We start from the raw sequence: 72,089 nt of genomic DNA, 5'->3' as shown, positions 1-72,089 counted from the left end.
ATATATACATATATATAGCTAGAATTCACTGAAAGTCAAGTATTTCCTATATATATATATATATATATATATATATATATATATATATATATATATGAAATACTTGATTTGGTGAATTCTAGCTGTAAATATACTCCTCCCCTCTTAAACACGCCCCCAACCACGCCCCCCCCGACCACGCCCCCTCCCGAAATCGGAGGTCTCAAGGTTGGCAAGTATGGGGAAGGGTCCAAAACGGGAGAAACAAAACAGGCTATCAAAAACAGCACTAACCTGATCTCTAAACTAACAAAAATATCAATAGACTCGAAACGCTCCGGCTGCGGAGGGAAAAATGGTGCTATAAATATGATATGCAAAATACAACAAAAAGCGCTCCAATTGAGGAAATGCTAGGAAGCTTAATCTTACCTGACAAAAAGGTCTACAAAAAAATGATTTCCCGTGGATCAAAATGTACAAAGACGTGGCAATGGCTGTGAAGAGGACTGTGGCAAGGGAAGGCTGGAGGTACGCACAAGACGATACGAAACACACTGGCAGAGGACAAGAGGAGGACGAGACATTTCTACACATGAGGGAGGGTGACACAGGTGGGCACAATCAGGCAATCAGGAGAGACATCAGACCAGTGAAACAGGAGGAAGAGCAAGTGACCTGAAACGAGAGGGAGAGTTAACCTTTCAAAATAAAACAGGAAATGACAAAACAACATGAAACCAGACAAGACTTTACCCAGGTGTGACACCATATACTGCTATTATACTAGATATCGCTACTATCAATATTTTAACGATACGTCCACCCCTATTTATATTTAAGAGCTCTAACTGAGCGGTGAGTATGGCTTCTTGTATCCTCATACGGTGTTTAGTGTAGCTTTTTTACCCATTCATAGTCCTCGAGTGATAATGATACAAACCCTGTTTCCATATGAGTTGGGAAATTGTGTTAGATGTAAATATAAACGGAATACAATGATTTGCAAATCCTTTTCAACCCATATTCAATTGAATGCACTACAAAGACAAGATATTTTGATGTTCAAACTCATAAACTTTATTTTTCTTTTGCAAATAATAGTTAACTTTAAATTTCATGGCTGCAACACGTGCCAAAGTAGTTGGGAAAGGGCATGTTCACCACTGTGTTACATGGCCTTTCCTTTTAACAACACTCAGTAAAGGTTTGGGAACTGAGGAGACACATTTTTTAAGCTTCTCAGGTGGAATTATTTCCCATTCTTGCTTGATGTACAGCTTAAGTTGTTCAACAGTCCGGGGGTCTCCGTTGTGGTATTTTAGGCTTCATAATACGCCACACATTTTCAATGGGGGACAGGTTTGGACTACAGGCAGGCCAGTCTAGTACCCGCACTCTTTTACTATGAAGCCACGTTGATGTAACACGTGGCTTGGCATTGTCTTGCTGAAATAAGCAGGGGCGTCCATGGTAACGTTGCTGGATGGCAACATATGTTGCTCCAAAACCTGTATGTACCTTTCAGCATTAATGGCGCCTTCACAGATGTGTAAGTTACCCATGTCTTGGGCACTAATACACCCCCATACCATCACAGATGCTGGCTTTTCAACTTTGCGCCTATAACAATCCGGATGGTTCTTTTCCTCTTTGGTCCGGAGGACACGACGTCCACAGTTTCCAAAAACAATTTGAAATGTGGACTCGTCAGACCACAGAACACTTTTTCCACTTTGTATCAGTCCATCTTAGATGAGCTCAGGCCCAGCGAAGCCGACGGCGTTTCTGGGTGTTGTTGATAAACGGTTTTCGCCTTGCATAGGAGAGTTTTTTTTTTTTTTTTTTTTTTTTGTGTCCTGTCCAGCTTCTCAGGCAAATCATATAGTTGATGCATAGGAGAGTTTTAGCGTGCACTTACAGATGTAGCAACCAACTGTAGTTACTGACAGTGGGTTTCTAAAGTGTTCCTGAGCCCATGTGGTGATATCCTTTACACACTGATGTCGCTTGTTGATGCAGTACAGCCTGAGGGATCGAAGGTCACGGGCTTAGCTGCTTACGTGCAGTGATTTCTCCAGATTCTCTGAACCCTTTGATGATATTACGGACCGTAGATGGTGAAATCCCTAAATTCCTTACAATAGCTGGTTGAGAAAGGTTTTTCTTAAACTGTTCAACAATTTGCTCATGCATTTGTTGACAAAGTGGTGACCCTCGCCCCATCTTTGTTTGTGAATGACTGAGCATTTCATGGAATCTACTTTTATACCCAATCATGGCACCCACCTGTTCCAAATTTGCCTGTTCACCTGTGGGATGTTCCAAATAAGTGTTTGATGAGCATTCCTCAACTTTATCAGTATTTATTGCCACCTTTCCCAACTTCTTTGTCACGTGTTGCTGGCATCAAATTCTAAAATTAATGATTATTTGCAACAAAACATTTTTTTTATCAGTTTGAACATCAAATATGTTGTCTTTGTAGCATATTCAACTGAATATGGGTTGGAAATTTTTTTGCAAATCATTGTATTCCGTTTATATTTACATCTAACACAATTTCCCAACTCATATGGAAACGGGGTTTGTACATGTAAGAAACGTTTTAAAATAAATAAATAAAAAGAAAAAACAAGAAACAGTTCATTTGTCACCATAGAAGCGGAGATTAGTGATAAAGAGGTGGCTTTGCACTAAGGAGGGGTGTTAGCCATGAGTGAAGAGGCTAGATTACATTGAGGGCGTCTTTGTTTGCTTGTCGCTCTCTAATTTGCTGCACACTGCTAATTTGTGCAATCAACATGCATTATCACGATATGACGAGAGTAATTGAAGCTCTATCATCGACTGAATTCATATCATGTATTGTGTATATCACGCAACTAAACTGCAGTATGTGGAGTATAACATGTACAATAATTATTCCCATTTAGCAAAACTGATTGGTTATCACATGACCAACCTGTGTGTTTTGGGGGTTTTTTTTTGGTAAATAAAAGGCAAAGACTCCCTTCACTTGTCTTTGACTGGCCACCCTGACATATGGGACCACAACAAGGATTTTGGTATCAACCTAATACAAAGTAAATGCAAGTTTTTGTGTTTTTATTTATTTTAAGATAATTACATTATTTTCTGATTCTGTCTTTTAATTTGTTGATCAGGATAAGAATCACAATAAAACATTGCATAAAAATAATTTCAATCAACAAATATATTCGTCAACAATCGAGCACTATAATTGACATCAATATCAGACAATGTAAATATCTATACAAGCATTCACTTTTATTACATACAACTGTTTGGCAAAATAAAATGAATAGTGCAAAATAAATATACAAGCAAAAATTATTATTCACAGTTATTAAAATTATGTGAAAATCATTTGAACGTATTATCTTAGGGCAGGGGTCGGCAACCTTTACCTTTCAAAGAGCCATTTTGACCCGTTTCACAAATGAAAGAAAACAATAGGAGCCACAAAACTCTTTTGACATTTTAAATGAAATAACACTGCATACAAAGCTTTTTTTTTTACTTTGTGCTATGTATAAACCAGGGGTCTCAGACACGCGGCCCACGAGACGTTATCTTGCGGCCCGCACCTTAATATGAAAATGTAATGTTAGTTTTATATGAATGGCGCTTGACAGCGTCATACTTGCCAACCCTCCCGATTTTTCCGGGAGACTCCCGAATTCCAGGGTTACTATTCTCTTGAATGTCTGCTGATTTTCACCCAAACTACAATAGTAAGGGCGTGCCGTGATGGCACTGCTTTTAGAGCCCTCTACAGCCTGTACAAACAGCGTATCAGGCAATTTACAAGTTGTATGAGGCTTCTGCAGACACACATAAGTGACTGCAAGGCATACTTGGTCAACAGTCATACAGGTTACACTGAGGGTGACCGTATAAACAACTTTAACACTATTACTAATATGCGCCACAATGTGAACCCACACCAAACAAGAATGACAAACACATTTCGGTAGAACATCCGCACCGTAACACAACATAAACACAACAGAACAAATTCCCAGAATCCCATGCATCCCTAACTCTTCCGGTCTACAATATACAACCCCGCTACCACTAAATATTGTTGTCGGGGTGAAAATCAGAGAATGGTTGCCCCGGGAGATTTGCGGGAGGGGCACTGAAAGTCGGAAGTCTCCCGGAAAAATCGGGAGGGTTGGTAAGTATGCAGCTGAGCCGCATCAGAGTGATCAAAGAGTCGCATGCGGCTCCGGAGCCACGGGTTGCCGACCCCTGTCTTAGGACATTCAATCGATCCAAACTGGACTGTTTGGTTTGTCTTAGAAGATGTTTCGCCGCTCATCCGAGTAGGCTTCATCAGTTTGTGCTCACAGACATAGGCCCCTTCTACACTAACCTTATCCGTGTCCACACACAACAATGCCACGGTTTAAGACCCCCCTGTCCCCTCCGTCCGCCGGCGCAACGCGACCTAGTACGCATGCGCGAAAAAATGCACGCGTCATAGTCACTTCTGACCTGGAAGTGTATTCTAACCCTATGTTTCAATGTAGACTATTGCCACATTTCTTTTAACAGTAAACCTTGCTTGCCTCACCATCAGCAGCTGTTACCATCATACATAAATCATATCTTTAATGGACGTATGAAAGTAAACAATGCGATAAAGAACATTTTACAACAACAGGACACTGTGCGTGTAGGCTGAAATTGGCGGCCGCAACCACTTCATGGCTTCACAATAGTTATGGAGTACGAAACTAGACGTTGAGTAATCGCTCGACATACATAGCGGACAATGACTGACAGTCTGCTTTGCCAGTCCAAATTCATTGGCTATTTTTCGTAGTCTACCCTTGTCCACGGGAGCCCGCATTGTCGTCTCTCCTTCAAAAAATGGACAAAGTTTTTCACTAAGTAGACTCACAGCTGACCTGGACATTCGAAAGTTCTCTTGCCATTCCTCTGGCACAACACACTCGGTGACAAACATATCCCACCAGGCTGCCGTTCCTCCAGGGCTTATCCAAAACCGTCGCTCAACATTGCTATGTTGCCGTCTGAGATGTGTTGTATCCGAAATAGCTGCAATCGCCCGTTTCCTTCTCCAAAGGTATTGATGTGTGATTTCCAAAAGCGCCTGTACATGTTCAAGAAGGGGAAACACGGGCATGTCTAGATGACTCGCCTCCATCTTTCAAGTGGTTGCCGCCGAGTTATCGAACGGGTTGTTGAAGCTGGCTGTGGCGTGTTCTTTCGGATGTCACTTTCTGTTTGGGGAGCGGTCTTTCTGGCGTCACTTCCTCTCCGAACTCAGTTTGTAAATGATCAATGAGTCCATACAAAGCTAAGTGCCGGAGATTCAAGAAATACCCGTGTAAAATGTTGTCCGAGGAGGGGAATCTTAAACGCTGGTTTAGTGTGGCTGAAACAGGGCTTAGGCTAAATAATTATTCGTTTAAGGGGTTAAACGACTTAGTGTAGACATGGCCTTAGCCATTTTCTCACATTCGGTTGTAATGGACCCGAGTGGTGGAATATTAAAATCTAATAAAAATGTTGCTTAAAACAAATATAAATATTAAGAACCCAATGTAGTGAGAGCAGCTGTCCAAAATAAGGGAAGATGATTATGCTTGTTCGCACTTTATTACAATACACATTAAACCGTCCAGTTGTCAATACTAAAAATACCAATTGGTATCCAATATTATGGTGAGAGTACAACAGCGACAGGCGTAGTGGGTCAGCGTCCTGGCTCCACCCACTTCAACGGCGTCCTCCTGCACACAGAATTAAAACGGAGGCAGGACACGGGGATAAAATCTTCTAAAACTACGGAGACGCTCTCCGGGCTGATGCCACACTTACACGCAGGCCCGGCCCTAACCAATCTGGCGCCCTAGGCAAGATTTTAGGTGCCCCCCCCCCCCCCCCCCCCCCCCCACATCGGCAGTGAAGTGTATATACTCACAAGAACCCAAATAGCTTTGTCTTTGACCTTTTTTTTTACTTACAACTATACCTAATATATAAAGGGGTGGAAAAGTGACTATTACCTGCAGGGCAAACATTAGCTAACCAGAAGGCAATAATGTAAACAAAAAACACCTGCTTAAGAGATCTAATATAAATGTCCCTGAGGAATGTAAGGTGGGAGTACTGTAATTACCTAACGTTACATTATTATTTTCCATAACAATTTAGCCCCCTCCACAATATTAACCCGACGTTAAAACAGAACTAGCTATTTATTGATTAGCAATTGCCGAATCATGTAACATTAGCTTAATGCTAAAAAGCCAGGTTACTATCACATTCTGTAACAGACAAATAATTTTATGTAGGCTAACGTTACCTACCTGCTACCTCTGTCTTTTTCTCGTTTCTCCTCCTCTTCTTTTCTCTTTTTTCTTCCCTGGGCACCTGACAGTTTTGGCCGTTTTGACATCTTGTGTTGATTTTTTGATGTGGTGACGTCCAAAAAGAGTCATGATACGGGAAGGGAGGGGGCGCACCGTGCGGCGGGAGGAGGGGGGGCGTAATGTTGTAACAAATAATATTTCTATTAAATAGGCTTTACTTTGCATTTTAATTAACGTGAGATTATTTTTTGTATTTAGAAATAATAGTAACAACTTTTTTTTTCCTTTTTTTTTTCTCCAACATTTGTGGCACTGGCATGGCGCCCCCTGATGGACGGCGCCCTTAGCATTTGCCTATACGGCCTATGCCACGGGCCGGCCCTGCTTACACGCAAGGCAGGGTTTCCCCTGCCCTTGCTGTAGTTCCGCATCAAAGTATTGGGTACGCCCACTCTCCTCGCCAGTCGCTGGTCACTCGCGGGACCTATGTGGCCGTACCCGTCCCGTCTCGCTCCGCCTCTTGGTCGCTCCCGGGGGTCGCCGCAGGTCTCTGGGTCCCAATCGCCCCCTGTCCACAGAACCACACAGCCAGCGTACAACGCACGAGCCCGCAAGCCCACAGCCCAAGGCAGTTGGTTGCCCCCACAGATCCACAACACACGTCACTTACTTCGGAGGCAGAGTTTCTTCTGCCCCTGCGTGTTGTGGGCTTCTTGGGGTTCGCTCCTTCCCAGCCTGCGTGCGTCCACCCGGTCGCTCTTGGCAAAGCCTGTTGATTCTTCCCCGATCGCTCTCCTGTCGCTTCCCCTTCTCGTCGATCCTGCCTGTTCTCTTTTAAATGGGTGCAGTCCTAATGCTCCACAGGTGGGTCTAACTTCAGGTGTCGTTTGATTGGGCACTTTGGTTGTTAGGGGCAACAAGCTAAAAAGGGGCAACGTCTTAAAATACCAGCAAAGTCCACAAGGCAATTCAAAAGACAATCAAATTCTAAAATGTAAAAACATGCAATTAAAAATACAATCAAATTCTAAAATGTAAAAACATGCAATTAAAATCCACAGCAATAAAACACTATAAGACATGCATGGCAATGAAACAAAAAAAATAAAATCCCCTACTTGTGTCCCATCATACGGTCACTCCAGTTCCTGCTCATTTGTTTTGCAGTGGATTTTCCTGTTTTCAAGAAATATTGCTTTAAATTTTCTGACTTAGCGCTATTATGTTTTCCTTGGTCTACCAGTATGCTTGCCTTTTACAACTTTCCCATGTTGTTTGTACATGGTTCAGATTTTACACACAGCTGACTGGTAACAATCAACATCCTTTGCAACATTGTGTGATGATTTTCTTTCTTGAAGAAATGTGTTTCAATTAACATCTCTTGTGTTGTAAATCAAAATTCATGGGGTTATTCCATTTTTTTTTCCTCAGAATTGAGTCATTACATTATTTTTTCAAACTGTTTGATCAAAATTAAACAATTACTGACTACCACAATTTCTATTTTGTAATTACTTTAGTGTTGCTTAAAGCCAGAAAGTTGCTATTTGCAATGACTATATAGTCTTGTGTCATTTCTTTTTTTTGTTTATTTTTCTACAAATTTAAACAACTGAATGAAGTCTGGTGATTCCATAATTTTTTGGGAGGAGTTGCACTAGTTACTGCGAGCACACGGCTGCTGTTGTGATCCCGTGGGCTTTATACAGTGGATTGCAGCGCTGCTGGATAGAATTGCTGAAGTGGAGCATGGAATGGTCTCCCCAGAAGGCACAAGACATTGATACAACGTTGATTATACATATATGTTTTCTTAAAACTGACTTCTAAACAACGTTGCAAAACAGTTGTAGTTGTAATTTCAGACAACATTGATGTCTAACGTTCGATCCACGTTGTTGGTTGGGAAGTGACCAAATTTCAATGGTCAAATCAACGTCAGAACCCAACATTGATTAAACGTTGTCAAAAAGCATGTTGTTCTGACGTTAGGTTTGAGTTGCTCAAAGTCATGACCTAATTCAACGTTGTTTTAATGTCTTGTGCCTGCTGGGTCTTTATATCATACATTTTTTATGCATGCCAGTATACTCCGATACAGGTTTTTCTATATCGGGCCGATATCCAATAACAAATAACAATGCCAGATCAAGACGCCCCTACTTGCAAGATCTATGGCTTTGTGCCGTGTGATAAAACTGCACATTTTATAGTGAAAATTAAGGCACACCTGTGCAATAATCATGCTGTTTAATCAGCATTTGGCTGAAAATTAAGGCACACCTGTGCAATATTCATGCTGTTTAATCAGCATTTGGCTGTACCACACCTGTGAGATGGATGGGTTCTCTCGGCAAAGAAGAAATGCTCACTGACATACCAGTGGCCAAAGGAGGAGGCTTGGAGACAAATAATAATGAAATGTAATACATTTAGAATGTAAAATAATAAAATATGATATAGTAACACTAAACAATATGGTAATAATATACAATATAATAATTAATTAACCTGCTCAGTGGCCTTGTGGTTATGGTGTCCGCCCTGAGATCGGTAGGTCGTGAGTCATACCAAAGACTATAAAAATGGAACCCATTACCTCACTGCTTGGCACTCAGCATCAAGGGTTTGAATTGGGGGTTAAATCACCAAAATGATTCCCGAGCGCAGCCACCGCTGCTCCTCACTGCTCCCCTCACCTCCCAGGGGGTGGAACAAGGGGATGGGTCAAATGCAGAGGGTAGTGTAGATAAATAAATTAGGGCCGCCAAAGTTAACGCAATAATAATACAGGGATAATTGTTTTAACACGCGGTTAACGAGTATGCGTTCTGACTCATTTTTGACCTTCGGGCCATTCCGTAGCGTGGGGAAATGTAATGGTGTCAGTTGCTGTTGAGCCACAAACTCGAAAATAGCGAGCACAAATTTACAAAGAAAAGGGTGCATCATGGAAATCTCAGCTCCAAAGCCATGGCGAACCGTTCTCCCGACAAGAATATACGATTTTATCTTTGAACGTCGTGAGACGACATCATTGGCACGAATGTCTGCTGACGCGCATTGCCACTTCAGAGAGGAGGAGCGGAAATATTGTGCTAACTTTATTACATCGACATGGCCGAGAGGGGGATCTTGATGACTGGGCAACCCAGGATCTCCATATTTTCTGCCCAGGCATGCGCCACGGAGAGGTCACTCCAGCCTCCCCCCTAAAGGGAGGAAACAACACGGAAGCTGGCAGTCCTAAGCTCCACCCAATTGGCGCCAGCTACGACGGTGGGAGGAAGAACTCCCCCAGGCGCAACCCATCGTCACTACTGACGGACGGATGCCTATGATGATTATAACATGTACTGGTTGATACGCCGTAGTTACAGACTGTTTAACAGGCTCAATATTACAATGTATTAATAAATAGAAAAGGTTAAGAGATGGCAACTTGTCCAGGGTGTACCCCGCCTTCCGCCCGATTGTAGCTGAGATAGGCTCCAGCGCCCCCCGCGACCCCAAAGGGAATAAGCGGTAGGAAATGGATGGATGGATGGGTTAAGAAAATTGACATGCAGCAGTATAAAGACCAATAACTTGTACAACATGTAATAAAGAGAATATCAAAGGCATTTATTTAGGTAGAAATATCAGAGATTACATCACCAAACAATTCTGACAATCAAACCATGATCGTGACGATCCAAATGTTGTGTTATTAACGTTTGAAACTGGTATCTAAACGTGTTGGTGTAGCTTCTCCTCTTAAAGCAAGTGCTTCTACAGCCGGAATACAAAATCTGTATTCCTACAAAATACAAAATATGGCAAGACACCAACGCATTGCAGATATTTTTTTTCTCCTCTTTGAAGCGTGTTTTTGTCATTTTTGTGTTGAGCTGTTTAAAAAAGCATAATGTTTAGAACAGTGGTGTGCCGTCAGGGCCAGCAAGGCCTTCTCTGCTGGCCTAACATAACCAGAAATCATGATCATAATTAAAAGTAAAAGTAATTTTTTATTTACTTTCCCTAAATATCTAAAAGTATTCATATTCTCTTCATGTCATATTATGCTCCTTACAGCGCTGTTGTTTTTAGATTATAGAGTTTTTATCCAATCAGAATTCAAATAGCTTATGTTGCGATTCTGTACCAAATCTGCTCGAAGCCTTTAGAATTAACAATGCTGGCGTCTGTGCGCTGTAAGTGAACGGGGATATACAGGTGATAGACAGTTGCAATAGCCAATCAGATCACGAGTTGTTGTCAGTAAGGCCTTTTAGATGGCCTAAGGCAGATATACAGTGATGTTATGAGCTAGGTAACACCAGAACTACATTACACAGTAGTTCAGGGCATGCAGTTAGCCATGCTGGATGTTTTGATGAGCACCTTGTGGAGTAAACTTTAAGAACTCAGCCAACACGCCTTGTCTGCATCTTTTGTGATTAGACAAGACAACACATATATTTGCAAGGCCATTTTCAAGAAGGATATTTAAAGAGAAACTACATCTTGTGAGACGATGTCAGCCTACCCCGGAAGCTTGAATGGTTTCTACAGGTTGTGACTTCAGATATTTTATTTCTTTATTTTTTCACGTTCAATATCTTTTTTGCAATTTTAATTTTGACGTTACCACATAAGATATGTTTTAATTGCTGATGCGGGTTTATTGATTTTTAAATGCGCCAGAAAATAACCCGTTATGTACACTGTTGGTGGTGATTCAATGCCCAGTAGTGCGTAAATGTGTTTCTGTATAGTATTTCTGCAGCAATGGTCATGTGGTGACATAAATGATGATATTTTTGAGAGGTAATCATTGAAGTTGGACATCACTGAAGGCCTAGGTGGGAAACGCACAGCCGCCACTAGTTTAGAACACATTTCATTAAAGCAAACTAATTGTCCAGTCATGGTGTTAAAAACTTGAAAATTATTTGTCTAGGGTACACTTATTAATGACAAAAAATTATATCTATCTGCGATTATTTGTAATCCATTGTGAGTTAACTATGAACAAAATGTGATTAATCAGTATTAAATATTTTAATTGTTTGGCATCCCTAAAATAAATAAATAATAAATCATTAATTCATAATAAAATCGTAGCCTCTGAATCGTAATCGTAATCAAATTGTGAGGTTCCCAGAGATTCCCACCTCTAGTATTAAGTAAGGATGTCCTAATCAACATTTTTGACCCCAGATCCCGATTAGATTTTTCAACCTCAGATCGGATTTTGAGTCCCGATCCGATACTTTGAAGTTTGACAATAGTTTATGGAAGTGAAAATGTTTTAAAGCAACTAACTAAGGTAAACACAATGACACATTTTTATAAAGTAGAATTTGCTAGTATTGTTGTAAATCATATTTAATATTCAATGTGTAATATTTAATAATACATGTACTTTTTTAACAAAATAAAGTGACTAGTGCAGAAATATTCAACACTAAGTTAAAGTTAAAGTACCAATGATTGTCACACACACACTAGGTGTGGTGAAATGTGTCCTCTGCATTTGACCCATCCCCTTGATCACCCCCTGGGAGGTGAGGAGAGCAGTGAGCAGCAGTGGGCAACAGCGGTGCCGCACCCGGGAATCCTTTTTGGTGATTTAACCCCCAATTCCAACCCTTGATGCTGAGTGCCAAGCAGGGAGGTAACTGGTCCCATTTTTATAGTCTTTGGTATGACTCGGCCGGGGTTTGAACTCACAACCTACCGATCTCAGGGCGGACACTCTAACCACTAGGCCACTGAGTAGGTAAGTAGCAAATATTAGGATTGGCTCACATTAAAATAATTTGAGATTTGCTCTCAAAGCCTTCCTGTTTTTAAGAGTCTTACCCCCTGACTTTGTAAACAATAACAAACACAACCAAAAATATGATTTTGTAATACAAAGAAGAAAAAAGACAGATATCGATCTCACTTTTGTATCGTTTATACACTAATATCATACTAAGTATTGATAGTACGACATCTGGATCGTTCACCCTTACTTTACATTAAAGCTTTATGTGCCGTCCTGCTCAGTGTGTGTGTGTGTGTGTGTATGTGTGTGTGTGTAACCTGCTTTGACATTTATTTCCATCCAGTGATAATGCTACTTGAAACAAACTTAGTTTATTTTGCACCATGGTGGCGAGGGTTAGTGTCTCAGAAGCTGCTCCGAGACAACGCGCTCGTTATACAACTTGCTCTCTACTCAGTGTTCTGGCAAGTCTCACACTCCTACATGTGTGTAACATGGAAATGTAACTCTGTCTCCCTGAGCTTGCATCCGATTTGAAGGAAGATTTCACGTTAGTACAATCGTTCGCCATCGTTCAGACTGCGACACAGCTGTGGTAAAGATCAGCTGGGCTCGGCAGTTCAACGGCCAATCGCTGATTAGTTAGATAAGTCAAATATCGGCCACAAAAACTTTCAAAAAGGACCTAAGGATTCCTCATTTTCATTTTTTTTTATTCAGTACATCTCACTGTGGCTGCCCTTTTAGTTTCCTCCCCAGATGATCTTACTGGGGCTGGTTTGACGGCAGGGCCACAAAAACATTCAGATACATTTGAAAAATGAATAAACTCTTAAATTTTAAGATTGTGTTTGTTTTGGTTCCAGGCATGCTTATTCACCACATCCCTTGTGTGTGTGTTGTGTGCGTGAAGAAGTTTGTAGTTTGGATTCAAGTTCAAAGGAACCTTTCAGAACTTTCCACAATGGCATTAAAGACATTGCTTCAATTACGTTCTAATTACTTCTGAATTTCCCTTGCTAACCACGAACAAACGAAGACTTGGGACTCTCGCACCAGTTTTATAGTACGAGGCTGCGAATTATCACCTTAAAAGTGAGTGAGCACTGCTCTCGTGGACACAGGGAATGAATTAATTAATTGTTTTGCTTTTTTTCAAAAATCCCTCGATAGGAAAAATAAAATACAATTATTTGTTATTGTAAAAGAAATATTCATAAAGAGAAATAACACGTTGGTATTTACTTTTGACACGCTGTAGGCAAATGAATGGATGGATACCTACACTGCCATCTAGCGTTAAATATGTGTCAGCGCTCCGCACGAAACAGCTCGCCTTTGAGAAAATATTGGGTTTAAATTATTTTTTTACATAAAAAAAATATTATATATATATATATATATATATAAGGCAGGGCACTTGGCGGTCCGATCCTCGGCTACAGAAGCTAGCTCTTGGGACGTGGAACGTCACCTCGCTGGGGGGGAAGGAGCCTGAGCTAGTGCGAGAGGTAGAGAAGTTCCGGTTGGATATAATCGGACTCACCTCAACGCACAGCAAGGGCTCCGGAACCAGTTCTCTCGAGAGGGGCTGGACTCTCTTCCACTCTGGCGTTGCCGGCAGTGAGAGGCGACGGGCTGGGGTGGCAATTCTTGTTTTCCCCCCGGCTCAGAGCCTGCACGTTGGAGTTCAACCCGGTGGACGAGAGGGTAGCTTCCTTCCGCCTTCGGGTGGGGGGACGGGTCCTGACTGTTGTTTGCGCTTACGCGCCAAACAGCAGCTCAGAGTACCTACCCTTTTTGGATTCACTCGAAGGAGTACTTGAGGGTGCTCCCCCGAGTGATTCCCTCGTTCTACTGGGGGACTTCAACGCTCATATTGGCAACGACAGTGAAACCTGGAGAGGCGTGATTGGGAAGAATGGCCGCCCGGATCTGAACCCGAGTGGTGTTTTGTTATTGGACTTTTGTGCCCGTCACGGATTGTCCATAACGAACACCATGTTCAAGCATAAGGGTGTCCATATGTGCACTTGGCACCAGGACACCCTAGGCCGCAGTTCTATGATCGACTTTGTAGTTGTGTCATCGGATTTGCGGCCTCATGTTTTGGACACTCGGGTGAAGAGAGGGGCGGAGCTTTCTACCGATCACCACTTGGTGGTGAGTTGGCTGCGATGGTGGGGGAGGATGCCGGACAGACCTGGCAGGCCCAAACGCATTGTGAGGGTTTGCTGGGAACGTCTGGCAGAGTCTCCTGTCAGAGAGAGTTTCAATTCCCACCTCCGGAAGAACTTTGAACATGTCACGAGGGAGGTGCTGGACATTGAGTCCGAGTGGACCATGTTCCGCACCTCTATTGTCGAAGCGGCTGATTGGAGCTGTGGCCGCAAGGTAGTTGGTGCCTGTCGTGGCGGTAATCCTAGAACCCATTGGTGGACACCGGCGGTGAGGGATGCCGTCAAGCTGAAGAAGGAGTCCTATCGGGTTCTTTTGGCTCATGGGACTCCTGAGGCAGCGGACAGGTACCGACAGGCCAAGCGGTGTGCGGCTTCAGCGGTCGCGGAGGCAAAAACTCGGACATGGGAGGAGTTCGGGGAAGCCATGGAAAACGACTTACGGACGGCTTCGAAGCGATTCTGGACCACCATCCGCCGCCTCAGGAAGGGGAAGCAGTGCACTACCAACACCGTGTATGGTGCGGATGGTGTTCTGCTGACCTCGACTGCGGAAGTTGTGGATCGGTGGAGGGAATACTTCGAAGACCTCCTCAATCCCACCAACACGTCTTCCTATGAGGAAGCAGTGCCTGGGGAATCTGTGGTGGGCTCTCCTATTTCTGGGGCTGAGGTTGCTGAGGTAGTTAAAAAGCTCCTCGGTGGCAAAGCCCCGGGGGTGGATGAGATCCGCCCGGAGTTCCTTAAGACTCTGGATGCTGTGGGGCTGTCTTGGTTGACAAGACTCTGCAGCATCGCGTGGACATCGGGGGCAGTACCTTTGGATTGGCAGACCGGGGTGGTGGTTCCTCTCTTTAAAAAGGGGAACCGGAGGGTGTGTTCTAACTATCGTGGGATCACACTCCTCAGCCTTCCCGGTAAGGTCTATTCAGGTGTACTGGAGAGGAGGCTACGCCGGATAGTCGAACCTCGGATTCAGGAGGAACAGTGTGGTTTTCGTCCTGGTCGTGGAACTGTGGACCAGCTCTATACTCTTGGCAGGGTCCTTGAGGGTGCATGGGAGTTTGCCCAACCAGTCTACATGTGCTTTGTGGACTTGGAGAAGGCATTCGACCGTGTCCCTCGGGAAGTCCTGTGGGGAGTGCTCAGAGAATATGGGGTTTCGGACTGTCTGATTGTGGCGGTCCGCTCCCTGTATGATCAGTGTCAGAGCTTGGTTCGCATTGCCGGCAGTAAGTCGGACACGTTTCCGGTGAGGGTTGGACTCCGCCAAGGCTGCCCTTTGTCACCGATTCTGTTCATAACTTTTATGGACAGAATTTCTAGGCGCAGTCAAGGCGTTGAGGGGATTCGGTTTGGTGGCTGCAGGATTAGGTCTCTGCTTTTTGCAGATGATGTGGTCCTGATGGCTTCATCTGGCCAGGAACTTCAGCTCTCACTGGATCGGTTCGCAGCTGAGTGTGAAGCGACTGGGATGAGAATCAGCACCTCCAAGTCCGAGTCCATGGTTCTCGCCCGGAAAAGGGTGGAGTGCCATCTCCGGGTTGGGGAGGAGATCTTGCCCCAAGTGGAGGAGTTCAAGTACCTCGGAGTCTTGTTCACGAGTGAGGGAAGAGTGGATCGACAGGCGGATCGGTGCGGCGTCTTCAGTAATGCGGACGCTGTATCGATCCGTTGTGGTGAAGAAGGAGCTGAGCCGGAAGGCAAAGCTCTCAATTTACCGGTCGATCTACGTTCCCATCCTCACCTATGGTCATGAGCTTTGGGTTATGACCGAAAGGACAAGATCACGGGTACAAGCGGCCGAAATGAGTTTCCTCCGCCGGGTGGCGGGGCTCTACTCGTCACTTCGGCTGGAGAGAGCTTGTCCGAGGTTGTTATAAATATATACAGGCCCGGCCCTAACCAATCTGGCGCCCTAGGCAAGATTTTAGGTGCCCCCCCCCCCCCCTTCTTTTAACAGTAAACCTTGCTTGCCTCACCATCAGCAGCTGTTACCATCATACATAAATCATATCTTTAATGGACGTATGAAAGTAAACAATGCGATAAAGAACATTTTACAACAACAGGACACTGTGCGTGTAGGCTGAAATTGGCGGTCATACTTGACGGCCGCAACCACTTCATGGCTTCACAATAGTTATGGAGTACAAAACTAGACGTTGAGTAATCGCTCGACATACATAGCGGACAATGACTGACAGTCTGCTTTGCCAGTCCAAATTCATTGGCTATTTTTCGTAGTCTACCCTTGTCCACGGGAGCCCGCATTGTCGTCTCTCCTTCAAAAAATGGACAAAGTTTTTCACTAAGTAGACTCACAGCTGACCTGGACATTCGAAAGTTCTCTTGCCATTCCTCTGGCACAACACACTCGGTGACAAACATATCCCACCAGGCTGCCGTTCCTCCAGGGCTTATCCAAAACCGTCGCTCAACATTGCTATGTTGCCGTCTGAGATGTGTTGTATCCGAAATAGCTGCAATCGCCCGTTTCCTTCTCCAAAGGTATTGATGTGTGATTTCCAAAAGCGCCTGTACATGTTCAAGAAGGGGAAACACGGGCATGTCTGGATGACTCGCCTCCATCTTTCAAGTCGTTGCCGCCGAGTTATCGAACGGGTTGTTGAAGCTGGCTGTGGCGTGTTCTTTCGGATGTCACTTTCTGTTTGGGGAGCGGTCTTTCTGGCGTCACTTCCTCTCCGAACTCAGTTTGTAAATGATCAATGAGTCCATACAAAGCTAAGTGCCGGAGATTCAAGAAATACCCGTGTAAAATGTTGTCCGAGGAGGGGAATCTTAAACGCTGGTTTAGTGTGGCTGAAACAGGGCTTAGGCTAAATAATTATTCGTTTAAGGGGTTAAACGACTTAGTGTAGACATGGCCTTAGCCATTTTCTCACATTCGGTTGTAATGGACCCGAGTGGTGGAATATTAAAATCTAATAAAAATGTTGCTTAAAACAAATATAAATATTAAGAACCCAATGTAGTGAGAGCAGCTGTCCAAAATAAGGGAAGATGATTATGCTTGTTCGCACTTTATTACAATACACATTAAATCGTCCAGTTGTCAATACTAAAAATACCAATTGGTATCCAATATTATGGTGAGAGTACAACAGCGACAGGCGTAGTGGGTCAGCGTCCTGGCTCCACCCACTTCAACGGCGTCCTCCTGCACACAGAATTAAAACGGAGGCAGGACACGGGGATAAAATCTTCTAAAACTACGGAGACGCTCTCCGGGCTGATGCCACACTTACACGCAGGCCCGGCCCTAACCAATCTGGCACCCTAGGCAAGATTTTAGGTGCCCCCCCCCCCCCCACATCGGCAGTGAAGTGTATATACTCACAAGAACCCAAATAGCTTTGTCTTTGACCTTTTTTTTTACTTACAACTATACCTAATATATAAAGGGGTGGAAAAGTGACTATTACCTGCAGGGCAAACATTAGCTAACCAGAAGGCAATAATGTAAACAAAAAACACCTGCTTAAGAGATCTAATATAAATGTCCCTGAGGAATGTAAGGTGGGAGTACTGTAATTACCTAACGTTACATTATTATTTTCCATAACAATTTAGCCCCCTCCACAATATTAACCCGACGTTAAAACAGAACTAGCTATTTATTGATTAGCAATTGCCGAATCATGTAACATTAGCTTAATGCTAAAAAGCCAGGTTACTATCACATTCTGTAACAGACAAATAATTTCATGTAGGCTAACGTTACCTACCTGCTACCTCTGTCTTTTTCTCGTTTCTCCTCCTCTTCTTTTCTCTTTTTTCTTCCCTGGGCACCTGACAGTTTTGGCCGTTTTGACATCTTGTGTTGATTTTTTGATGTGGTGACGTCCAAAAAGAGTCATGATACGGGAAGGGAGGGGACGCACCGTGCGGGGGGAGGAGGGGGGGGCGTAATGTTGTAACAAATAATATTTCTATTAAATAGGCTTTACTTTGAAATTTTAATTAACGTGAGATTATTTTTTGTATTTAGAAATAATAGTAACAACTTTTTTTTTCCTTTTTTTTTTCTCCAACATTTGTGGCACTGGCATGGCGCCCCCTGATGGACGGCGCCCTTAGCATTTGCCTATACGGCCTATGCCACGGGCCGGCCCGTGTATATATATATATATATATATATATATATATATATATATATATATATATATATATATATATATATATATATATATATATATGTGTATATATATATATATATATATATATATATATATATATATATATATATATATATATATATATATATATATATATATATATATATATATATCCATCCATCCATTTTCCATTTTTCTACCGCTTATTCCCTTTGGGGTCGCGGGACGCAGTCACGGGGAGAACATGCAAACTCCACACAGAAAGATCCCGAGCCCCTCGGACAAGCTCAACCTCGGACAAGCTCTCTCCAGCCGAAGTGACGAGTGACGTCATTTCCAACAACTCACACCATTGGTTATATGTTGTTTTTTCACATTATGCGAAGTAGCCATTTATTGGCAAAAAGAGACACAAGTCTAATGTAAGAAGACTAAGGTTGGTTTGCAATTGTATATGTTGACAATCATTGTGTGTTATATTGGTCAAGTAATATCCACAGCACTGAGACTTCCGAAGACAACACACATGTTATCGATGAAGGTACGTAAATATAATACATATACAATATTGTATTAAATGTATCACATAAAAGAGTTGCATTGCGTGTAAATCAGACATATATGACTCGGTTTCCTGTTTATCTCGGTAACCGCACAAATTTTGTCCTTGACCGCGTACCTTACATGTTTCTGAGATGGCGGCCGATGTACGCATGCGCAGTATGGGTTCTTGACAGATCGAGGAACTGTCTTAGCTTGGAGAAGAATTGTTATTATTTTAATCAACATCAAATGTCTCGCTTGTCGTTCTGTGTTATCAACTGCAAATATTTACTTCCGAAGAGTCCAGTCTTCGAACCAGCCTTAACAGGTCGGTTGTTTTACTGTTTTAGTTAACAAGATAACCTTACATAATTTGGACGTTTTACTTTAGTCGTACAGACTACACTGTGAAAGTCTGCAATGACGATTGACTGTTGATTGATTGCCTTATTTGGGGTTCTGTTCAGGACGGTTCCGGGCTGGAAGTGGGTTAGCAAAAGACAGAGAGCCCCTAAAGAAAGCTAAAACTCCCCAAGGGCGATTGGATAACAACGAAGAAGAGAAGAACAAGGATGTTCTGGAAAGTAAGAATTGTTTTACTTAGTTGGTGAGAAAAAAAACTCCCATGCATGTTTTGGATCCGTGAATGCATTCCTGACATCGTATTTTGTTTAGTCGTTATATTTGCTGTGCTAAACATTTGATTTTATTCATTATAGTATTGCTTTTAAATTTTTAATAAAATAATATTATTATACGTGCTTTTATGACGCAATTATAACAACATATTATCCAGAAAAAAATATTTAATATATAATAAAAAAATATTTACAGGACTTTGTAATTAGATCTGGGGTCAGAGTGCATTGTCCAGTAATGAGAAAGTTCCCAGTTTTAATCCTATTTCCTTCATCCCAGTCACTCCTGTTGTGTCCTTAGGCAGGGCACTACGCCCACATTGCCCTGTGGGTTGCCCACACAGGGACGCTTGAACGACTGACAAGCTAAACCACGACGAACCAGATTCGGTTCCCGGGTGCTACACATATGGCTGCCACTGATCCTAAAGAGAGGATGGGTTGAATACAGAGACAAAATGTTGCTGTACATACGTTGTACATGTGACAATATAATTGAATTAATATTTATTTATTTATGTCTTGATTGATAAAGTAATTAAACCTTTTCTGCATAGAGTGTAAGATATGTGTATCTTATATGTCCACACTTTGTGGACCCCCATCCATCCATCCATTTCTAGTGCTTGCTTTTTTCGGAGTCGCACCCTGTATTTAACTTCCTTCTTTATTTTTCGTGTTATTTTATCACCTTTTTTTTGTAAGTTTGTAAACTCTGAAAGTAGATACAATTCTGAAGGACAGTCTAATTAGACATCTGTCACCCCCAGGATTCCAAGATGATGTGAACCCTGTGACAAAGGAAAAAGGAGGTCCCCGGGGTCCAGAGCCCACACGTTATGGAGACTGGGAGAGAAAGGGCCGCTGTGTGGACTTCTAGTCGACTGATGCATCTGAAATATATTTAATATACCTGTATAAATATTTAATTATCCCCTGATGTTAAGTTGTGCTTCAGGTGAGTAAGATGGTTGTGCTGACAACTGATCTATGTAAACCTGTCCACATGTTTGAATGTTAAGACAAAGCTATAAAAAAAGATGACATCCTGGCCTGTTTTGAGTTATTATTCCATTGTTTATTCATTAAAATCTGTTTCATAAAATTGATCGATAAAGGTTGCTTGAATATAGTCGAATTATAAGTATTGTTAGAGAAAGTGTGTCTTGATTGAAATAATGATCCCCACTTCTGATTGGCAATGTCAGATATGTTTTTATATGGTCAATTTGGGGGGAACAAAAAATTTTATCATATAAAAAACAAAATGTAAATAAATATAAACACATTTTTTCTTTTTTTAAATTTGTGTTGGAACACATTTGTATTATCTACTTTAAGTGTATTAATCATATTCTTAAATTCATATATGTTTTTATAAATGAAATTAAACTGAGTATATATATTGTGTGTATATTTAATTAAATAAACTGCCTGTAGGTCTGGAATAGTTAACATTATTATTAGTGTCATTAGTTCAACATTTCAACGTGTTATTGTTCATTACGCTTTTTTGATATTTTTTTTACTTTGGACAGCCCTGCACTGTATCTAAACAGTTACATAATTTTTAATAGTATTTGCTAGTAATGGCCTAAGCGGACAGTACATATTTTATAATAGTGCAAATACTTTCGAGACCGTGATTCAAAATTGATTCGTTATTTATGATTTTAAAAAATGTGCACTTGCCAGTCATTAACGCTAGAGCGAAGTAAAGCGCCACTTGTATGCTACGTAAGCTTCAAGTGCCGACAGTAATATTTGTATTTTCAGCATTTGTGACCGGCGAAGTCTACAAACTATATTTGGCCTAAATCCAACGGCTGTAAGCGTCATTTAAGAGGACACCTTGTCTATAAAATGAATGGACGGTTGATGATTTATGTATTTACAGTCGTATTCGATGAATGTCGCTATAGAAAAGAAGAGGTTCGTGTAAATGTAGGACGACACGTAAACGCAGCACGCCCGAAGCAAGGGGGCTGAACAACAATGGCGAGGCCTCGTCGCAAAAAAATTAGGTTTCAAGCCAAAACACATTGACAACTGGCGAAAGGGACTTCCTTCAGCCAAGAGTGCTTTATTCATCGTACTTTTCACTCCTTATCTATTGGACTCAACTTCCGGCGTCGCGACGTACTTCCGTGGACGTATAGAAGAAAAGGTCTGGTGAGTAGTGACGTCAAACTAAACTGCATCGTTTCTGTGGAGAGTATCTTGTATGTTTTATTTCACCACAACGATACAAACTACTTAATGTAAATGATGTATTCATCATTTGTGGAGATTTTTAGACTTGTCGTTGATTTACATGTTGTGGTTATAGTTTTATGTTAGTCTGGTCTGCAATGCCACATCACATGCAATGTCTTCTCATGAATAATGATTGACGTAGAGATACTGCTATGGTTACACTGGTAGCACAAGTTACTGCTTGTTGCCATGGTTACACAGGTAGCACTTGTTACTGCTTGTTGCTATAGTTACACAGCCACCCTTCTTACTAATCGTTGCACAGGTATAGGGATGTTGCTGGATTTTCAATGTAGAGTCCCTGGTAGTTATTTGAGTGGGTCGCTGGGAAAATTCAATGAGTCCCCAATTTTTTATGATGATTTTTATTTAATATTTAGAATACAATAAAAAAAAATCTGTCATCATGTCTTTTATAATGATTGTAATCAATAGGCAAAATTCCAAAAAAGTGCAGTTTCCCTTTAAAAGCAAGAACAGGCAAAGTGCTGATGAAAATAAATTCAAATTCTTTATATAAATAAAGAAGAGTAATAATCGCACCAATAACAACAAAACATAATTACTTTGCAAACCGAGCCAGATATTCATGTTTGGTTTTACTCGCTGTGTTTCTCTTCCTGTTGCTCGGCAGTGGTCGCACAGTCATGTGCCTCTTCGTTCCAGTCCGGAAACACACGAGCCAGGATGTCACCAACTATCATTGGCAAATTAATCTTTCAGCGACACATTTTATTAATGATTTTTGTCAACATCATCAATGAATGTTTGCATGCCTACAACTTTAGTTACTGTGATGTTAAACACAATGTATTGTTTTTGATGGAGAAACTGAGGTGCGTCACTGGGATGCAAGGAGAGTGAGTTGACTGCGTCCTTTCAGATAATTATGCGTCAGGGACACAGGACGCGTACTTAGCAACATCAAACCAGGTACCACTTCTTACACCGAAACTTACATACACCAAAATTAACAGTAGTATCCAGACCAAAAAACAACGAAAGTTTTCTTTGCCTCATTTTGTTGATAAATGAATGCAGACTCAGTAACCTAAAACATGTTGTTTACGGTGATACTGTACATTCTTGCAAGTAATGTAGTGTCCCGACAGAAGCTCTTAGAAACAATCTTTTTTAACTCTATTGTTGACCTCAACGGGCAGCACGGTGGTAGAGGGGTTAGTGCGTCTGCCTCACAATACGAAGGTCCTGTGTTCGATCCTGCGCTCGGGATCTTTTTGTGTGGAGTTTGCATGTCCTCCCCGTGACTGCGTCGGTTCCCTCCGGGTACTCCGGCTTCCTCCCACTTCCAAAGACATGCACCTGAGGATAGGTTGATTGGCAACACTAAATTGACCCTAGTGTGTGAATGTGAGTGTGAATGTTGTCTGTCTATCTGTGTTGGCCCTGCGATGAGGTGGCGACTTGTCCAGGGTGTACCCCGCCTTTTGCCCGATTGTAGCTGAAATAGGCTCCAGAACCCCCGCGACCCCGAAGGGAATAAGCGGTAGAAAATGAATGGATGTTGACCTCAACATGCCAACCGCAGCTTTCATAACATCACTAGAACTGCAATGCTAGGATAGCTAGTAGCCACAACAACAACAACTACAACAACACTACACTTCTTCTTTATGCACCTATGATGGTTACGGCCCGTAAAGTTGCATTCACAAACTCCCGGAATTATGAGCGTCAACATTACAACATTTAAGTAATTTTTTGCATGTTCTCTATGCTATGTATTTCTGCACTAATTATGACAATTTGTTGTAAATTGTATTTTTATTTTGGAATGTATCACTTAGTTATAATGTCATTGCTATATTGTGTATGGAGACACATAATTCGCCGCTAGCCGCTTGTCATCTGAAGGTACAAAAATAAACACAGTTTCAGCCAGAGAGGATCAGCAGTTATGACCAACATTCTTAATTTCCTTTCGGGGATTATTAAAGTATTTCTGATTTTGATTCTGATTCTGATTCTCATTAATCGGCAAAAGTGATCACATACAGTACTTTTTAACCAAAATTGGCCTATACAGGCCTATCGACTGACACATCCATACTTGTCATTGTGAAAAATATAGACATTAGTAAAACAAACATGTTATTATAAATCACTAATGGTAACATAAACTAGCCATTGGTGTTCTTGGTCTATTTTTTTAAAAATTAAAAATGTTACTTTGAGTAAACAGAAAAAAAAAGCTTTGTCCTTTCAGCCCTTTTTTAAAATCATAGCATATATATATTTTTTTGCATTCATGCCATTGCAGGACCTTTCTAGATGCCATTCTGTCCGATAAACACCGATGGATGTAGCCCGGGGAAGATGCATGCTGCAGAAAATAAACCAGGGAAAACCCTGAACCGAAAGACAGAAGCCAATACGAGGGATGAGAAAGCCAAACAATGGGAGAAAGTGCTGACACGTAGAAATGTTACAATGGCACCGACTTCCAGGTGTCTGAATGACAGGTGCTATGTGATCAGAAAGCCTCTGTTCTCCATCGAACAACCATCCATTTTAAAGAAGACCCATCAAAATAAGCACACACAGAAGGCAAGTATTCTGTCTTTGTTGTTTTTAATTTTCTTAATTTCTTATAAATAAAGATCAAACATATTTTCAAAGTAAAAAAATACTATGTCAGTATTCCACTGCACAGTAAATTTGTGCAGGTACTTTCTTTCTTTTTAGGGATCTTAAGAATTACCAATACAACCAATACAAATAGTTTTAATATCCCAAATTAAAAGTATAAGAATAACAAACATGGGCTGCCAAGTCCAGCCTTAACTTGCTTACAGGAAAAATAGATTGATAAAACATGTCTAAAAATGTTATTTTCAAACGGGAATCATTTAAACAAAACCAAATGTTATTTCAGCCAGCCAGGCGACTAAATGCAAAAGCAAATCCTCTCAAAGGACATACTATTAATGAAGCTTGTTATAAAAGTTGTATATTACTACACGGAACTACAAAAGTATATACATACAGACGTTTTCTAATAGAAAGTAGTGTATAGTTCGAACTTAAATCAGTCAGTAGATTCGATATGGAAGCGCTAAAAATTCTATTATGGCTGGTGAGGAGAAGACTCGATAGGGAGAAGACTCAGTTAAAGAGGAGGCACATAAATAGGACAGCCCACAAAACGGCGCATTCTGAAGCGACGGTCAGAAAGTGGCTGAAAGATAGTCTCTAAAACATAATCTATGCAAAATTGTGACCAAAAAAACAACATTACATGTTATGTAGCTCACAAGGAAGTGTTTAAATGTAGAAAAACATATAATATGACCCCAGTGGAGAATGCTTTGCAGTCAGAATTTTTTTTCACTCAAGCAAATAGGAGAGTAGGGTCTTTAGCTCAGTTGGAAATTAAAGTGCAATAGGGAATTGCACGTAGTCACGATAAAGTGCAACAAATGATTACAAATAGCCAATAAACATGGTAAATAACTGTAAAATATTGTAAAGAACTAAGATTGTGTAAAAAAGTATAAACATTTGCAAATTGTTTAGCACATGGCATTTTTAATACAACACACAATTGATTATTACATCATTAATTAAAATAAGTGAAGTAAAGTGCTAAGGTGTCTGATTTTAAATGACCTTTATTGGCTTATATATTTATCGTCTTAAGTTGTATGTTACACTTCGTTGGGATCATGATTGGCCCCTTGATTGGACATTAGCAACTCCTTTAGGTGAAATTTGTATGTAGCAAAACTGTTCAAATCTCTAATAGTGGTTGGCAAAGTATTTCAAAAGTTTCTGCCTCTGTAAGAGAGAGCATTTTGTCCAAAAGTAGTTTTTCTCTCTTGTATGTTGCAGACGCAGTCCACCCTAGATGTGACCCTAGTGGCCCAGGATAGTAAATAACTGTGTACTCATCATTAAACATTAAATTCATTAAAATGTTGTATTGCTGGCTAAGTAGTTTCATGGTTTGTATTTTATACCCTTACTGTACCGGTAATTAACCGTAATGTGACCTTAATACCAAGGTACATGCCAAACCATAAGGATGCTGTACCATTACAGCCCTAGTTTTTTATTTCTAAGCTCACTGCTTGACATTATGTTTGACCGGAAGTTATTAAATTGGGCTTCATACCTGAAATGTGATTTTTTTTCTGTATTCTATTTTGCCCTAGGAGAAATATGCATGTATAGGTGACAAGAAAATGGATGAAGATCAGCATTCCACCAACACGAATTACCAGACTATGTCAGGAGAGGACCCAGTGAGCTACAGCTTCTGTCCCAGCAATACCTCAGATTATTCAACCTTGAAAGCAGCGTGCGGCTCACCGCTGGCTATCTCAGAGCTCAGAGGCTGCACTGAACACGAAGAACCTTACTCTTCTCCACCTATTTTCCCTAGAAGAAGACCAATTAAGTGCAGCTTCTCCAGCTCCTTCCTTGAGTTTCAGAAAATGGAGCGTCCTCTAATGCCGCAAATGGCGTCTACTGGTCACAACCCCACCTACACACCACGCTCTATGTCTTACTCCAACAGAGGCCACACAGAGCTCAAAAGACCTTCTTCAGAAGTGTGGTCAAGTAGACAAGATATGTCCTTATATGAAGCAAACTATTGGGACTGTGCTATCCCTAAGTCTGTTCACCCAATCTCAAATAGGCAGACTGCAGACTGGAATCCAAACAGGGAGTACCAAGCCCTCCTCGACTACACCTACCCTCTCAGGCCTGGACAGGTGGACAGTGAGTGGGATAACTTTGACTGCCACAGAGGTTCTCTCCAACAAACAGACCTGAACTTGCAGGATTCTGGAATTGAACTGGACAACTGTTGTAGCTTTACCAGCCTGTCTGGATTGAACTTAAGCCCAAGCAGCAACATACAAACAAAAATGTTGGAGACGCTGAGTGGTGATCAGAAAATCAGTTCCTCAGATCTGCACTCATTTACGCAATCTGCTGGGGTGTCTTTGGACAGTTTGGACTTTGGTACGAGCAAAGACGTAGTGAATTGTCACCAGGATGGAGGCCAGCTTCAATATTCACAACCCTCATCCACCAGTGCTTTAATCCGTACAAGTGTTCTTCCTCAGTCCAAATGTGTTGGTGGGCACTGTTTGGACTTTGGTACAGGCAAAGACGTAGTGAATTGTCACCAGGATGGAGTCCAGCTTCAATATTCACAACCCTCATCCTCCAGTGCTTTCATCCGTACAACAAGTGTTCTTCCTCAGTCCAAATGTGTTAGTGGGGACTTAGACAATGAGTTCTGGTGTCTGCCAGATCAGCTACAGGAGCCGCAGTTCCTCTCCAGACAGGTCAGTAAAGGCTCAGTTTCACCAAGCACTCCAGTTTGATATGAATTTTCTGTTTCTGTTGTCAGAAGTTTTGAAAGACACCAAACCAGGTGATTTACCTTTTGGAACAATTCTCTCACTTCTTAAGCAGTGTGTGAATTTATTCCAGCGACTTTTACCGGTACTGTGTTTTAAGCAACTACAGTGGAACATGTTTTGGTTGACGTCCCTCGGACAGGTGGACTCCCGTTTACATAAGCAGACTTGATGAGTTGATTGACATAACACGCCAGCAGTACAGAGTAACTCACTAGTCAGTACACTAAGCCTTCTCCCTGTATTTAAATTACTTAAACAGAACAGTGGTAGGTAGGGAAAACCTGCCATAATTTCCGGACTACAAGTCTCCAATGTTTTCCCACACTTTGAACCCTGCAGGTTATACAATTATGCAGCTAATTTATAGATTTTTTTCTGGGTTCACGAGCTGAGATGACTGGTATGCTATATCACATGCCGTGTTACAGGCACTGTCTTTTGTTAAATTTGTGAATAAACACAAGTGCGTGCGTAAATATTTTGTGTTATAGATGTATTCACAGCTTATACAGTATATGTACAAATTTAAATGCACAACAAATTAAGTGGGTGCAGCTTAGATTTAGGTGCGCTCTATAGTTAGTCAATTACGGTATTACTTATTAAACATCTGCAATGGACGTACACTGTCTTTAAGTTGAAGTGGAGTGGTAATTGTTTTGTTTTTTGCTACAATAACCAGTGGTCACAGTAATATAAGTTAAACCTACGACGTAGTAAATTGAATGATGCGGACACGTTTGTTTCTGGATGCTTTCTAATACGCTTCTGACTTGCAGACTTTATTTGTGTAAGCAATATGCAGCTACAGTATAATTATTTGATGCTTGTTTATATTGACAAATGTGCTGTTTAGACTGCAATATTGTTCAATTAAGGACACTTATCACGTAAATGTCTAGTTTGTGTGTTATTGTGTGCTTACTTGTTGTGTAGTGGTTAGCTTCTAGTAGCTTTTAACCTACCATGTATACCTTTTGTAAAGGATTTGACAAGAAAAGACCAACCGTGTGAGTTTATTGGAGGACATTTCGATGTTACCTGGCCGTCCAGCTTTGCACAAATAGACACGCTGCACGACTGCCTGTATCGGAGCTTATATCGGACATTTGCATGCATGCAGATATATTCCGATACTTGTTTTTTGCTGATATTGGTCTGATAGCGGCTCGGGACACCCCTTATTAGTCCTTCAGTAGCCATCGAGCAAATCTTTTCGTTTGTATACTTGGCCTGCTTGAGACCAATTATATAAGAAAGCATTCTCATGCGGTTTTGTGTGACACACTTTGGTTCGCTTTGTTTTTTGTACAAGGTAAAAAGAAACTCAACCAAGCAGCCCAGTAGACATACTGCATTTGGTGGTTTAGTCCTTTAGTGTAAGGAAAACAAAGTACACCTTGTTACACACATCTGACTTCTGCGCCTGCCAACAAGGCTTTCCACATCAAGAACTAGACCACGTTTTGTATTGGGATTAAATACTTATAAACCCCACTCTATATTTATTATTTCCATATTTTCGAATTATTCTTATACTGTAACTGTTGCCTTTTAAAGGTAAAGGACTTGACAGCCAGGCTTGGTGTTCCTGTCACAGCCAGCTGGGGGTCTTTGCAGTCAGACACAGCTTCCATCTTCAACACATTAAAGCTACCTGTGAAGAATTCGGTCAAAGAGGTAGAAGAAAGCAATAAGAATGTGAACGTAGATGAAAGGAGTGTGACTGAATCAGGTACTCACAGAACAATAGTGTTGATTATGCTACCTAGTTTAGCATTACTGCTGTCAGCTAACAACAGTGACTGTATGGCAGTGAGAAGTTCCAGGCCGTGGATAGAGTCTGATGGAGGAGGACTGACCCACGGCAGTATCCAGGATGTGGAAAACTTGGTAGAGCAACTGTGTGGTCTCACTCTGAGTGACACTCAGAGGACCATGCTGGTGGAACAGGACCATAATCCTTCTTTAATACAACAGATATATGTAAGTATAGACATGTTTGGGAGGTTTGGGTCAGGGGACTGTTTGTATCAAGTTGTTGTTTTTCCCCAGCCTTAAAGCCTGTTGAATGCAGGAACAAGATACTTCTAACTAAGTTAAACCAACTAACTAAGTTGCGTAACTGTGCCAGTTTTCACATACTTTCTAGATGTGCTAAAAATAGCGGCCGCAAAACAGTTTTAGTCTTAAAAAATCACAATGTGAGTGCATTGTATATTTGCATCTCTTCCTCCGAGTATTGTGTTCTGATAATCACCATACTGTATATTCTGCATATACATGAAAACAAACGGATAAATGGGTTGCGCTCAATATTTTGCTCATTTCCAGTAAGATACGTAATCCTCTGCAAACAAGCTTAGTAGATCAGCTTTGTATGATTATTGATTGATTTATTTACTTACTGTATTCTGTTGTTTGGGATACAGGTTGAGTACAGGAAGTGAACAAATATGTTAGTGATTTCTGGCAAACAAAAATAATCTTTGCTTCTTCCTACTCCTTTTCAGTGAAATTGTTAATATGTGATGTACCACATTGTATGCATGCTCGAAATAAACGAATACCATAACCATAACTATATCACACACTGGAGAAACTCTATTTTTCCGAGTATATATTTGTAATTTCTCGACAAAATGTCCAAACAAACTTTAAACAAGTCACAATCCCCTGAATAGTATTTTTTGTGAGACATAAGAACTTGTTTTTCGGCAGTAGATTTTCTGAGGAAGAAATACTAACTACTTTTGAGCATCATAAGTTTTGTTATGAGACACAAAATTTCACAAAACGAGTATAACTACTATTGAGTTTTAACTGTTGATTTCAAGATCACTTTCAAGTTTTTAAAGCTTTAAATGTCTTATTTCAAGAAATCCTACCGAGACAATTTTGATTTGTTCCATTGGCAGATTCTTTTGCTCTTTACAAGCAAAATGCCTTGGTTTCTTTTCTCTAACTCTTTTTAAGAGGGGCATTTTTTCCAGTGCACTAGTATCAAGCCAATACTGTCACTACCCTTGGTATCCCTTTGCCTTCTCCGACTATACAGTATCTCACAAAAGTGAGTACAGCCTTCACATTTCATCCACCCTTTTATTACTGTACTGTATATCTTCTGAAGAGGTGAGACTATTTATCACAAATTTTTCCTTGAGAAAATCTGAGGTTTGTCGACATAAACGTATTCTCGCTGTATTGTAAGGTGCCAGCGATGAAACTGTGTGTTTTTTAGATCTTCTCCTCGCTCTTAGAGCAGCATGTCTGCTGGCTCTACATGCTTTCTGACAAGATGGACGTGTTGGCTGCACCCACTGACGACGTGAAGAGGTTACTTGCTGAATACCAGGTACAGTATCATGCTCAATATTATTATAGTTATCATGTCAAATGTCAGTTATCATTTCCAATATCAGTTATCATGTCAAATATCCATCCATCCATTTTCTACCGCTTGTCCCTTTTGGGGTCGCGGGGGGTACTGGAGCCTATCTCAGCTTCATTCGGGCGGAAGGCGGGGTACACCCTGGACAAGTCGCCACCTCATCACAGGGCCAACACAGATAGACAGACAACATTCACACCCACATTCACACACTAGGGCCAATTTAGTGTTGCCAATCAGCCTATCCCCGGGTGCATGTCTTTGGAGGAGGGAAGAAGCCGGAGTACCAGGAGGGAACCCACGCAGTCACGGGGAGAACATGCAAACTCCACACAGAAATATCCCGAGCCCGGGATTGAACTCAGGACTACTCAGGACCTTCGTATTGTGAGGCACATGCACTAACCCCTGTTCCACCGTGCTGCCATGTCAAATATCAGTTATTTCAAATATTAACATAGATGTCATGCCAAACATCAATTATCATGTATAATACTGTATCAGTTATACTTTCTAATATCAGTTATCATGTCCAATATCAGTTATCATCTCAAATATTATTACAGTTGACATGTCATAAATCAGTTATTAGGGCTGTGAATCTCTGGGCACCGCACGATTCGATTCGATTTTGGGGGGTAATGATTCGATTCAAAACGATTCGATTCAAAATCCATACTTTTTAATAACATTGAGTGCCATTTCTATGATAAGCTACATTCCTTCATAAAATAGATAAACAGCTCTGTAAGTGCCGCTGTAACACCACATTCACCGCTAATACTCATACTTGCCAACCCTCCCGAGAGAGTCCCGAATTTCAGTGCCCCTTCCAAAAAATCTCCCGGGGCAACCATTCTCCCGAATTTCTCCCGATTTCCATCCGGACAACATTATTGGGGGCGTGCCTTAAAGGCACTGCCTTTAACGTCCTCTCCAACCTCTACAAAAAGCGTGCCGGCCCAGTCACATAATATATGCGACTTTTACACACACATAAGTGAATGCAAGGCATACTTGGTCAACAGCCATACAGGTCACACTGAGGGTGGCCGTATAAACAACTTTAACACTGTTACAAATATGCGCCACACTGTGAACCCACACCAAACAAGAATGACAAACACATTTCGGGAGAACATCCGCACCGTAACACAACATAAACACAACAGAACAAATACCCAGAACCCCTTGCAGCACTAACTCTTCCGGGACGCTACAATATACACTCCCGCTACTACCAAACCCCGCCCCCGCCCACCAAGTTAATTTTGATAATTACCTCAGAAGGCTGCAAATAGAAAAGAGGCATTACATTTTTTATTTCAATTTTATTTAAAGTACCATTGATGTTTTTTCGTTTGTTTTTTGAAAGAAGATTTTGCACTATTAAGTTATATAAGCGTTGCTTGTTCCATATTCAGTGTTAAAGCAAATCAGTGTAGGAAACTGAGCAATAATTAACGTTTTATTCATGCACTTTCTCTTGCTACTTCAAGGCTTGAATGTTTGATTCATTCATTATTGTTATTTTATTTTCAAATTTATTATTAGCCTGTGGAAAAAGTTAATGTTGATATTTACCTCAGAAGGCTGCAAATAGAAAAGAGGCGTTCAATTTTTATTTAAATTTTATTTGATATGCCATTGATATTTTTTAATTAGTATTATTATTATTATTTGAAACTCGATTTTACATGTCACTATAAAGTTATATAAGCCTTGCTTGTTCAATATTCAATGCAAAACTTGTTTGGGTCCCTATTAAAAGGTTAATTTGTTCAACCTTGGCCCGCGGCTTTGTTCAATGTTAAATTTTGGCCCACTCTGTATTTGAGTTTGACACCCCTGATTTACGTGATCAGCTGTCATATCTAATGTGATGGTTTTGTTATCATTTCAGCAAGAGGTGAGCATTCATCAGCCGCTGATATCTCGTGTTCTGCACACAGGTGAGCAGCTCCTCAGCTCCATGGAGGCCACCTGTCCAGGTAAGCCTCTTCCTCCTGATCATTATGACATGTTCACCATCGAGTCACACGTTGTGTTCTTCAGTTTTAGGAAACACTTTGATGTTAATCCAGAAGCATTTTGGAGCCTTGAAGGACCAAATTGAACTTTTTTTACCCTCCAAGCGATCCAACAAGGACGATCTGACTCAACGCAGCGATACAGCCTAGCGGCACCAACGCAACAATACACGGCGCTCTTCAGGGATTCCCCTACTTTTTCAAAACATACAAAGTCAACAAAAAAGAAGCACTTAGTCTGTGTAGAGGAAGTAAGCAGATGATGGAAAACAACTGTAGGATGAAGAAGAAGATAATTTTGTGTCTATTCCTGCACACACAAATTAAGTAGCTCGAACAAAGATGGTGTAAAAGTGGCAAACCGGTCTCATTGCCTTTGAAAAGATCAGATTCCAAATGGATTTAGACTACCTCCTGATGTGGTCCAAATCTCGTGCTAGAATATCAGATTTGAAGCACTATCGAGTAGCTTATCTGTTTCACCTGAGGGCAAGAACTCTGATTTGTGTAAACCGAGCCAGTGTTGCTGATACCAGCATTGATACTTTTACTTGACATTTTTCAAGATCCTTATTCATTTTGTAATTTTGCCTGAAATGTGTCAATTATGAGGCACACAAAATTGTTTGTATGAACAAAATACTGTCACGGATAAACAGCAAATCCATATAAATATTTGTTACAATTTCAAGACTTTATATACTCCAATAATCCTTTTTTTTTTGTTATTGTTTACTTGTGAAAAAGGAAGGTGACAAGCTAATTATTTAGCCTTTAGCCTTGTCGTCAAGCTAGCAATACAACCGCGCTTCCATCTGTTGTGGCTCCGCCTCCCTTTCTTCTAAAGCCGCGAGGTCGTCCTGCTCGCTTGTCTTTAATGTTGCGTTAACATACTTGCTTGCCTTACATTTACAATAATTCATTAACTTGTTACCTTGCTAAAAGTTTTGATGATTTTAACAAAGTTGAACATAGCCACTCAAGGTGCCGCCATCTTGCACCTATGTCACATTGCAACGTACAAAAATATGCTGCGCTATTATGCTGTTCCTTTAATACCTTATTATCACGTATTCATACATTACCGACCTGTGGTGAATAAAATGTTTTCTACAAAAAAGGCCTATTTTCTGAGAAAAAGGGCACCAACTGGCAGGATTTCCTACAAATAAAATTGTTGACCAGAAATTATGATTTTTTTTTTGACAATGCAGTGATTTCCGGAACTTCTACGGCAGAGAAATTTAACAGGTGGTCCGCAGAAGTATTCTAGGGGGTTTGTGATATTTTTAGTGGATTGGACTTTTTTTCCAATATATATTTTTATATTCCCCGTGATTTTTCCACAAATGTAAATGTATTTATATACACATTAACATTGATCCAACACACTGTAGTGTAGTTTATAAATGGCAGTGACATAGCCAATGTACATTGCAGCTAAAATGAGTGAATAATTAACAATATTATTATATTCAAGTCATCATTTCAAACAGATAACGACGGACCAGAAATTGCTCCATATTCTCTTCTGCTTGTCAGTGTTACCATATCTGAGTTATTGTGTAGAAATATGGGGAAATGACTACAAAAGTACACTTATTCACTGAGCATCTTACAAAAAATAAAGATCAGTTAGAATAATACATAATGAGTGATACATACAGTGATTAGAAATACATTGGAGGCAGTAACCCCGGTTGACATACAAACCCCGTTTCCATATGAGTTGGGAAATTGTGTTAGACGTAAATATAAACGGAATACAATGATTTGCAAATCCTTTTCAACCCATATTCAATTGAAAGCACTACAAAGACAAGATATTTGATGTTCAAACTCATAAACTTTTTTTTTTTTTGCAAATAATAATTAACTTAGAATTTCATGGCTGCAACACGTGCCAAAGTAGTTGGGAAAGGGCATGTTCACCACTGTGTTACATCACCTTTTCTTTTAACAATACTCAATAAACGATTGGGAACTGAGGAAACTAATTGTTGAAGCTTCTCAGGTGGAATTCTTTCCCATTCTTGTTTTATGTAGAGCTTCAGTCGTTCAACAGTTCGGGGTCTCCGCTGTCGTATTTTACGCTTCATAATGCGCCACACATTTTCGACGGGAGACAGGTCTGGACTGCAGGCGGGCCAGGAAAGTACCCGCACTCTTTTTTTACAAATCCACGCTGTTGTAAAACGTGCTGAATGTAGCTTGGCATTGTCTTGCTGAAATAAGCAGGGGCGTCTATAAAAAAGCTTAGATGGCAGCATATGTTGTTCCAAAACCTGTATGTACCGTTCAGCATTAATGGTGCCTTCACAGATGTGTAAGTTACCCATGCCTTGGGCACTAATGCACCCCCATACCATCACAGATGCTGGCTTTTGAACTTTGCGTCGATAACAGTCTGGATGGTTCGCTTCCCCTTTGGTCCGGATGACACAATGTTGAATATTTCCAAAAACAATTTGAAGTGTGGACTCGTCAGACCACAGAACACTTTTCCACTTTGCATGAGTCCATCTTAGATGATCTCGGGCCCAGAGAAGCCGGCGGCGTTTCTGGATGTTGTTGATAAATGGCTTTCGCTTTGCATAGTGGAGCTTTAACTTGCACTTACAGATGTAGCGACCAACTGTATTTAGTGACAGTGGTTTTCTCAAGTGTTCCTGAGCCCATGTGGTGATATTCTTTAGAGATTGATGTCGGTTTTTGATACAGTGCCGTCTGAGGGATCGAAGGTAATGGTCATTCAATGTTGGTTTCCGGCCATGCCGCTTTCGTGGAGTGATTTCTCCAGATTCTCTGAACCTTTTGATGATATTATGGACCGTAGATGTTGAAATCCCTAAATTTTTTGCAATTGCACTTTGAGAAACGTTCTTCTTAAACTGTTTGACTATTTGCTCACGCAGTTGTGGGCAAAGGAGTGTACCTCGCCCCATCCTTTCTTGTGAAAGACTGAGCATTTTTTGGGAAGCTGTTTTTATACCCAATCATGGCACCCACCTGTTCCCAATTAGCCTGCACACCTGTGGGATGTTCCAAGTAAGTGTTTGATGAGCATTTCTCAACTTTATCGGTATTTATTGCCACCTTTCCCAACTTCTTTGTCACGTGTTGCTGGCATCAAATTCTAAAGTTAATGATTATTTGCAACAAAAAAAAATGTTTATCAGTTTGAACATCAAATATGTTGTCTTTGTAGCATATTCAACTGAATATGGGTTGAAAATGATTTGCAAATCATTGTATTCCGTTTATATTTACATCTAACACAATTTCCCTACTCATATGGAAACGGGGTTTGTATTTCACACAATTTCTCCGTGATTGTTGGTCCAAAGCTAATGAAGATGTTGGCAAAATGAGGGCAATAATTGATTTTTATGGTCATTCTGTGTATTTTTTTTTTTAATTTTGCACCGTGTCCTGTGTTTAAGAGCCTTCTGGTCACGAAAAACACTACAGGAATGTAGCAGCAGAGTGCGTCAAATATGTTCGCAAAATTATACTCTGAAGAAATAAAAGCAAGTTTTATTGTAAGTTTATGAGCTGCAGTATGTTTCCAACTAAATATAGACATATTATTTAGTTGTTTTTTTTGTCAGAAACACACACGTCCTTGGGAGAAGTCATGGCGCCTGTTGTTTATATGACCACATCTTCACTCTGCACCTGTTCAGAGTCACATATAGAGAGAGTATGGACATTCCGGTTTCAAGCAATCTCCTTAATTGATTGGTCAAAAGGCACTCGTGTGATTGCAGGGCGCCATGTTACATACTAGTTTGAACCCGCAGCTAAGCCACACTGAATTTCCTCGTTATACATTTCTTTTAATTGAAGAGTGTTTGCCATGTAAATATGCCCTGTTGTGCGGCATGCAGATGAGCCACTAACAAAAAAATGTGTCAAGCAGTTGAATAGGTTTCCTGCAACACAGAAAGGAGAAAAATATGGCAAGTGAAGGTTCGCCGTGAAGGCTGGAGAGCCTAATGCTGACTTAATTCACACGATGGTCAAGCAGCTCGAGCGTAGCATTAAAACAAGTGAGTATAGAGTTTGAGCAAAAAATCCCCTATTGCTGTGCTGGGTGTCGTTCAAATAGAGATATAGGAAATAGCTTTCATAGAGTCCTGAAAGAAGTGGTTCATAGAGGTAATAAAGTCAGGGGGGAAACAAAAGTGGCTCTTAAAAATATCACTTTCATCATCTTATGGAATACAATCTGACCATGCTTGTGTCTGCAGGGATCACTTTGTAAAATGTTTGTTTGAACATTAGATTTTTTGAGAAACTTTCTGTGGTGCAATCAACTTCATTCCCGACTAGTTAGTAGTGTTTGAGAGCAGACCTAAAAATAAGAAAAGGACAAGAGATCGCATTAGTTTGTGTTCTTTTGTGGGTGCTATGCCTAAATATAACTACGAAGACCTGGTTGTGCAAATAAACTAACATCATGTTAAATCCTAGTAATAAATATTTTATCGTTGGTCGAATACACCGTAATTTTTTTCTCGATGTTCATAACAGAAACTAAAAGCTTAGTTGTTGTTGTTGTGCAGGACATTATATCGTCTTTGGTGATATTTGTTAGCATCAAGAAAATATTAATTGATAAACTAGATGACTAAATCTCTTGTAGGCTCAACAGCATATACTTAATCTAAACATCGCTAGCAAACATTGCTGACCAACAGGGACATTTATAGCTAAATAATGACACAAAATATGAACTTCACACCATAAAAACAACTGCAGACATGAATTGTAGATGAGACTAATATTTGTAGCAGGAAATCACCTGCAAACAAACGTACCCTTTTTCTGATTAGTGCCACGATCACAGCAGCATGGCACTCGTTATGTCAATCAAATACGTTACTTAGTGATGCACGAATAAGTCAAACTTTGTATTTCACGGATTAATGCTTACTTTGTGGAGCCCTCAGATGTAAAGACATGATGTGCCTCAAATATTTTCTTCTCTCAATACTGTGAGTGTCAAATGAAGTCAGGTTGGAGCGAGCAGTAACATCGATAAATGGTTGAAATCTTAAAAAAAATATTTTTCCTAAGAGTGTAAAAATCCACTCTATCCCATTTCAACTATTTTTTCCATGATCGCTTTTGTATTTGTCTCTAAACCTTTCAAAAATACACCAAAATCTGCAGCGATTGAGGTAAATAAACAGCAGCCTAATTGGGCTCTAGACCAATGTTTTTCAACCTTTTTTGAGCCAAGTCACATTTTATGCGTTGAAAAAATCCAGAGGCACACCACCAGCAGAAGTCATTAAAAAAACGAAACTCAGTTGACCAGTGTTGGGTTAGTTACTGAAAAACAGTAACTAGTTACAGTTACTAGTTACTTAATTTCAAAAGTAACTCAGTTACTAACTCAGTTACTTACACCAAAAAGTAATGCGTTACTGTGAAAAGTAACTATTTAGTTACTTATTTTTTTCTTCTTATTTTCTTAAAGCTCCCATTAATGCCCTTTTAGCCTTCATTTCAGTACTGTTATTGCACTGGAGAGTAATACAATCTGTTGATGAACTTGACATACATTTGCATCACTGAACTCTGCTAAGCAATGTGGTCTACATACAACACACAAAGACAAAGATATGTTACAAAGGCCAATTTGTTTCTGGCCAGAACAAATCGACAAAGCTATTTTAAATAGCTGCAACATAACATACATAAGTAACAAACAGCATAATAACAGCATAGCTGTAAAGCAAGAAAGGCACACATTACATACACAAAGCCTAACCAGGCGTTTTTTCCTCAAGAAATTCTGACACAAAATCATGTCTGAAGCCCAGAACACACTACACATTTCCCCAGTTTTAGTTTAGAGATAAGGAAAGATTGACCTGGCCCACTAGGATCCCTCTTTATGTTTGTGAACTTTATAGTCTATACATTTAGAGTTATGTGATAATCAAACACTCTAGAAGTCTAGAATGAAAGAGTATATAAGAGAATTGACAGCAACATTCCCTCTAAGGAGCGCGCCTGTGCAATTGCGCACTGCTCAAGCGTCCTCTGCGCACGGCAAATCTATGCCACGCACAAAATCAAATAAAAAAATAAGCGCATAACAATTTTTGACACGACAGAGAAAACCGTTTTCGTCATCACTGTTCAAATATAATAATACGTCTGTCGAGACGCTTTGAGGACATGAATTCCATCCATCACTTTACTGAGCAAAACTCTTTATTGTCGGTCATAAACACATCACTGTTATATCAACAGCAGCCGCTCGCTCTTTCTCACTTGTGCCAACACATGCACATATGGCACTTAGCCAGTGATGCCTTTACAGCCACACAAAAAGTCGGACAACTCCAACACCACACATAAAGTGTAATTCCAGGTCGTTATTCTATGATTTACCAATCAAATGTGTGCTTATTGTAGTGTCATTTATTAGGAATCTTAATTTATAAATAATAATCATTAAATGCTGTTAGTATATTAAATACATACTAATAAAAATATATTTTTTACAAACAGGAAGTTGCAGAAATGTACACATGATCCCCTGCTTACATCTCATTGTGCAACATGTGAATGTTTTAATGGGAACTAAATGCAATGTCTGAAAGGGGTACAAACTATTTCCAAAGCAGGACCTCCACCCAGACAAACAATACAAGTACACAGTTCATGAAAAAATATTATTATTGTCATTGTAAGTGGGCCTAAACACTTATATTAGAAATGGAAATGACTGCTGTCATTTGATTATAATAATAAGAGAATGTTGTTTGTCTATCTGTGTTGGCCCTGCGATGGATAGGGACTTGTCCAGGGTGTACCCAGCCTTCCGCCCGAATGCAGCTGAGATAGGCTCCAGCAACCCCGAAAGTGACAAGCGGTAGAAAATGGATGGATGGATGGAGATTGAACTTGTTATTTATTCAGGTTTGGGACAGGTGTGCTGCTGGTGTAGCCACAGTGTGCACGTGTGATGTTGCTCACATGGGCTCCACTCAATGCTCAGGGAGTTTTTGCGTTTGCTCACACACATGAACAATTAGAGGGAACATTGATTGACAGAGTGTGTATCTTCAGTGCTGAATGATGAGCAGAGGCAGAGTTAATCCTTAAGTGGTGGTGGTGGAGGTGAAGTGTCATTGGAGTCTCTGTCTCTCTTTACTAGCTTCGTCGAAGCATATTGCTTATGTAGCTTGTTTCAGCAGATTTGAATTGCTGTTTTGGGCAGTAGATGGGATCTTTGATCCAAAGCACAATTTACATTTAACTAAAATGATCTTTTCTGTGTGCTCGACAAAAGAAAAGTAGTGAAAATATCTCCATGTTAGCAAACTCGACTTCTGGCTCCGCCATGATCAGACACGGCCCCCTCTCCTCCCTCCCCACACTCACACTCACACCCAGACACACACACAAAGCGCGTGTCTCTCTTCTCCGGCTTGTGACACAAGAAGAATCAGAACGATGACACTGCATTGCTCTGATAAAACACACTTTATACTACATAAAAAGTAACGTAAAATAACGCAGTAACGCATCATGTAGTAACGGTAACTGAGTTACTGAATATAAAAAATAACGCTTTAGATTACTAGTTACCACCGAAACTAACGGCGTTACAGTAACGCGTTACTTAACGCGTTACTCCCAACACTGCAGTTGACAGTAAAAAGTCGCAATTGTTGGAAATGACTGCCTCACAATACGAAGGTCCTGAGTTGTCTGGGGTTCAATCCCGGGCTCGGGATCTTTCTGTGTGGAGTTTGCATGTTCTCCCCTTGATTGCGTGGGTTCCCTCCGGGTACTCCGGCTTCCTCCCACCTCCAAAGACATGCACCTGGGGATAGGTTGATTGGCAACACTAAATGGTCCCTAGTGTGTGAATGTGAGTGTGAATGTTGTCTGTCTATCTGTGTTGTCCTGCGATGAGGTGGCGACTTGTCCAGGGTGTACCCCGCCTTCCGCCCGATTGTAGCTGAGATAGGCTCCAGTGCCCCCCGCGACCCCGAAGGGAATAAGCAGTAGAAAATGGATGGGATGGATGGACTTTAAAGGCCTACTGAAACCCACTACTACCGACCACGCAGTCTGATAGTTTATACATCAATGATGAAATCTTAACATTGCAACACATGCCAATACGGCCGGGTTAGCTTACTAAAGTGCAATTTTAAATTTTGCGCGAAATATCCTGCTGAATACATCTCAGTATGATGACGTCAGTGCGTGCCATCACGGATTGTGGAGGACATTTTGGGACAGCATGGCGGCCAGCTATTAAGTCGTCTGTTTTCATCGCAAAATTCCACAGTATTCTGGACATCTGTGTTGGTGAATCTTTTGCAATTTGTTCAATGAACAATGGAGACAGCAAAGAAGAAAGCTGTAGGTGGGAAGCGGTGTATTGCGGCCGTTTGCAGCAACAACACAAACACAGCCGGTGTTTCATTGTTTACATTCCTGAAAGATGACAGTCAAGATTTACCATTGGCCTGTGGAGAACTGGGACAACAGAGACTCTTACTAGGAGGACTTTGAGTTGGATACGCAGACGCGGTACCGTGAGTACGCATGCAGCTGCGGCTTCCAAACATTTGATCGCTTGCCCGTACATGCGTGCCGCTATGTGCATGTCACGTACGTAACTTTGGGGACTTTGGGGAAATATATGTGCTGTATGAACTTTGGGGAGGTGAACGGTACTTTGGGCTGTGGGATTGAGTGTGTTGTGCAGGTGTTTGAGTTGTATTGGCGGGTTATATGGACGGGAGGGGGGAGGTGTTTGTTATGTGGTATTAATTTGTGGCATATTAAATATAAGCCTGGTTGTGTTGTGGCTAGTAGAGTATATATATATATGTCTTGTGTTTATTTACTGTTTTAGTCATTCCCAGCTGAATATCAGGTGCCACCCGCCTCTCACAGCATCTTCCCTATTTGAATCGCTCCCACTGCCCTCGAGTCCTTCACTCTCGCTTTCCTCATCCATGAATCTTTCATCCTCGCTCAAATTAATGGGGAAATCGTCGCTTTCTCGGTCCGAATTGCTCTCGCTGCTGGTGGCCATGATTGTAAACAATATGCGGATGTGAGGAGCTCCACAACCTGTGACGTCACGCGCATATCGTCTGCTACTTCCGGTACAGGCAAGGCTTTTTTATCAGCGACCAAAAGTTGCGAACTTTATCGTCGATGTTCTCTACTAAATCCTTTCAGCAAAAATATGGCAATATCGCGAAATTATCAAGTATGACACATAGAATGGACCTGCTATCCCCGTTTAAATAAGAAAATCGCATTTCAGTAGGCCTTTAAATACATTACACAGGCTGTAAAGAAAGTCATGGTGTATTTGGGAACACACCATTTAACCAAGTTTAATCCTGTATTTTGGTCAGGAAAATGCAAATCCAGCTGCAATTTTTTATTTCTTTAACAAAATATTTCAAATAAATATTGGAATCATACTGAAAATATATTCATAACACATTTCATTTGGTATATATTTGTATTTATTTTGCTTCCCCTGACCGCACGTCATGATAGACCCATGAAGGATGGAAATGTCACTGCTGCGCACGCGCAAATTTACCATTTTCCTGCTGCACTACTTCAGTTTTACAACTTTGATTTAAAAGGAAAATGACAAAAAACTAAGTGTATTCAAAGTATTTGGATCACAAAAATCTTTTTGGGAAAAATGGAGCACTTCAACTATTTGTGTGAAAAGCAAATGTGTTCAGTTACAGCAATGGAAGCACAAAGATGTCACACAGAGCCCGGCCGAAGTGAGCCTCGGATTTGCCAGGCCTTGATTCGAAAGGTGGGTAATACTGATAGTCGATACCATACTGATACTTTTTACTTGCAATGATCATTGAATCTAATTTTCACAAGTGCACAATAATGTCAAAAACAACAATGGAACCGCAATATAAATAAATGTTGTGTAAAGAATCATAACAAAGTGCATGGTTTGTGAAAATATAATTAAAGTCGTCTTTATTGTCAATTTTTCAACATGTGTACGTGGCCTGCCAAGTGCTCTCGATGGTGCTCATGTAGGCGCACACCATGGGTGGCGGGCCTCTCGTCTTCTTTATCTTGCAGAGGAAGTACAGTCGCTGCTGTCCTTTCTTGGCCAACGATAATAAAGACACATTAAATCCTCTTAAAGCATGTAGACCTCATTGGTCCAGGTCTCTGTTGAAAGCCATGGCACTTCAAATGTGGACTAGATTATCCCACATACCTTGGAGGTTCATAAAAACACAATGTGTGATTTGTGCAGTCTTTATTCTATTGGTGGAAATTTATATCATTTATATATATATATATATATATATATATATATATATATATATATATATATATATATATATATATATATATATATATATATGTATATATATACAAACCCCGTTTCCATATGAGTTGGGAAATTGTGTTAGATGTAAATATAAACGGACTACAATGATTTGCAAATCATTTTCTACCCATATTTAGATGAATATGCTACAACGACAACATATTTGATGTTCAAACTGATAAACATTTTTCTTTTTTGCAAATAATTATTAACTTTAGAATTTGATGCCAGCAACACGTGACAAAGAAGTTGGGAAAGGTGGCAATAAATACTGATAAAGTTGAGGAATGCTCATCAAACACTTATTTGGAACATCCCACAGGTGTGCAGGCTAATTGGGAACAGGTGGGTGCCATGATTGGGTATAAAAACAGCTTCCCAAAAAATGCTCAGTCTTTCACAAGAAAGGATGGGGCGAGGGTCACCCCTTTGTCCACAAATGCGTGAGCAAATTGTCAAACAGTTCAAGAACAACGTTTCTCAAAGTACAATTGCAAGAAATTTAGGGATTTCAACATCTACGGTCCATAATATCATCAAAGGGTTCAGAGAATCTGGAGAAATCACTCCACGAAAGCGGCATGGCCGGAAACCAACATTGAATGACCGTGACCTTCGATCCCTCAGACGGCACTGTATCAAAAACCGACATCAATCTCTAAAGGATATCACCACATGGGCTCAGGAACACTTCAGAAAACCACTGTCACTAAATACAGTTTGTCGCTACATCTGTAAGTGCAAGTTAAAGCTCTACTATGCAAAGCTAAAGCCATTTATCAACAACATCCAGAAACGCCGCCGGCTTCTCTGGGCCCGAGATCATCTAAGATGGACTCATGCAAAGTGGAAAAGTGTTCTGTGGTCTGACGAGTCCACATTTCAAATTGTTTTTGGAAATATTCGACATCGTGTCATCCGAACCAAAGGGAAAGCGAACCATCCAGACTGTTATCGACGTAAAGTTCAAAAGCCAGCATCTGTGATGGTATGGGGGTGCATTAGTGCCCAAGGCATGGGTAACTTACACATCTGTGAAGGCACTATTAATGCTGAAAGGTACATACAGGTTTTGGAACAACATATGCTGCCATCTAAGCGCCGTCTTTTTCATGGACGCCCCTGCTTATTTCAGCAAGACAATGCCAAGCCACCTTCAGCACGTGTTACAACAGCGTGGCTTTGTAAAAAAAGAGTGCGGGTACTTTCCTGTACCGCCTGCAGTCCAGACCTGTCTCCCATCGAAAATGTGTGGCGCATTATGAAGCGTAAAATACGACAGCGGAGACCCCGTACTGTTGAACGACTGAAGCTCTACATAAAACAAGAATGGGAAAGAATTCCACTTTCAAAGCTTCAACAATTAGTTTCCTCAGTTCCCAATCGTTTATTGAGTGTTCTTAAAAGAAAAGGTGATGTAACACAGTGGTGAACATGCCCTTTCCCAAGTACTTTGGCACGTGTTGCAGCCATGAAATTCTAAGTTAATTATTATTTGCACAAAAAAAAAAAAAGTTTATGAGTTAAAACATCAAATATCTTCTCTTTATAGTGCATTCAATTGAATATGGGTTGAAAAGGATTTGCAAATCATTGTATTCCTTTTAGGGCCGCACGGTGGAAGAGGGGTTAGTGCATCTGCCTCACAATACGAAGGTCCTGAGTAGTCTTGGGTTCAATCCCGGGCTCGGGATCCTTCTGTGTGGAGTCCTCCCCGTGACTGCGTGGGTTCCCTCCGGGTACTCCGGCTTCCTCCCACCTCCAAAGACATGCACCTGGGGATAAGTTAATTGGCAACACTAAATTGGCCCTAGTGTGTGAATGTGAGTGTGAATGTTGTCTGTCTAGCTGTGTTGGCCCTGCTTTTACTATTTTAGAGTAAATGATAAATGAGTTGTACTTGTATAGCGCTTTTCTACCTTCAAGGTACTCAAAGCGCTTTGACACTACTTCCACATTTACCCATTCACACACACATTCACACACTGATGGAGGGAGCTGCCATGCAAGGCGCTAACCAGCACCCATCAGGAGCAAGGGTGAAGTGTCTTGCTCAGGACACAACAGACATGACGAGGTTGGTACTAGGTGGGGATTGAACCAAGGACCCTCGGGTCGCGCACGGCCATTCTTCCACTGCGCCACGCCGAGTAGCTTTTCATCTGGACCTGGACTATTGTGGTCCACATGCCTAAAACAGGATTAAATGTGACTTTATTTCATTTTCACAAATACAATTAATGTTTCACGAATAAAAAAAAAATTTTTTATGAATATTCAGGTTCTGTGGGATAACCGAGTTCAGATGTAAGAATATTTAAGAACAGAGTTTTTTAATCTGGACTAATGTGGTCGACATGCTTAAAAAGGGGTTTACTGTGTTCTTATTGTATATTCACACAAATAGATTAAAGGTTTCACAAACCATAAACCTTGTTACAATGATTATTTACACAATTTGTATTTATACCTTAATAACATTGTTTTTTGTAGTTATTTTACATGAGTACTTGCATACTTGCCAACCTTGAGACCTCCGATTTCAGGAGGTGGAGGGAGGGGGTGGAGTGGGCGTGGTCGGGGCGGGGGCGTGGTTAAGAGGGGAGGAGTATATTTACAGCTAGAATTCACCAAGTCAAGTATTTCATATATATATATATATATATATATATATATATATATATATATATATATAAAAGAAATACTTGACTTTCAGTGAATTCTAGCTATATATATATATATATATATATATATATATATATTTTATTATATATATATGTATATATAAATAAAATAAATACTTGAATTTCAGTGTTCATTTATTTACACATATACACACACTCATCTACTCATTGTTGAGTTAAGGGTTGAATTGTCCATCCTTGTTCTATTCTCTGTCACTATTTTTCTAACCATGCTGAACACCCTTTCTGATGATAAAATTGATGCGTGGCACGCACAAAAGTGCTTTCATCAAATGCATTAGAGTCTGGAATCTTCCATCTCTCCCTAGCATGGCCCAAAACCGGTCAATCTTTGCTTCCTGAGGAAGATCTTCAGTGCCAAGCACTTGGTATTCCACTACTTCTTCCCGGAGGCTATCCAGGTCCAATCACAGCTGCGTCTTGGAACTTACAAGCTGTTATGAGAGTAGCGTGTGTGGCCCTTTAATAGGTGAGCATGTGAGGTGAGTGACGTCAGTGAGTGTGTGGGCGAGAGAAGAGAGGGAGTGGTAGCGTGAGTGCGGGCGGGGACTAGTTTGTTTTGTGTTGGATTGGCTGTGTGCAAGCAATCAATAAAGCAAGATTTGCAACTAATTGCCGGACTCAGGCAGGAAAGGTGCTACAAAGCGTATTTCTTCATCTTGCTCGTCGTCGGCGTCCCCATGGCTGTATCTTCCTCGTTCTTCCGCTTGGTCTCCTTGTTGTGTGCGCAGTTGTGCACTGCACTCTCTAAAAGCCTTATATGTTATTGATGTTATAGATGGCAGTATTGTCCTGTTTAAGAGTGTCACAACATTGCTGTTTACGGCAGACGAACTGCTTTACGGTAGACAAAAAACGTGACTGCTGCTGTTGTGTGTTGTTACCGCACTGGGAGGACGTTAATGAAACTGCCTAACAATAAACCCACATAAGAAACCAAGAACTCGCCCTCGATCATTCTACACTTATAATGTGATTGGGCAGGCACACTGTTTATATTGTGGGAAAGCGGACTCAGGTCCGCATGGAGCTGGAGGGGGCGTGGCCCCCAGCTCTGCCTGAATTTCGGGAGGTGTTAGGGAGAGGCGCTGAATTTCGGGAGTCTCCCGGAAAATCCGGGAGGGTTGGCAAGTATGGTACTTGGAATGTTCATAATGTTTCAAGTATCAGACTGGTATCGATTATACGTATTGCTCACCATTCGAATCAGAAGCTACTGTTCAAGTGGAGTCTAAGCTAAATTCAAATCTGAATAATGAACGATGTGAATGGATACATTTTAATTTTTAAGTTTATTTGTCAATTATTTGAGGTTATTCGTTGACACATTTTTTTACAAAAAGACTTAAAAATCGCGGTCATGGAGGGAACGGAAGTTGACTTTGGCGCATGAGCAGCATATTGGGCGTACCCTTTCGGCATTTTATTCATGTCAAGGCTGGATCTGGTTTTCTATTGGCTGTAAACTTTGTGATGACATGTCAATCATTGAAGAAATACACGTTTGTATTAAAATGTCTTATTCAGTGTCAAACATTACTTACACGTGACCACACGTAACATCTTTTTTCTGAGAATTGTATTCAATAAAATGTTTATTTCTCGTTTCTGTCCTGGTGTTTGTTCGTGCAACCCATAACATTAACATTGTTAATTCATGTATTCTGTTCAAATAAAAGCTAGCATACAAATGAAGTACATTATTCCACCTTTCAAAATGAATTCCGTTGCCTTTATTATGAAAAAAAAGAGAACATCTTATTTAAATGTAATTGTGCACTGAGATGACAACACAGCCATTCGCAAACAGACCCCATGGAAATGACAAACTCCAATTGTCGAAAAATTAATTCCAAAATGTGTTGATTTTTTTTAACCCACATCAACAAGATTCACAGAAATGTATTTTCAGTTGTATACAGTCTGTTTATACAGTATTTATTTTTCAGCTGAAGTGTTTGGTCGAGACAATCCCAAGAATGTGTTGAGTATTACAGAACTGACATATTGACTTTTAGTGTGTATAAAAACTCTACATATCACACACAGGTATGTTTTGTCTTAACTTAGGTCCTCCACTAAGCAGTTTGACAAGGTCTCAGTCTCGACCCCTAAGATACGGGACCGGTACTTGCAGGACTTTGGTCGAAGATGCAAGGTTTGGAAAAAACAAACAACAAAAAACACTTTCTTTTTCAACAAAGAGGTGAGCAAATTTGTTTAAAAAATACGTACAGTGGAACACGCTTAAGTCGACACATCAAGTCCAGCCAGGATCACCATGTTCTCATTACTAAAAGTGCCTGCTTATGTCGACATATTTGATGTTCAATGAAAAATGGTGTTTATGTTGACATGTTTTGGTACAGCATTAACTTCATTATCACTAAGCAGCGTGAATCAGTTTAATTATGCAACTTTAAAACCTGCATAGCCATTTGCTGTTCAGTGCAAAGTAAACTTCAAAATAAAAGCCTGAAAACCATGTCAACAAACTGCAATTTGAAAATATTTAACATACTCCTTATGTCTCTGTGAATGTGCAAGCATTGGCTAGTTCGAGTTATGTCGACAACCGCTTATTTTGACATGAGTGAGCCAGTCCAAGGGGCGTGAACATAATCGGGTTCCACTGCACATATGCACATATGCGTACATACAGCACTAACATTGATGCTGTGGTTGTGTAATCAATCAAAAGAAAACAATTTAAGAAACATAAAAAAAAGCCTTCATGTGACAAAAGCCAGAAATGAATGAAACACATGAGTGTCATGAGAAGTACAAGAAAGGTCAATGAAATGATGTTTTTGTTTTCACACCAGGACAGGATGACCAGGAGATGTTTTATTGTTTTAGTAGTGTGCTACATTATAGTACAAAGACTTGTTGTCACGTGTGATTCATGTCATCCCTACCCTGTCTGATCGTGGTAGAGTTTTGAGGAAGATGGCCGCCAGGCATACAGGACTGTCCAACAGGAAGCAGCACAGCAGGAGTACTTTGGCCTTCAGCAGCAGCCTCCTGATGATGAGTTGACGGTGGTGCCGGGTGTCAGCTTCACGTTGGGCTTCTCACCTCCGCCAGCGGCAGCACCAGGGCCCATCCTCTTCTTGATTTCTGCAGCCATGGTCATGAAGGCCTGCTCCACATTGGTGGCGTTCTTGGCGCTGGTTTCCAAGAATGGAATACCCAAAGAGTCTGCAAACTCCTAGACATGAAGACATTCAATGTGAGCACAGTGACAAAAAAACTACTTTTAAACAGAGACAGAATAAGAAATCAAAACAAAGTCATCGAGTATATTTGTGCTCATTTTCATACGTTGTCCCATTTTAAGAAATAATTTTACATTTAATTATTGTCTATAAACTAACGTAATGACAAGGTTCACCACACCATTACGTATCACATTTTGCATTGTTGGACCTTAAGATCTTAAATTTTTATTTCAATTTTTGGGAGTTTTTTTTTGTGGTCGTCAGTGGTCGTTAACTTTCAGTTTAATGCTTCTTTGCAAAAATTGCTTCCTCAAATTTTGTTTGCCTTCACTTATTTCTTCTTTGTGCATTTTGAAGGTTTACTTATAACCTTCTTCAAACCCAACAGTGCAAAATGTCAATTCTTGCAGTTGCCAAAACTTTGATCAGAAATGTATCGTGATATTTTACATAGTTCAGTGATAAATGTAAAATTCAGTTTAAAATACATGCTGCATATATGGACACTAAATGATAAACTGAGTAAAAAAAACTATGTAATTTTAAAATCATCCTTTTTATTTTTTGTAATTGTACAGAAAATGAATGACGTTTGACATTGGATCCACTATGGACTGGACTCTCACAATATTATGTCAGACCCACTCGACATCCATTGCATTCGGTCTCTCCTAGAGGGGTGGGGTTACCCACATATGCGGTCCTCTCCAAGGTGTCTCATAGTCATTCACATCGACGTCCCACTGGGGTGAGTTTTTCCTTGCCCTTATGTGATGTGAGCTCTGTACCGAGGATGTCGTTGTGGCTTGTGCAGCCCTTTGAGACACTTGTGATTTAGGGCTATATAAATAAACATTAATTGATTGACACTAAAATAAAAACAAAGTGTCATCTATTTCCCAACTCTCTACATTTTGTAATGCCTTATTCACCACTAAACTGCACAGGGTTATGTAATCTATTATTTTAAAATCGATATTAAAACAGGAGGGAGGAGCTGGACGAAGTGGCTGGGGAGAGGGAAGTCTGGGCTTCCCTGCTTAAGCTGCTGCCCCCGCGACCCGACCTCGGATAAGCGGAAGAAGATGGATGGATGGATGGATGGATATTAAAACATAAAAGCAAAATTATATTGTTAGAGAAAGTATTGAGATACATCGCCATATTTTTTTGCCTACTCTTAACATTTATATTTTTAAGTATACAGTTGTCCCTCGCCACATCACTCCTCAAATATTGCGGCTTCATGACATCACTTCAAAATAAAAACATATTTTGGCCTAAATTAAGTGGTAAATCAAGTTTTATTTATGCATTATATGTATTACAGTGCAATTATTTGTCTTATTTCTTTATAGTTATATTGTGGGGATATCTAATTCCATTTACAGGTTAAAAGGTGAACAATGCTAACAACACGGCGGCTAAGTCTTGGTGCAGTCTTCACTGCCACAATCAAGTTGACCAACTTTTGGCAGATAAACGTTTTTGAGCACTTTATCTTCAACTCCTGCCTCATTAATATAATCTCCACTTTGGTGAGACTTAGACGTGAGTGATATTACAACATGGACGCGAGACAAAGCAGTACCCCTAAATGCAAACAATACTGCGATCAGCAGCTGTTTAGGAAATGCTGATGTTGATTAACTTAATCTTCAGCATCATCAGATCCTTATGATATTGTTGAGCCTTTGCCATGAGCAATGTGGAATGACAATGCAGGGCACGCAATGCTAACAACATAGCTAATGGAGGCCCAGTTCTAACTTAGAAGAATTGGCCACAAGTATTTCCAGTAGTGACCGACGACGGCCATAGCAATGGCACTTGGAGGATCCTTCGGACTTCCAGAGAACATACACTTAAGGCTACTATATTGGGTGAAATGAGTGTAAAGGTGACCAAATGGATGTTATTACATGATTCGAGGCATCTAAATCACTTAATTTAATAAGTCGTAAACAGTTTTTTATGTTGTCATTATTATTGGGTTAATAGTAACTTAAAGACAAATTCCGCAAAGTTGATGTGCACTTCACTCTGCAAGTTAGTGGTATAACAAGTGGACACTTAAGAAGTAGAAAATATAAATCTTTATACATTTTATTGTCAAAAAACTCAATCCACTTTCTGTCCAATTACAATAAATGAAAAAGGATCATTTGAATTATATTGTTTGAATCAGTTTGTCCAATTAATTATTACTGTCATCTACTATCTACATATACAACTTGTATTTTAAGCTGCATTTTACATTTATCACTGAACTATGCGAACATCGCAATATCACAGTACTATATCGAATTGTGACTCAAGTAGCGTGATACGTATCATATAAGTCTTTGTCAATATCGTCAAGTTCCTTACCTTTGCTGTTGTGTAGTCCACCACCTTCTTTGTCGTCAGGTCACACTTGTTGCCAACCAGTAACTTGTTAACATTTTCACTGGCATAGCGGTCAATCTCCTGTAGCCACTGTTTAACATTGTTGAAGGACTCCTATGATGGCAAACACCACTGTCAACTTGGTGCTAAATTAAAAGACATCATAGTAGATCATATGCATTCATTTCACATGCTTTACACTTTTACTAACTGAACTTAGGGATGTCAAAATTATCGGTATTCATGAAAAACTGTGGTTAAACCCATTGGTTAGCATTACCGTTTTAATGATTGTAAAACCGTGATTGATAAATGCACTTGGATAAAATAATTGGCAGGTGATTCTGCTCATTTACTGGAGAAGGAAGCTAGCATGCTAATGGCTGACTAGCCATCTTAAATGTCAACATGAATACAAGAGTCATTAACATCTTTCCCCATTAATAAACAACATACCACAATCTAAACTTATATCTAAACTATATTCACTTGATCACATTGAACCTACAGGCTGTGCTTTCTTAGGTACAGTGTGTGAGATCTCTACTGAGAAGAATATGACACAGAAGTGTCTACAACAGGAAATTAACCGGCATTACGTCACATAAACCAAACGAAAAAACACAGGTTACACCTTTATCATTAAAAACCACTCTAAAATCTTAAAATAAAACAGAATAAGATAAACATATTTAAACACTAAAATGAAAATAGCATGGCTTGTAAGAAGCCAGAACAATATTTGTTTTCTTCTGCCAAGAAAATATATTGTGTATATTTATTTTATTACATGTTTATAATAAAACTAGGTTAAAATATTTCAGTGTGTGCTCAAAAATTTGAGCACATTCAACAAACCTATGATAATAATGTTAACCGTGATAATTTTGGTTACGATAACTAATACATTTTCATATTGTTATATTGTTACATCTCTGGTCAGAACATAAGATATGGTTCCGGCAATTCATGCTATTGGACTGTTTGTCTTAAGCAAAATATTTGCAGGCTTTCTTGTGAAAGAGTTTCAGATAAGACTTCCTTCAAGGATGAAAGCCAAGCAGAACAACTCCTTCAGCTTCTTTAACCGCACAATCATGCTGGCAGCATTGATGTGTTTTTTTAAAGCCAATGTCTGGAAAAAACGCCAAGCACAATGAATCTGCTTCTTTGGTTGACATTAGAACACTGCTCGATGACCTTTTTTTTATTTTGCTCATCACAATCCTTATGCGTAGGGATGGGAATCTATATAAGATTTTTCCGGTTCCGATTCCACTTAACGATTCGGTTCATTAATTGTTTTCTTATCAATTCTTATTTGGGGGAAGAAAAAAAAAAAAAAAGACTACAAAATGGTAGATTAGCATCAATTGTGTTTAGTTTCGAGCTAACATGACCTTACAGAGCCAACACTGAGGTCTTAGGAGGCACATAGCATAGAAAAAAAAATACTTTTGAAAATAAATGTAAGAAATAAATATTCTTCTGTAGAATTTAACCAAATAAAACATGAGTCAATTATTCAAGAATGTAACATTTATATTAACATTTTTAAAATGTTCAATAATCTTTTGTCACCTAACTAGAAAATATATTGGTGACATTCAAAATATGGTTTGTTTAAATTTACAAGATGAAACTATAATATACATAACATGCAACACAAGCAATGTTCCCTCTAATTTTTCATGTGTGTGAGCAAACACAAAAACATTCTGAGCATTCAGTGGAATACAGACGTGCACACTGTGGCCATACCAGCAGCACATTTGTCTCAAACCTGACATAACAATTTAAATGTCTTATTATTATAATCAAGTGACAGTAGTCAATTTCAAGAGATTATTTTCTAATATATGTGATTTGGCCCACTTAGATATATATATATATATATATATATTTTTTTTTAATCAGCTATGCACTATTGTATTTTATGCCTGGGTGGAGGTCCTGCTTTGGAAAGATTGTGTACCCCTTTCAGAGATCACATTTAGTTACCCTTAAAACATTCACATGTTGCATGAGATGAAGTGTTGATTAATTTTCTGTCTGTAAAATAAATATTTTTATTAGCAATTATGTAGTCCTGTAACATCATTTCATGATTAATATCCAAAAAATAACATTCTTAACAAATTACAGTAGAATAAGTACACTGATTGAGGAGTCATAGTAAAACGACCTAAAATTTACACTTTACGTGTAGTGTTGGAGTTGTCCAACTTTTTGTGTGGCCATAAACGCATCAGTGGCTAATTGCCATAGTGTATGTGTTGGTGCAGGTGAGAGAGAGAGCAAGCGGCTGCTGTTGATATAAAAGATGACAAAGAGTTGCTTTTGGCTTGGTTTGTACGGTAGACAACGACCAGTTTTGCTAGATAAAAAAAAAAGTATTTTACACATTGTTTTGGTGTGGTTATGGCCGACAAACAATTTCGCTAAATAAAGGGACCGATAGAATTCCTGTCCTCCTCTCTCTCACAGACGTTACAATAATTTAGGTGTTGACAAACATTGTTTTATCTGTTGTGGTCGCCTTTCGTCACCTGTTACTCACAGTTGCATTGTAAAATCATCCAAAACAAATGATTTGTTTATTTTGTTTAGAGTGGGATTTGATTTTTTGCGCGGCATAGATTTGCTGTGCGCAGAGGACGCGTGAGCAGTGCGCAATTGCGCAGGTGCGCACCTTAGAGGGAACGTTGAACACAAGATATTTCAAGACTTATTTTGACTTAATTTTGATGATTATGGCTTACAGTTTATGAAAACCTTGAATTGAAAATGTTAGAAAATGTGGGGTCTTTAAAAACTGTAAGCCATAATCAGCAAAATTATAATAAACACAATCTTGACATATCTCACGTTGCATGTTTTGAGGTAATATCACATATAAATTTCACATTTGAAGGTAAACTGCTGACATGAATGGACTTTTATACCATATTCTAATGTTAAGAGTTTCACCTGAATAATGAAAATGACTGAATAAAAATGTGGTTGCAGGAAAACATTCAACTTTTCTCCTACTAGAACTGAACATTCACTTCTTGAAAATCAGTAGCAAATTGGTGCACATTTTAAACCACAAACTTAGTCACTGTACACTTCCATGCCGCGGTGGAAGGAGATGCTATAGCGCTGGGCAGCAGACAAGAAACGGAGCTTGTATCTACTGCCCGGCTCGGAGCCAGTCACAATCTGTCTCTTGTCTTGCTCATGTAAATGAGAAGGCATTCATTTCAATTTAACAGGCAATAGCACTAACTTAATAGGCGGTGAATTGGTAACTGCTGTATTTAAAGGGCAACTGCATTTTTTGCCTATAGTTCACAATCATTATTAAAGACATGACGACAGATGGATATTCTTTTTTAATGCATTCTAAATATTAAACGCAAATAAAAGCCTGCTTACAGCGGAGCCAATGGGAGCTTCACTATTCCGCTCATAAAATCGTATAAATATTTCCAAAAAGCGCCAACAATACTCAATTTACATGTTTACTTAAGTATTAGTGATATTGTTATTATAAAAGCTAACAGACAAATTATTCATAGCGTGTCGCTCTATGTTTACATCATTAAGTGGTCTGCTGTTTCCTCCCTTCCTGTAAGTTTATTGTAGATCATAAATCATGCCTCTTACCTGGACAGTAGATGGCTAAATATATAATCCAACAAGTTGGGACACTTTGACAGCCATTGGAACTGGCGAGGAAGATACAAGAACCGATTTTCGAATCCCATCCCAACTTATGTGATATAACAACACGTGTATCCCATTTCTGTTAGTTTTAGATAGTAAAAAAACTGCTAGCACGAGGCGGCTAACAATGCAGAGTAATATATCAGTATCGGATCTGGATACCACTAAATACAAAAAAATAGTCAGAATATTTAGTTGGTTTATCATTTCTTGATAAAGTTGTTGTATTTTGGCTTTTCCCGTTTGGGGACTCCACAGCGAGGCCCTTCCTCATGCAATATATTCGGGATGAAAAACTCCCAATGGTTAGCACCTGCGCCAAATGTAGAAAAGGCAACAACGTGTACCATTACACCGCCAGGGACATTTCCTGATAAAGTAACATTTCTAAATGAATTAGGATATAAACAATTTTATTAAACCTAAAAATCTAATCTATTTAACTTTTTTTTCTTGGACTTGTGTGCATCACTGTAATTGCAAAGTTGCTCTGGATAAATGGCATGACTGGTCGTGCATTTGAGCTCCTTCCTTGTGACAACGCATGTGATTGATTTCGTGTGTGCGAACCCGCACAATCATCATGTGAGTTACAAAGAGGCATGACACCGCTTGAGTTGTTAGTCGTTGGACTTTTTGGTTGAACTAAAGTTGTGTTGAAATGTCTTACTTCAACATTGAACATGCATGCCATTGAAGCATGAGCTTATGACATCCAGCAAGTATTGAGGTTACCAGTCATCTCCTGACCTGTTTGTGTCAGTTCAATGAAAACATATGGAAGTTGTGCAAAGTGATATAAACATTTGACTACAGTTGCACTAAATTCCTGAAATTGCCACAAAAGTGCCAAGAATGAAACCCCACAAATCGGAGCCATGTTTATTTCCACAGACTGCAGTGCGTGTGACGTCGTGTTTCGTGTGCATGCAAATCATTTCAGGGATCTATATTCGATGTCGTTTTTTGGTTGTAATGTAAACAAATCTATATTAAAAATGGATTTGACAAAATTGGGTATCAAATCCTACGGTGTGAACATGGTATTTGCTGGCAGACCATGATAGTATGGAGGTGTGAAGAAGCAGAGTTACACGGCTATCAATTGTACCACAAGCTACTTTCACAGACAGTTCCATTAAAAATGTTTTTACGTTCGAGTGCAAACAGGTAGCGGCAAATCTGTTAGTGGCGGTCCAAACTTATTTGTGGCGAGCCGTCACAAATCAATTAATGTATGAGAAACACCGCACACTGTACACTGACTATTTTAAAAATCTAAGTTTAATTTCTTTAGTATTGTCCCTTAAGAAGGTATAGTACAATGGTTGCTAAAATATAAGGAGTGTACTCCCTTTTGTGAGGTATTGTTCACTCAACTAATAAATACACACTGTTTGTAAAAACCCAATATCTGAATGTTTCTAGTTTTACCAAATGGGGAAGGAACAGTCATCCTATACTGTGAAATACATAAATGGACAAAAAGAGAAGTGGATAAAATAAAAGCAGTGTGCCTGTACCGCCATTAAACAGTAGAGAAAGTCGAAATTATTAATGTTGGACTTCAACCATTAAAGAAAGTAAATGAAAATAAATAATCATGGACACTCTTCAAAGTCTTACCCTTACACTACCAGTGTAAATTATAATTTATCTCTTACTGTTTTTTTGGAGAATTGTTTTTATTGTATAATTGCCAGCGAGCTAGTTGTAGTTCAGAGTATTATTAAGTAACAAACGGTGTGATACAAACCTGATCTGTGACATCATACACTACAATGATCCCATGAGCACCTCTGTAGTAGCTGGAGGTGATGGTACGAAACCTTTCTTGACCTGCTGTATCCCACTGTTAAAAGGGAAAAAAAGACACAATCAGCAAAATAACAGTAATAACGTTGTGTGATTTTTCTTTTATTGTTTTTTTTGAGCAACTGGTAACGTTAAACTTGTGGTTACTTCACTTCTGACAAATATTCGCTAATATTGTGCTTTTCTACTTCAGGCACTTGTCATTGAACACATTTTAACAGCTGGTTCACATGCTAAGCACACAGATATCAGGGTTCTGCTGGTCAAAAACGTGAACATTATTGTGGTATATTAATGTAGTGGTTGTTTGATTTCCCTTCAAAGGTTGAAAAATAACTTTAGTTATTAGGGGTGTAAAATTAAAGTGATCTGTTTTTTCGGTACGGGTCATTCAGTTCATTACATTAAGTGAGGGAAAGGGAATTTCAGGAGTCTTCTCGGCATACAGATAAGTTCTGCCTTTGACTATCAGGAGTCAAGGCTCGCGATGTGCCAAAGACAAGGAAGAGCTTGAAAACCCTCCTTCGCCATTAAAATCTCCTGTTTGACAACAGGTCCTTTTCTGTGAAATATGTAAACGAACATCCATCCATCCATTTTCTACCGCTTATTCCCTTTTGACACTGATATGTAAATGAAATAAAAGCAGTGTGTGGCCATTGATCAGTAGAGCTGAAGAACGCGACTACAAGCCAAAAAGGTTAATATTACAATTATTGGTTGAAGTGCATTGAAATGTTTTTATGAACGTGTGTGAACATGGAGCACCAAATCTATTTGTGGCAGTCCAAATTTATTTGTGGCCGGTTGTCACAAATAAATTAATGTATGAGAAACACCGCACACTATACACTGACTATTCTAAATATTCAAGTTTCATTTCTATAGTTTTGTCCCTTAAAAAGATATAATACAATAGTTGCTCAAATAAATTGTGTACTCTTTTGTGTGAGGTTTTGCACAGTCAAATGATAATTAGACACTTTGTAAAAACCTAATATCTGAATGTTTCTTGTTTTACCAAATGGGGAACGCTTGTCATTTACTGTGAAATACATAAATGGACAAAGACAAGTGGATAAAATAAAAGCACTGTGCCGCCATTAATCAGTAGAGACGGGGAACGGGACTACAAGCCGAAATGACCAATGTTGCACATCAACCAATAAAGAACGTTAATGAAAATAAAATGTTAATCGACACTCGTCAAAGTCTTACCCTTGCACTACCGATATAATTTCTCTCTTTTTTTGAGAATTGTGTTTATTGAATAATTGCCCGCCAGCTAGTTTAGCAGATGATGTGGTCCTGATGGCTTCATCTGGCCAGCGACTGGGATGGGAATCAGCACCTCCAAGTCCGAGTCCATGGTTCTCGCCCGGAAAAGGGTGGAGTGCCATCTCCAGGTTTCCAAGTGGAGGAGTTCAAGTACCTCGGAGTCTTGTTCACGAGTGAGGGAAGAGTGGATCGTGAGATCGACAGGCGGATCGGTGCGGCGTCTTCAGTAATGCGGACGCTGTATCGATCCGTTGTGGTGAAGAAAAAGCTGAGCCGCAAGACAAAGCTCTCAATTTACCGGTCGATCTACGTTCCCATCCTCACCTATGGTCATGAGCTTTGGGTTATGACCAAAAGGACAAGACCACGGGTACAAGCGGCCGAAATGAGATTCCTCCACCGGGTGGAGGGGCTCTCCCTTAGAGATAGGGTGAGAAGCTCTGTCATCCGGGAAGAGCTCAAAGTAAAGCCGCTACTCCTCCACATTGAGAGGAGCCAGATGTGGTGGTTCGGGCATCTGGTCAGGATGCCACCCGAACTCCTCCCTAGGAAGGTGTTTCGGGCACGTCCAACCGGTAGGAGGCCACGGGGAAGACCCAGGAAACGTTGGGAAGACTATGTCTCCCGGCTGGCCTGGGAACGCCTCGGGATCCCCCAGAAGGAACTGGACGAAGTGGCTGGGGAGATGGAAGTCTGGGCTTCCCTGCTTACACTGCAACCAAACCTCGGATAAGCGGAAGAAGATGGATGGATGGATAGTTTAGAGTTTATGCATCATTTTAAAAATCATCAAAGCGTTTTACACTAAAGCTAAGCATTTTTGTTTTGAATTTTGTTCCCTTACTGTACCGAAAATTAACCAAGTTGTCACCTTAAAAACCAAGTGAAAGGAAAAAAACAATGGACCAGTGGGAATCTTCAGCTTTAACACTTTTCAAACACAGTTTAGAATAAATATTTAAAACTATACAACTTGACGAACAAAACTTTAGTTGTTTTTTAGTTAATAATAAATTCGTATTCTAATACGGAGCAAGGACTATTAAATATTAAGCACTTGAAAAAATGGCGTGCAACGTACAATCTGAAGTTTAATGGTCTTTCCATCTAGTTCTATGGTTCGTATTTTGAAGTCCACCCCAATTGTGCTGATGTAGCTTTCTGTGTATGTGTCATCCTGTGGAGAGAGCAAAGGGTGAGTCAAAATTTGCTTCACTGAACACATACAGTACAAATAGTACCATCACTTTTAGTGCTGATAAGGATAAGTTGCCACAAAAACACAATCAGTTGTAAACACACTGTAGCACATAACTAAATATATGCAGCTGTATTTTACAGAATGTCAACATTAGCATCATAGCTTTACAGAAACCCTCCCTGCATTATCATCCAATTAGACAAGGATGATGGCTGACTTGAGGAATGCATGCTTTCACATCGGCTTTAAGAAGAATAGAAAAATTGAAAAAAAGGTCTGCATATATCTTTGGAGAAACTTACTGCAAATCGGAGAAGAAGGCAAGACTTTCCAACACCAGAGTCGCCAATAAGAAGAAGTTTGAATAAATAGTCGCTGTAATGACAGAATACAAGGAATTTGATTTAGAGAATACCTTTTGAATGTGTGTCATGTTCCTCTCTTAAAAAACAACATTTTAGCTGGACAAAAACAGTCAACACCACAACACTATGTTTGAAATGTTGACCGTACATGCATGGCTTGCAGAAAAAGCTCACGTCTGCTTCGGTGAAATTGTGGCATGTGACCTTCTCATGACTGAGACAGTGTTGAAGGGGCAGCTTTTACACCCCCCACAAAATGTGAAGAAATTATAACTCAGTCAAGGCCCATAACCTAACATTAGCATTTCCCATTATCTAGCATATATTGTTATCAAGTTGTTAGAATCTCTTTTTTTCCCATCTAAAATATACTATGTATTTATCAATTGGTTGATGTTAGAGATATTTTATTATTATTATTTAATCAATATATTAGTTAACATATATCCTGCACCTATTTAGTTCCACAATTATTAGCATACCAAAAAAATAAAAAAAATACATACAAATACTTGTAACATTACGTTACACCCCTAGTAACTTCGAACACGTTAAACACAAAAACTGACGAAACTTTGAGTAATTAATGAGACATTAGGAAAAGGTACAGTGAGATTGAATGAGCTCTGCGTCTTCTTACACAAACGTATTGGAAAAGGAGTAAGTGTTAACATCTGATGTACATCACTGTAACTTTGTTCAGCATGATCTAAATAAACAAACCTATCACTTAAATGACCATGTTCTTGTAGTAGACTATAAACAATTGATATACACAAAGACAAAAAAAGTTGGCGATACCATTAATAAAGAGGTCAAGTTGTTTTGATAAAGGACTCATCCCACTGATAAAAGAAGAGAATGTTACACAATTACAATACCTCAAGTAAAATTATAAGTAGGGATGTAATGAATAACGGGATGAATGATAAATCACGGTAATAGTCCCAATGATTATCATAATCATTTCAAATCTTAATTATTGTAAAACTATGATTGAATAGCACACTTTAAACTCACAGTGATAGTGCTCATTTCTTGGAGAAGCAACTCGCGCGCTAATCGCTGGCTAGCTTAAATGCTAAATTGAATACAAGACACAATAATGCCTTTCCCCATTACAAACATTGTACACAACTTGAACTTGTTTAAACACATTGCTGTATGAGCAACTAAGATATTCAATTGTGCTCAATGAACCAACAGGTTGTGCTCTCTTAAGTCAGTGTTAAATATGAACATCTATAAAAGGGACATGTGTGCAACAGGAAGTGAACTCGTGTGACGTCAAATAAACCAGAGTGAAGTACAACTTCCATTTTTCTTTTATCATTACCAATACAACAGTGTTTTGTTCAGGAGAGAACACACAGAACCTAATACAAATAACCAAATTAAAAAGATGGTTTAACAAAAACAGATCCTTAAACCTCAATAAAACTAAAATAACACTATTCGATAACAGTAGAAAGGAAAGTCAAACACAAATAGACGGAATAGAAATTGAAAGATTAAATGAAACCAAATTTCTAGGTATACTGATTGATGACAAAATTAACAAAAAATCTCATAAAAATATACAACATGAGGTGGCAAGAAACACGTCAATAACGAATAAAGCTAAATATGCATTGGGCCAAAAATCACTCCATATTCTCTACTGCTCGCTAGTTAGTTAAAGTTAAAGTTAAGGTACCAGTTATTGTCACACACACACACACACTAGGTGTGGCGAAATTATTCTCTGCATTTGACCTATCACCCTTGATCACCCCCTGGGAGGGGAGGGGAGCAGCGGGCAGCAGCGGTGTCCGCGCCCGGGAATAATTTTTGGTGATTTAACCCCAATTCCAACCCTTGATGCTGAGTGCCAAGCAGGGAGGTAATGGGTCCCATTTTTATAGTCTTTGGTATGACTCGGCCGGGTTTGAACTCACAACCTACCGATCTCAGGGCGGACACTGCTACCATATCTTAGTTATTGTGCAGAAATATGGGGAAATAACTACAAAAGTACACTTCATTCATTAACCGTGTTACAGAAAAGATCAGTTAGAATAACACAAAATGTTAGATATAGAGCAAGGATCCCCAATCTTTTTTGCACCAGGGACCGGTTTAATGTAGGCATTATTTTCACAGACCGTCCTTCCACGTATGGCAGATAAATATAGCAAATAAGAACATGAAAAATTAATACATGAAAAAAAACTCACCATAACGTTCAATTAGTAGGAACTGCTGGCCTTTTCCTTTTGCTAAAAAGCTCTCCATAGACTTTTGTTTCTTACAAATTATTGCTACTAGTAGGCTTTTCTTGGCTTAAGTATCTGATGGATTATAAGTGATACATCACATTCAAGGACAAGAGCATGGATATATAGTAAAGCTAGAAATACTTGCCATCAGTTCCAATAGATTTCTGTGGATTTCTATTTCCATTCTAAAGGTTATGTATTCATATGTTGTGCAATATTTCATACGTAGATACACTAATGATAGATTTTTTGGTCCAATTTTCCATGAGTAAATACATCTGTTATTGCTAACTACTTGTGTAATAGGACTGTGTGCAATAATACCAGCACTTTTACTAGGCCAAAGGGGATGTGTATTTTCTTCCTTCAGCACAATTATTATATGCAACAATGTAGCCAATCAGATCACAAGTTGTTGTCAGTAAGCACTTCTAGATGGCCTAAGGCAGATATATAGTGATGTTATGAGCTAAGTAACACAATAACTCTATTACCCAGCATGCCACAGTAGTGCAAAGCATGCGCAGTAGCCATGTTTAGCCAGCAGCGGAATGTTTGTGATGAGCACCTTGTGGAGTAAACTTTAAGAACTCAGCCAACATGCCTCATCTGAATCTTTCATGATTAGAAAAGACAACACGTATATTTGCAAGGCCATTTTCAAGGAGGATCTTTAAAGAGAAACTACATCTTGTGATACGATGTCAGCCAACCCCGGAAGCTTGAATGGTTTCTACAGATTGTGAGTTCAGATGTTATTTCTTTATTTTTTCACGTTTAATATGTTTTTTGCAAATTAAATTTTGACAGTACCACATAAGATATGCATTAATTGCTGATGCGGGTTTATTGATTTTTAAATGCGCCAGAAAATAACCCGTTATGTACACTGTTGGTGGTGATTGAATGCCCAGTAGTGCGTAAATGTGTTTCTGTATAGTATTTCTGCAGCAATAGTCATGTGGTGACATCAATTATGGTATTTTGAGAGGTAATCTTTGAAGTTGGACATCACTGAAGGCCTAGGTGGGAAACGCACGGCCCACCACTGTCAACCCTGTATTATTAGAATGTCACAAGGTAGTTTTATCCACCAGTGAATCTTGAATCAGCATGAAATGGATGAAACCACAGACTTACCTTACCTGACCTAACAGCTATTTACAATGCAAAATAAGCATCTTGGGATTCACAGCTCCTGTTTTCATCTCACTATTCCAGTGGGACTATGTTGGACTAAACAGGAAATACAAGCATATGTTTTGGGCCCTAAACTTCCATTAGTATCTCACAGAAGTCATGCCTTCCTCCCGAACAGAATGCAGATAAATGTTTCCAGTACATGTAGAGTAAGAACAGTACAAGCAGGCTGAGAACCGTACAGTCACATTTAGAGTGTCTAATATTTATTATGTCTACAGGTGCATCTAATGAAATTAGAATTTCTTAGAAAAGGTCATTTATTATAGTATTTCATTTCAGAAAGTGAAAGTTTACTTTCTACAGATTTACTAAACTAACAGTGTAATATTTTAACATTTTATTATCAATCATCAATATATTTGGGGTTATAACCTACAGCTTAGAAAATTATATCTTCAAAAAAATTGTCATTAAAAATATTGTATTTACCTACTAGTTCACACTCTAATCACTTAAATGAGTCTGTTCATTTTAAATGTTTTAAATTTCATTTAAAAAAGTAGCATTCACGAACAGTAAGTGAACAAACTGTCAGTCATAGCTGAAGTATGAAGAAAAGAAAGGATTACCAGTAAATAAACTCTGCCTCACCCTACTCCTTTTTTGACATGTGGAATTGTGCAAGCGTAAACATGAGATGCACTATAATGTAACTCGTTGAGTACGTTTGAAACAAATCACAAAACCATAACCAACAGTGACAATCTTTTTTGTGATTGTTGTGGCTTAAAACAGATAATTTTGCAAAAGCTTTTTTTAATAAATTGCACAGGGATTGGTTGAATTCGTCGCAAGATCCTTGAGAGTCTAGTCTGGCAAGCGTATTTAAAAATCTAAGTAGCATATCATGCAAAAGTTATTCGATTTTGGAATGCTAAATTAAAACGGTGATGTCACGACTAGGCAGCTGCCTTGACCTTCTAGAACTTCTGAATGTTATATCCTGCCCTCTCTTGCTTTGAGCACATAAATTTCGCAGCGCATAACACCCACACACACGCATTAGCTAGTTTGTTTAGTGCTGTGCGATCAAACGATACATATTGTAGTATGACATAAAAATATATTGTACAAAATAATTCTCTATTGTTTGTATTGTAATTTTAACGTCTGGGCTGCTGCTAATGTGACTGCAGCAACACTGCTACTTTGCGGAATAATTTTTACGTCACTTGTAAGAACTATATGGCGAGAGCCGGCAGGAGTTCGGATGTCAACAATGCACAAATCTGCTCGTAGCAGAGACGGAAAGCACAATCGGAGATGAACCAACAAAACCCGAAGAGGAATTGGTGCCAAAAAGAGGGAAGAGAAACTCATTTGTTTAACTTTGGCTTGGAATAAAAAAGTCACACCGACCAAACAACGGTAATCTGCAAAACATGCCGTAACAAGTCTTTGTTGGCGACATGAACGGGTCTATTCTTTTCTATCACTTGAAGACACGATATTAAAGAGACTAAAATTACCCCAAAACCACAAATTGAAGAAAAACAAAAGGAGCCAAATAGAGTTGTTGCTTAAAGTCACTGTTTATGACATGCTATCTCACACAGACAATCTCTAAAGTCATGTGTAGGCATGACTAATATTCAATGTAGAAAAGAAAGGCTGGTTCTTGATGTTTCACGCTATTTTATTGGGTAGCTTAGCTATTAGCATGCCTACCCCTGGCTTGATCTCATTGTGTAACATGTTAATCCCCGACCTCCAGTGATAATGATCCTTGAGACATAATGAAATGCAGTTTATTTCCCACTTTGGAGGTGATGATTATTACCTTAGGGGAGTGGCTCCAGACAGTGTACGGAGATACAAAATAAGCTGCAAGCTTGTCAGTCGGGGGACTAAAAAATGTACAGTGACAGCCAGAATGAATTTAAGTTTTTGATAGACATGAATCACAATGGTAATCACATACTTTTTCATGAAAATCAGTCAATTACGAATGGTGGTTATTGGATCGGAACATCTATAAAAATGATTATATCGTTACCAAAATGAATAAAACCACCTACAGTGGATATTTTTGTCTATATTGCACAGCTCTATGTTTGTTATCAGCAAATGAGGGCGATTTGGTTAAATTTTAGCTGCTAATATTAGCTATCTTTGAATATATATTCTATCTTATAAAACAGCGTGAGTGCAAATTGTTTATCACTTCTCTGGGACTGCTTTTGTTTGAGTGTGTGCACTACAGACCTGTATGTATATTATGAATGTAACAATAAACAGTAATAATGATTACCGCTGTAAAATTCCTGACTGGTAATATTGTCGTATTAAATCAAAACGATCGAACACCGAGATTGATAACTGCACTTTGATAAACTTACAGACTGACTGGTGCTAGCTCGCTAGCTTAAATGCTAACATGACGACAGGAGACCCCTATGAAGAAACATACCCTAGTCCAGGGGTCAGCAACCCGCGGCTCCGGAGCCACATGCGGCTCTTTGATCACCCTGATGCGGCTCAGCTGCAAAGTTGCCAACCCTCACGATTTTTCCGGGAGACTCCCGAATTTCAGTGCCCCTCCCGAAAATCTCCCAGGGCAACCATTCTCCGATTTTCACGCGGACAACAATATTGAGGGCGTGCCGTGATGGCACTGCCTTAAGCGTATTCTACTACCTGTCGTCGCGTCCGCTTTTACACCATACTAACTGCGTGGCGGCAAGTCACATGTTGTATGCGGCTACTGCATACACACGTAAGTGACTGCAAGGCATACTTGGTCAACAGCCATACAGGTTACACTGAGGTTGGCGATATAAACAACTTTAACACTGTTACAAATATGTGCCACACTGTGAACCCACACCAAACAAAAATGACAAACACATTTCGGGAGAACATCCGCACCGTAACACAACATAAACACAACAGAACAAATACCCAGAATCCCTTGCAGCCCAAACTCTTCGGGGCTACAATATAACCCCGCCCACCAACATCGCACACGCCTCACAGATTAGAGTTTACAATCCTGTGTGAAGATAAAGGTGACGTCATACAGCCCTGATGTGGAGACACTGTGCGCTGCGGTTCAGGAGCAGAAATCACATTGACCAAGTATGATAAATATTTTAATTTCCTATAATTTTGCATATATTCACATTTTTTAATTGTTCAGTGAAATAGACATTTTATTATTCAGGTTGGCAGCTGACTGCACGGCGCCCGTAAAAAGATGACGGCACAGAGAGAGAGGACGGCATTTTTGGTTCTCTGCCAGTGGATAATTTAAGTTCGGCGTTTTATTTTTTCATTACTAAAAGGAGGACTTAAATAGATATTAAGTATTTTACTTAACCTTCAACCCGACGTCTTTTTCGGAGTTAAAAACGTTTTGTTGCATGCAGAAATGTTATTTCATTTTCTCTGCAGTCGTTCATTGATTTCATAAATGTAACCCATAATAGTTTGTTTATACATAGCACAAAGCAAAAAAAAAACGTTATATGCATTTCATTTTAAATTTCAAAAGAGTTTTGTGGCTCCCATTGTTTTCTTTAATTTGTGAAACGGGTCAAAATGGCTCTTTGAGTGGTAAAGGTTGCCGACCCCTGCCCTAGTCCAAACCTATATGAACACATTGCTAACTGAGCAACTAAGCAGAGGTTCATCTAATCGTTCTGCACTTAACTGTGCACCCGTAGACACGATGCCCGCTAATAATAGCTGTTATTACGCACTTTTCATTTTAATAAATCTTTAAGTGCTACAATACAAACCGATATTTAAAGCAATAAAAGTTTATCCAATAAAACATATAAAATACTAAAGACAAACACTATCAGTGAAGCATAAGAAACACAACACATGCAAAATAATGGGTTTCCAACAGTAAGTGTATTTGAGGTATTTAAAAAAAAAAAAGATTTCAGTGTGTGTATAAATACTTTTTGAGCTCATTCAACAATACTGCAATAATAATGAACCTTGATCATTTTCAAAACCAGTTGTCTTACCCAGCTACAACTACAATTTAGTACAATTCTTCAGCAATTTACATAATTGTGAAAGATAGACATTGTTTTGTATAATATGTCCTTATAAACCACTAATAGTGTAAAATGCTAGCAGTGGGGGTTAGTTTGATAATAAACCTAACCAATATAATTGGACATTTTTTCACATTGTATGAGATACTGAAAATGTTTTTTAATTGTAAGACACACAAAAAAAAATATTGGCATGTTTTATTCTCGGAAGTAAATCTATAAAATATCAATGTTTTAGCCTAACTACTGAAAATTAATAAATCACATTCGAATAATAAATTCGCTTCCAAAAATATTCTAATTTATTAAAATGCGCTAGTATGTGTCAATGCTGTCAGGATGTGCCACTCTTCTTACCCAGTCCAAGCCTCCCACATCCAATGTACGACACTTTAACTAATTTATTTTAGATAAGCCATCCCGTGCTAAGCACTTTTAAAAAGAACAAAACATCCTGTGTTCATGAAAGACGTCCATGGCAAGATCAGGTGGACGAGAAGCTGTCAGCTGACGTTAGCCTAGCCTAGCCTAGCTTAACCGTCAATACCCATTTGTCTGCTTTTATCCACACACATCTAAAGAAGTGACGCTGCCTTTTTACTGAAGGTACTTACTATTCGGGATTCATTGTGCCTTTGTTGAGAAGTGTGTTCAGGTGTGGCAAAGGGCTCCTTCAGTTCGGCTGTGTGGAAATGGGAGCGGTGGCTAGCATACGCACTGACCGGCTGCTTGTCGCTGAGGGGGGAACAAAATCAAAATGGCTGCAACTGCTACCAGGAAGAGTAGCCAACTCAGCTTGTTTACAGTGGGGAATAGCACAACTCGTAGCTTGGTTGCTCCTTTACAGGCGACTACGGAAATATGACATTCAACTTCAACGAACGGTTCAAGCGTCAAATGCAAAGTGGTCCCTCTCGACCTCGGGCAAAATCGTTACTGCATCTGCAACCTGTCAGGCTGAAACCGCTGACGTCAGTAGTGAAACGTGGCAAAGATGACTCTGCGCATGCCCATTGCTCACGTCTTATGACAAATGACGTCATCATAACTTGTCAACAGAAAATACTTTCATAAGCAATTAGGGGAATATTAGTATTTACTGTTTGTTAATATTACTATATACTGTCCCACACGCCACCAGACTGTAGAACTCCTCTCTGGGGGGGATGGCAAAACAATTAAAAAGATTTGTTTTTACGTGCAATACATTTTCATAACATGGTCACTACTGCCTAGTTTCTCTTGTTATATTCTTATTTTTACCGTTATATTTGTCTTGTTGTTGTTACTTTTTATTTTTATTCTTATTGTTATATTTTCTATTTTATTTCCATTTATACCCCCATTATTTACTTTTTACTTTTTTAATTAGTTCTCAATTCTGTGCACTGCTGCTGGAATTTTAATTTTCCTGAGGGAACTCTCCTGAAGGAATCAATAAAGCACATCTATGTCAGTCTCCTAATTTAATGGACTGACTTAATTTCTGTGAGAATTTCAATATTCTAAAATTAGATAAAGTCCTCAATAATATAAATATTATTAGGTGGCGACTTGTCCAGGGTGTACCCCGCCTTCCGCCCGATTGTAGCTGAGATAGGCTCCAGCGCCCCCCGCGACCCCAAAGGGAATAAGCGGTAGAAAATGGATGGATAGATATTACACTAGTTTGCTTTGTCACCAAACAATAAGCTTGCATGTAGATGTTTTTATAGCTTGACAAGCAGTATATTAATCTACACTGAATTCTGTTAGCATCTTTAATGTACAACTTGTACATCCTTTTATTTTTATATATATGTGGTCATGACTGAAAAACGTTTCGGAACCTCTGAGATAAACCCACATGACATAATATATGATCCCAATAAATCTGCCATAGCACACTTAGTTTTTTAGTGCAATCTTGCTAAGTGCTATAATATACCAACTATTAACAAGTTAGCTATTTTCCTGATATGAAATAATATCTACCTTCATTGCATGATAAAGAACAGCATGACCACTTTTCGGTACTTAGTGCTATCTTAGTAGGTGCTACAGTATACCAACACTTAGCATATTAGCATTTAGCTATTTTCCTGATATGAAATAGTATCTCCCTACTTGGCATAAAATACGGCATATATATTTTATCGAGAGGAGCCAGATGAGGTGGTTCGGGCATCTGGTCAGGATGCCACCCGAACGCCTCACTAGGGAGGTGTTTAGGGCACGTCCGACCGGTAGGAGGCCACGGGGCAGACCCAGGACACGTTGGGAAGACTATGTCTCCCGGCTGGCCTGTGAACGCCTCAGGGTCGCCCGGGAAGAGCTGGACGAAGTGGCTGGGGAGGGGGAAGTCTGGGCTTCCCTGCTTAGGCTGCTGCACCCGCGACCCGACATCTGATAAGCGGAAGAAGATGGATGGATGGATATATTTTATGTTGTCTTGCAAAGTGCTGGCATCCTAACTATTAAGCATGTTAGTGATTCCCTTTGTATCAAGTAGCATCCATCATTATAGTTATATTTATGATTATAATGATATGCTTATCATTGTGGCTGTAGTTTGTCCCACTCAGGAAGCTAAGTAAGATATCAAATTATTTTACAATAAATAACAAAAATAAAAACCCACTCTCAGTCCTACCCTGCATCACTGCAATGTACCAACACAACACATTATAAACTGTTTTCATCCCAGATGTAACATTCAGATAAAGTTCCTGTTTGTCCAAAGTGGAGGAAATAACAATTTTATTTTATAAATGTATACAACTTTACCCAATCCGTCCTTATTTGAATGGTAGGTTTATCGTCGACTTCAGGAGACATCAGTCCAGCCACACTCAACTCTTCATCAATGGCACAGCAGTGGAGATCATAAGCAGCACCAAGTTCCTGGGGGTGCATATAACTGACCTGGTCCCTACACACCGGAGCTCTTGTAAAAAGAACTCAGCGGCCCATGCACTTTTTGCGTCGGATGAAAAGAGCACAGCTCCCTCCCCTCATTACCACATTCTACAGAGGCAGTATAGAGAGCCTACTGACCAACTGCATCTCTGTCTGGACTGGAGCCTGCAGTGCCTCAGACTGGAAGTTTTTGCAGTGAGCGGTGAGGACGGCGGAAAAGATCATCAGGACTCTTCCTCCTATCCAGGAAATCACAAAAAACCGCTGCCTGACCATGGCTCAGAAAATCTGTGGAGACTCCTCCCACCCCCACCAAGGACTGTATTTACTGCTTGTCTCCAGAAAGAGGTTCCGCAGCCTCCGTAGCAGAGCCTCCAGGTTCTGTAACAGCTTCTTCCCTCAGGCCATAAGACTCTTGAACGCATCATAATAATCCCCTCAATTCCCCCCAAAAACGGATTAACTCACTGGAATTTAAAGACAATATAACACACATCCATAAACGTGGATGCATATGCAAAAGTGCAATATATTTATCTGTACAGTAATCTATTTATTTATATCTGCACCTTATTGCTCTTTTATCCTGAACTACAACGAGCTAATGCAACTAAATGTTGTTCTTATCTGTACTGCAAAGTTCAAATTTGAATGACATAAAAGGAAGCCTAAGCATTTTGATAGTGAAAGAGAGAACATCAACAATACATGGAGAGAACAAAGAAACTTATATTCAAAAAATTGTGAAGTTAGGTCTTTTGTCTATTCATGGCCAAGTAAAAAGTAGGAATTTATCAATTCATAACTGTTTTGTAAGTAAATTGGGCAAAAGAGGCAATGCTGTAAACCCGGGCCGCTCCTGGCTAAATTTTGGCCCTGAACATAAATGCATTTTTAGCCAAGTAGTGAAATATATATATTTTTTAATTGATTAAGAGCAGCAGACATGATTAATCTCCAATCAATTCCTTATGTTTGACAAATCCTGATCAATCAAAGTCACTTGGAACAAAGACAGCGAGGCTCATTCAAACCCAGCTTGGTAGTGTCATACGTCGCGTGGCATGTCATTAATGCTGATGTCAGCTGCAGAGTGCTTAAAATGAAGAAGTAAAAAACAACTGAATCAGAAGAACAAAACATAGCACACTGATAATTGCTGACATCAGGTAGATGGGAAAGTTCTGATTGTCATATTACTGGCAACCAAATAAGCAGAACGTTTTCTCTCAATACAATAGGTGGCTCTTGAGAGCAAATATTCATATTAAATATGCATAACAGCGTGTGAGAAAAGCTCCATGCAAATCTCTGGTCATTGTCAATGTGTAGATTACATCATGCTTGGATGCAATGTCACAAATTCTTCCATATCAGTTGGAAGCACAGTTTTTGATGATCATTTAAAAGAAGGCATTATTCTCTTCACTTCCATTTACCTTGTGTTTAATGGGTCCTAAAACCAACTTTTCTTACCTGTTGGTTTATCTGTATTTGGGAAATTTGTAAGCTTGATCACAGAGGCATGGCGGATAAACAATCTTGCCTTCTTCAAAACAGGAAGTGTTTTCAATGTTTAAAAAAAATCATAAAATGACTCCTTTAAGATAAACTTTGTTTTTCTACTACGGCAACCCAAAATGTTGAAAGAGCCATATTGGACCAAAAATACAAAAAAACAATTTGTCTGGAGCCGCAAAAAATTAAAAGCCTTATATAAGTGTTATAATGAAGGCAACACATGATGCAAGTGTCTATATTAGCTATATTAGCCTACCATCAGAGCCTGACGCAAATCTTCGTTGACAAAAATGTTGTGTTTTAATTTTTATTCTACACATTTTTGCAACATTGGTAAACATTAGTAAAATGGAGGCTTCTCACAGGATGAGAAAACTTCTGGAAATTACTGGCTCAGAATGGCCAAAGGTATAGATGTGTATGTCCAAGTTTAAGGAAACGTCAGGGTGT

General features: G+C 39.7%; 3 protein-coding genes across 10 annotated transcripts in view; 1 reads left to right on the top strand and 2 right to left on the bottom strand.

The window, feature by feature from the left end:
• The window catches only part of slc24a3 (solute carrier family 24 member 3), a 329,241-nt gene extending 322,122 nt beyond the window's left edge, over positions 1 to 7,119 (bottom strand). The window contains exon 1 of the mRNA XM_061964480.2: positions 7,021 to 7,119. The gene's annotated coding sequence lies outside the window, so the exon portion shown is untranslated. The remainder of the gene's footprint in view (positions 1 to 7,020) is intronic.
• Positions 7,120 to 21,568: 14,449 nt separating this feature from the next.
• On the top strand, positions 21,569 to 34,497 carry cep68 (centrosomal protein 68). 8 transcript variants are annotated; one of them, XM_061964438.2, is made up of 9 exons: positions 21,569 to 21,777; positions 22,496 to 22,567; positions 24,143 to 24,429; positions 26,037 to 27,182; positions 28,821 to 28,995; positions 29,077 to 29,246; positions 30,502 to 30,615; positions 32,604 to 32,642; positions 32,707 to 34,497. In XM_061964438.2, exons 3-9 carry the CDS (start codon positions 24,154 to 24,156, stop codon positions 32,710 to 32,712), a joined length of 1,926 nt encoding a protein of 641 aa, XP_061820422.2. In that variant the 5' UTR covers positions 21,569 to 21,777; positions 22,496 to 22,567; positions 24,143 to 24,153; the 3' UTR covers positions 32,713 to 34,497. The 8 variants fall into 8 exon arrangements, with proteins under 8 accessions (XP_061820422.2, XP_061820413.1, XP_061820378.2 ...); XM_061964429.2 differs by lacking the exon at positions 32,604 to 32,642 and adding an exon at positions 32,555 to 32,603 and having other exon boundaries at positions 32,707 to 34,496; XM_061964394.2 differs by having other exon boundaries at positions 21,569 to 21,772; positions 32,555 to 32,642; positions 32,707 to 34,495.
• Positions 34,498 to 47,480: 12,983 nt separating this feature from the next.
• Positions 47,481 to 68,215, bottom strand: LOC133608809 (ras-related protein ORAB-1-like). The gene is made up of 6 exons (XM_061964367.2): positions 67,835 to 68,215; positions 59,687 to 59,759; positions 59,265 to 59,360; positions 56,847 to 56,942; positions 51,362 to 51,493; positions 47,481 to 48,981 (listed from the first exon to the last, which is right to left on the bottom strand). Exons 1-6 carry the CDS (start codon positions 67,846 to 67,848, stop codon positions 48,781 to 48,783), a joined length of 612 nt encoding a protein of 203 aa, XP_061820351.1. The 5' UTR covers positions 67,849 to 68,215; the 3' UTR covers positions 47,481 to 48,780.
• Positions 68,216 to 72,089: the final 3,874 nt, after the last annotated feature.

Source organism: Nerophis lumbriciformis, linkage group LG02, assembly GCF_033978685.3.
Source record: "Nerophis lumbriciformis linkage group LG02, RoL_Nlum_v2.1, whole genome shotgun sequence".
NCBI lineage: Eukaryota > Metazoa > Chordata > Actinopteri > Syngnathiformes > Syngnathidae > Nerophis > Nerophis lumbriciformis.
Note: the sequence above shows the minus strand (reverse complement) of the source record. Positions and strands in the feature narration are given on the sequence as shown.

Bases quoted from the DNA above. Each gene is read 5' to 3' on its own strand.
- cep68 (XM_061964412.2), top strand. From the start codon at position 24,154: ATGCCATTCTGTCCGATAAACACCGATGGATGTAGCCCGGGGAAGATG. The intron at 24,430-26,036 runs GCAAGTATTCTG...ATTTTGCCCTAG, and splicing joins AAAATAAGCACACACAGAAG to GAGAAATATGCATGTATAGG. The intron at 30,616-32,554 runs GTACAGTATCAT...TTATCATTTCAG, and splicing joins GGTTACTTGCTGAATACCAG to CAAGAGGTGAGCATTCATCA.
- LOC133608809 (XM_061964367.2), bottom strand. The intron at 56,943-59,264 runs GTACGTTGCACG...CCCTTTTAACAG, and splicing joins AGACCATTAAACTTCAGATT to TGGGATACAGCAGGTCAAGA. The intron at 48,982-51,361 runs GTAAGGAACTTG...CTTCATGTCTAG, and splicing joins TGGACTACACAACAGCAAAG to GAGTTTGCAGACTCTTTGGG.